Here is a 72,089-nt window from a genome sequence, read left to right as displayed (position 1 = left end):
TCGACAAAGTGGTGGTGCTGGTTGAAGCAATAGCTCATTGCACAAAACAACAATGTCCGTTGAGTGATGGTTTGATGAGGAGCATGAAGAAAATGAAGTCTCGAGCCTTTGCCAAGCCCTGGGAATATTTTTTGGAAATTTAAATTAAATTTTGAAATTGTAAATCAGATTAAGTTGAGTTAGTCTCAGTGCATGAAGACCAAAGCCGCGTGCTATCTGCTGCGTGTATTCTCTGCAGTCCCGTGAAGACCAGAGCCGCGTGCCACCTGCGTGTATACTCTGAGGTCCGGTTTGGTTTGTAAATCGTGAAGAGTGGAGGCTGGAGAAAAACCTTCTGCACGGCGTGAAGAGGAGGCACCGACCTATGTAAAGAGAAAGGAGGACTCAGGAACCTACATACTCTGCATCCAGAATTGGAGTGGAGCGAGGAGGCACCGGCGTGGAGAGAGGAATCTTTGCATGCATCGAGGAGCCTTGACATCTGCGTCAAGGAGGGCACCACTACTGCGTACCCACCAAAGGCGCATTGGAGAATGTTGCCCTGCGTGTGAAGTGTTGCCCCTGAGGGTGAAACCCCTCCATCGTTGACCACGATGCTACTATCGAAGAGAAAGGAGGACGTAGAGGATTACCAGAAAGCCTGTCTGAGTCGAAAACCTGCCTGATCTACTGAAGCCGAGAGATCAAAACAAAAGAACAGAGCATTGTTTTCATAAAATCAAGAAAGTCAGGTAATTCTTTTTTTTTCCAGAGAAATTTGTTGAAAGGCTTTTATGGTTAAAGAAAAAATTCTATTCTAAAATAGTAACAGAAATTTTAAATAAAAATTCAGTTACAAGAGAAGGGTTAAATAGTGGGATAGGAGTCTTACAGGGTGAAATGCATGGTTAAACTTGCAGCAATTCAAGTTGTGTGTGGGTCAAGATAGCAACAAAATAAAAATAAAATGGAAATTTTCATGTAAATGGGTATACGACTGTAAGACCTGGTAAGGAATGCATAACCGAGTAAATCACTGGTAAAGTCTGAATGTCCACTTGGGTGATATGGAGATGCATGTGGTGGTATGATGAAGCATGTTGAACTAGGAAAGCTTGTGAGATTATCAAATACCCTAACATTGACTGGGTAGGGCCTGGAGGTGAGTGGTGGCTGGCTCACTTGGTAGATTTGGCTAGATTTGGCCAAGGAAAACCCAAAGTCAAGTTTAAAGGGGGATTGTTAGATAAACTTGACCCTATGGTGGAGTTGAGGTTATGTCAACCATTAGGGTTAACAGTATTGGTTTTGGGCACCTAGTATTGGTGACTCATGGTATTGAGCTCATGGTGTTACATGTAGTTCAAGCCCTTAAAAGACTTGTGTATTCTCCATTGTAGGCAGCCATGGTTGAGCGATGAAAGCTCAGGTTGTTGGCCGGCTTGGCTGTGTTTTAGCTAAGGACAATAATAGATCTATTGTTGGTTGGTTTTTCCCCCAATTGGGGTTTTCCACATAATCATGGTGTACATGGTTTGAATGTGTATTTCTTAATTGTTATATTTATTTCTCTTGAACCCTAACACAATATAGTTTGTTTTGGTATATGCCTCATAAACTCATGGAGCAATTGAGCTCTCGACACCATTCTTTAATAAAGAATTCTATGTGGTGAGAAAACTGGTACCGTGGAAGAATGGATTTATGTATTCACAATTGACCCATTGGCATGTTCTTAATTTTGTTCATGGTAAATGGCAATCATAAAAATTTTACTTATTTTTTCTCTACTACTCTTTCCTTTACTGAGTTTCGTTTGCAACATGTGGTGCAATTACTTGTTTATAATCCTTGTATCATATCAGATTATGGCATGTCTAAAAAAATACATCTCTGTAAACCTATAATAACTTGTTATATTCTCTTCTTTTAATTATTAAACAATTACAACTCAAATTCAAATGTTAAGCTTTACTAACTTCTTTTTGAGTGAAATTATTTCTATAATATGTTATTAAACTTTATGTTATTCATCTTGTTTTTACAATTATATGAATATGCCAAGAGTTTTAAGAGTTTTGGTGTTTGGAATCCATTTGCAGCAGTCCCACCCGTGTTTGTTAAATATCTTCCAACTTATTACTTTACTTAAAATACAAACCTAAAAATGATTTAATTATAAAATTTACTAAATAAAAATTTGTAAAAAAAACATTATACAAAATATGGAATGAGATATTACATGGTATCTGCATTTTCTGTCACATTTGCAAAAACTAGTAGAATGTAAATAAAAGCTTCCGGTTTTGAAATTAAACTTTAGACCTCTTCTCTATAACTTTATAAGACTGATAGAATGTATATTAGAACTCTAAATTTTAAAAATAAATCCATTAAAATTTTAAAATTAAATTTGTTATCTTTTTAATTTACGAAATTATAACTTTAATTACATACATTTAAATTTGTTCTTTAATTTTACGGGTTTTGAAATAGTTAATATTTCGTATATTAATAGAAACGCTCACAGTGCCGATCTAATAGGCAACGGTAGTTAGTTTATATTCCGTTTGTGTGGAAAAATTAAATATTCAATAAATATTCTAGTCTGTGTAGAAAAACTAACTTCGTTATCTTCCTTGTGTTTCTTGAAACTTTAACATTTACTCGTTAATAGTACTGTGAGGAAATGGTGATGAGGCAACCTTATACACTGACTTACCATTCAGTTAATATTTTCCTGGAATTTCCGTCGTTTCATGTCCAACTGACACCCACAAGACTTCTCTACCCTTCAAAATAAGCACCGCATCAAACCTGCATGCAAGACTTCTTTGTCCTGCAAAACCTCTACAATACCCACATCAAACATGCATGCAAACAAAGAGACCGAGTCCCCTTTATGTTTCTATTCTTCATTACACGTTGGTTGCGTGAGACTACAAATATATATACGCATCAACTTTTGCAGATATTTATTTTTGTACCCATTTACTGATCAATTGCAGCAGAAATGGGTTACAGGGTTACCGTGGAAAGGTTTGTGTGTATAATTCTTGCTACTGTGCTGTCTGCTCATCATCAGTTTGTGTTGGGTGAGTTTGACTACAAAGATGCTCTGCATAAATCTATTCTGTTTCTGGAGGCTCAACGTTCAGGAAAACTGTCCAGCAGTAGCAACAGGATAAGCTGGAGAGGAGATTCTGGTCTAACAGACGGACAAATCCAAAATGTAATAACAATATTTTCTCATTTTGGTATTGCCATCTGTTCCGGATTGTTTTAGAAACGTTGTTTCCTGAATGTTTTAGAAGTGTTGTTAATCATACCCAAAACGGCAAAATAACGACGCTGATCTTATCAATGCGAAAATAACGAGGGTATCTATTTTGGCGAAAACGATTGATACTCCACCCACAACTTATTTAGATCAAACAATTGATCTCTCGGAATTGATTTCTCAGCACTATCAGATTTCAGGATATTATGAGAATATACAATTAAGTTATTAACATAAAGATCCCCCGCAACCCACCTACAATGTGAATTCTTACTCCAGTATTATGAGTTATGAGTTTGCAACAGCTTGATTTCTATCAACATTCTCTGTCCATATAAATTAGGAATTGATTATTTGGTCCAGATCTTCAAGAAGTCTGGAAAGATACAATGATGTTCAACATGGCTTTTACTGTGTATTTATGTAGGTGGATTTGGTGGGCGGTTACTACGACGCTGGGGATAATGTGAAGTATGGGTTTCCGATGGCTTTCACCGTTACCATGCTGGCATGGGGAGCCCTTCAGTACAGAGATGAACTTGCAGCAGCGGGAGAGTTGGAGAACGTTAGGGATGCCATTAAGTGGGGAACTGATTATTTCATCAAAGCAAGCGCCACCGAAAACCAGCTGTGGGTTCAGGTGAATTAATTGCCATCCCAACTAAATTTACTCATGGATCACAACAAAATTTACGAAGGATCACAACAAATGGCAATTATGAATTTAGTTATGGTTTTGTTTTTAGGTGGGAGATCCAACTGCAGACCATAACTGTTGGGAGAACCCAGAGAGGATGGACACCCCAAGGACTTTGTACAGAATAGATACATCCACTCACGGGACAGAAATTGCAGCAGAGACTGCTGCAGCATTGGCCGCTTCCTCCGTCGTCTTTGCAGCCATTGACAAACCTTATTCCATTCTCCTACTCCAAAGAGCTACTTTGGTATAAGATTATGCGTATTCTAAAATCACTTATACTGTATTATTGGTTTAGAACAGCGATTGCAGATTTGAGAGATATTGAGATATTTTAGAATCCTACTGTACTGTTAGGAAAAAGGTCAATGGTTTAATTTCTTTTCACTATTATATACTATTTTTAGAATTTACAGTCCAGATAACTTTAGTAATTAAAACAAACATATGATAGGAAACAATTTCTTTTCACTGTTTTATTCTTTCTATTCTATTCTATTCTATTCTTAGAATTTACAATTTACATAACTTTAGCAACTTATGATAGGTCATATTTGTTTGTGGATGAATGTTTTTTTATAACTTTTATTTTAAATTTAATTTAATGTCTCCATTTTTGGAATATTTTGGGATCAGACAAATACGGACGGGTGAGATTACTTATTTGAGGTTGCCTACGTTTTTTATATGATTCCAAAATATTCCAAAAATCTTTCAAAAATGCCCATTTTTAACATGTCTATGAAATTCATGTCTTAGATTCAAAATTGAAAATTAATTTAATGAATTGTCTTCTCCAACATTTTAAAATACTCATATAATTGAATATTAATTTAGTGCAGCTCTTTCGTTCATGTGTTAGATTCAAAATTGAGAATTAATTTAATGAATTTTATTCTCCAACTTTTTATGATACTCATGTAATTGAATATGTCATTTAGTACAGCTCTTTCGTTTCGCTGACCAGTACCGGGGAACATATCATGGAGAATGCCCTTTCTATTGCTCTGTCTCGGGCTATGATGTATCTTTCCTTAACATTATTAATTTTACTTCCTTTTTTACTTCACACTATTATTTATTTAAACTACAGAGTGAGTAACTTCTTGAAGTCTTCTTATTATTCCTCTACTAACTAACTTACAGGACGAGCTTGCATGGGCAGCGGTGTGGCTATATAGAGCAACTGGATTGCCATATTACACCAAATACATACTCCACCAAAATTTTTGTACTTCCAATGAGTATGAGTTCAATTGGGATCTCAAATGTGCAGGAGTTCAAATCCACCTGTCTAGTGTAAGTCCATATTCACATAAACATATGAATCACCAAATGTTCAATTTAGAAAAAGTTTAAGACTGACCACTTGACCCTCAACTGACCACATCTTCATAAAAATTAATAAACCTGGCAGCTATATCTCTCCGGAGAAACCAACCTGGAAGTTTTCAGAGGCCAAGCAGAAGTGTTCCTCTGCTCAGTTCTTCCACAAAGTCCTCAATTCAAAAATTCCATCACACCAGGTAAATGGAAGTTTCTCCCTGTCATGCTCCGAGTTTCAAAATTAAGCTCATCAACAGTGTTTGTATCTGTTGAGTTTCAAAATTAAGCTCATTAACAGTGTTTGTATCTGTTTCACTTGTACAGGAGGTTTGTTGTTTGTCAGAGATGGTGCAAATACACAATATGCTACTGGCACATCATTCCTTGCATCAGTTTACAGTGACTTACTGTCACGATATAAGCAATACCTGCAATGTGGCGATCAAACATATGAACCAAGCATTCTTATTGCATTTGCCAAACAACAAGTACACATACATATTATAATTTTTTAAGTGTTGCAAAATATTTAATTAATGAGGAGAAGAATTGAGCACACTTGTATATCCATTCCAGCTTTCTCAGAGTATAAGAGATTCAGAGTTAAATAAATTTGATTTTTTGTTTTTTCATATCATAATTTGAAAAAGCAAGCAAAGTAGTAGCTAACAAATCCACTTTGTATATGTAAATTGCAGGTGGATTACATTTTGGGAAAGAATCCTACTGGTATGTCTTTCATGGTGGGTTTTGGTGACAAATATCCACAGCAAGCTCACCACAGAGGGTCCTCCATAGTTTCGATATACGAGGATTCCAGAAAGATATCATGTACCGAAGGTTTCACTTTGTGGTTCAACAGAGAAGCACCAAACCCAAATGAATTAACAGGTGCAGTTGTGGGAGGGCCTGATCGCTATGACGGGTTTGAGGATAGCAGGGCTGATTCCACCAAGCTTGAGCCCACGACATATATCAATGCTCCTCTCGTGGGAGTCCTGGCTAAGCTCCACAACAACATCATGGAATAATCGACATAACAGGGCCGATTCGTGCAAGCTTGAGCCCACAACTTATATCAATGATCCTCTTGTGGGAGTCCTGGCTAAGATCCACAGCATGAGCATGGAATCACGGACTTAAGTTCAAAAAGTTATGCTAGTAATATCTTTTACTAAGTCTGTATTCTATATGAAAATCTGAGTCGATGGAAATATATATGAATTTTGGTACGTCTGGGCTCCAGAATTGTTTTGTTTCATTTCATCCTGTTGAGTCCTATAATCATATTGAAGACTTGTTTTTACATCTTAGATCCCATATGCAGATTGAAAATTCTTCTATTTTTAAATAGCAGTGATATTAGCATAGAAGAACATGGTGTATGAGAGTCTCGGAAGATCCTGTGCCATCGTGTTATATATGTGAGCATACAGGGAATGTGTGATCATAGGATTTTTGTTCCATGATGTTATATATGAGCATTTAGGAATGTGTAATCATAGGATTTATTTGTTTATTAATGTATAGATTGCTCTTGACTTGCACGAGCCGGAAATTTGCACTTGGTTATAATGTATATTTTTTTTAAATAATATGAATATATTATAATTTTTTTTAATGGTGTTTAACCTTAAAATACAAGTAGGGAGGATGGATAATTTGAATATAGGTTGGAAATTTATAGATATCCTACAACAAATATTGGAGTATATGAGCATTACGGAATATAGATTTTGATTTGCGTTTAGTTTACAAAATATGCAAGTGATATAAATGTTGTATAAAAGTATATGTATTGTGCCAAAGAAATAGATATTGTGATAAAGAAATATTCTTTGTTAAGATGGGAAAATAGAGATTTAGTTGGGAATTCATAGATATCATATAACAAACATTAGACTATATCAGCATTATGAAATATAGACTTTGGTTTGTGTTTAGATTATGTTTTTTAAAGAATGTATATTGATATCACCACTGTGTATAAAATTATATGTATGTGATAAATAAATAGACATTCTTAAGATGGGGGAGCATATACTAATTACTTACACACAATTCAAAACCAGCGCTTTTACTTTGTAACCCCATCATGTAGACATTGCAAAAATGACATCTAGATAGAGAAACAACCATCCACTAGATTTCATGGGTACCCAACCATTGTACTTTGGTTCATTACGATGTCCCTTCATGTACATGGTTCATTCAACTTCTTGCACTTCCTGTATTATACAACCACTATGGTCCATTCAAGTGTTTCCAACCAACACATGTCTCGCTCCTAGTGTTAACGAACTTCCTAATAGAGACGATAGAACTAAACGACACAACTCCTCTATATGGCCACACCCTCCTATAGATTTCCCTTTGTTTTCTCTACAATATAATTTATTATTGATTTGATATAGTTTGTAAATGTTTTTATCTTTTATTTTGTTTTATTTGATTGTATATGCATAGTTTCCAATTAATTTGATGACAATTATTTCCATTCGAAATTTATTTATTTTTCATATCATTTGATCTAATTTGTTTCCTATTATTTCATAAAAGTTCCAAAAAAATTATTGAAAAATTCTTGGTAACGAGATCCAAATCAAAGAGTTCCAAGCGTTGATCATATGGGTGTTTTTAAAGATTTTGATTAAATTCAGATGCAAGAAATTTGAATCTGGATCATGTATACACATTGCTAATATAATTTTATGAGCTCTCAATTCCTTAAATCTAGATATAGAGGAATTGTTGATATATTATTTGTATTTGGATCTAGATAAGATAAATTATGTCTTAAAAAAAACTTTCATAACTTAGATCATATATATTAGGATTTGGATCAAACTTAATATATCATTATTTGAAATTTCCAAATCCTTGATACTAGATATCCAAATCCAAATCTTTCTTTCACCTAATATTTCATAGATTTGAAATAACATGGTGGACAATGAAATGAATCTTACCAAATTTTTAGTGCATTTATGATGACATGTAATATGACATGCCATGTTGACATGTCATATTACATGTCATCCCATATGGCCAATGACTGATTTAATTTATTAAGCATACTAATGACTTGGTATGATGACATATACATTGACATGGTAGTTTTGACATAGGTGTTAAAAGTATTCACATTTCATGAATTCATTGTATCTGGATAAGTAATGATTTAATGGAATTTATTGTGGTGTTATGCATTCTAAATTTTATTTTCTATCTAACTATATGGAACTATGAATTTGTTTTGAATTTTTTCATATGTATTATTTGTATAAGGATCCCGATCATTTATTTTCTCACTTCATTCTTCCTAATTCCATAATATTCATTTCCACTTCAAGTACCTGGATCAAGAATTTTATATAAGTATTTGGATATTGACAATACATATATGGATTAAATTTTATAGGCCTTATAAAAGTCTTATGGATACCGAGGTATCCACTTTGTTTCTCACATTCAGATTGTTTTGTTTAGTCCATGTTACTTGTGAAGTTCTTCTCCATGTTAGATTAAACTACTCAGCTATTCGTGGGCTAACCAATGGATTATTAGAGATAATCATGTATGGAATCTACTAGACACTGGCATGCTTTTGCTGACGTGTCATCTACCATAGTATTGCTATCCATTACATATTTTCATATCCCAAATTTTTGTATACTAGTCTAGTATATGATTGAGATTAAAAGAATACACTGTAGCCCATATTGCATAATATTGTGCAAATGAATTATGTTAGGTGAAGGATAGCTTATAAACTCTTTGTAACCATTTCACCCAATGAATATGGGATTAATATTGGAATCTATTATTTGTTTATGATTACTTGCGTAAATATATAATTATTTAACTATTAACATACTAGCTATTACTTTTGTACATTTGGCAAATCTTTTCAAGACCGAAATAATCTGAATGATAAAGAAAATAGAAAGAATAAGAGAATAAAATAAATAATAGAAAAATAAGGAGAAAAAAACCTACTTGCATACAAATAAACACTATGACATATTCAAAATCTTGAATCAAATACAAATATCCTTATAACAAATTACAATGTGTTACTAACCATAAGAATTTTAAAAATGGAAAATTATATCGACATCATTGTTTGAAAGGAACAATCGTATGCTTTTATCAAACATTTTTCATAAGAAATATTAAAATTAGACTTCGAAAGTGGAATTTGTTGTAACAAAAAGAAGATAAAATTGAATGTACTTTATTAATTATGTCATTTAAGAGGAAGTTCTTTTCAGAAACAAAGAGAACGAAAATTTAGATTCCAAAGTTTGTATAATTTTATCAATTCTTAATAAATGTACTTTATTAAGTATCCCATTTAAGAGGATGTTCTTTTGAGAAACAAGGAGATCGAAAATTTAGATTCGAGAGGCTTGTATAATTTTATCAGCTCTTACTGATAAATTTCTTAATGATAAATTGAAACGTCATATATCTTTGGAGAAGACTTCTATGGCAATGTGTTGTTATATATTTTGTATTTCTATCAAGGTTTAAGATTTCCATATTCTTATATTTCACAATAAATTTATTTTTCAATTAATATTTCATATTGGATACAAGAATATGTATGTGATTTTTTAAATAAAAATATGTTTTTTAAATATTAATATATTTTTTGTGCTCAATATTTTATTGATTTTATTAATTATTTAATTTAATTTTGTAATTAATTTTTTTTCTTGTGTTTTATCTCAATGCACATGTTTCCAGTTAGGATAGGTAATTAGACATAATATTTCTAACATATACAGATAGTTAAATTTTATAAATTATAATGTTATTTTTCTAATTTAATTGATATTAAATTTATTCCAACATTTTAGGTGGAAACTATACCAAATGAGAGCAAGTCCAATGGGGACTTGCCATTAAATGATTCTAGCTTGTTGTTGGGGGAATTTTTTTCCTAACAATTAACATGCTAATTTGAACCATAAGGATATTGTTTAAGATGATGTTATCATAAAATAATCAACTATAAATCTAAAGTTAAGATGAATTCACATATACATTTCAAAGTTATTGAATAAAGTTAAGATGAATTTGCGTATACATTTCAAAGTTATTGCATGTTATTCAAGCTACTTTTTATAGAGAGTAGATATATATATATATATATATATATATATATATATATATATATATACAAAAAATACAAATATTATAGAAATATTCAAACAAATTAAGTGATTGTGTATGATTGTATGTTATTAATACTAATGTAGATCTATGTTACATCTATTAATCACTAAGTGGAATAAAGGTCAATTGCGACACCAATTTATTTGTGATTAAAAGATTGAGATTTATATGGATTTATGTGAGTTTATTTCCTTATGACTATTATGGATGATGAAAAAATCAAATTTTATGAACTTTATTTTTCAATTGAATTTATAAGGATTACAATACATTATACATCTCTCCTATACCACGTTTAAAGTGCACCTGTTTACTCTTGCTGGGAAAATGAAATATGGAGTGCATAATCCTTTACTAATAGTGTTTTTGAATAATAATAATATATTATCATGGTTGTGATGGAATGAATAGCCATATTATCAATGCCTTGGACATGAACATTACTTTTTTTCCCTTGGAAAAATATGGAGTGCATAACCCTTTACTAATTGTGCTTTTGAATAATAGTAATATATTATCATGGTTGTGATGGAATGAATAGCCATATTATCAATGCCTTGGACATGAACATTAGTTTTTTTCCCTCGGAAAAATTTGGGCAGATCAACCCCGAAGGGAGTCTTTTAAAGCCCGTCGACGAGACTAGCAGGGTCTAACCCCAAGGGTGTCGATGAGAATTGCTCATGTGACCTCCCGATCGGGGAGGTACTTAAAAACAGGGACTCAAATATTTGAGCTAACTCTTGGGGCTTGGACATGAACATTAGTTGTTTTCAATTCTAGTAAATATAATTGATCTGTGGGAACAAATTTTGATCTCTTCTATGAATCATAGGAAACTACACTCAATCATTCCCAACAAAGAACAAATGCTATATCGAATTTATTACTTCACACAACCTTTACATCTAAACTTTATCTATAAAAACAAAATGTTTTAGAGGTAGAAATTTAGAAGGAAGCATTAGAAACTCCTATTGAGTCCATGTAGTTGTACCACCATCTTAGATCACAAATTCCACTTGCATTTATTCAAAGTAGAGTATCATCCCTTAAGACATCAAAATCCATTATATGTACTTAGAAATAATTTTAGAATATGAATATAAAAAACCTCATGATGGTCATTTTTATAAGTCCTGTTGAATGTAGAAGACTCTTTCTGGCTTTGCCATGCCAATTAATTCATTTTAGATTCAACTGGATTTTTTGTGTAGCAAATATATCTTTATAGAAAAACATTTTGAGGGAAATTACACATGCATTTATTCTTTTCAAATTAGTTTTTGTATCATGAGTATGCTATTAATTTCAATTATGTGTGCCAATGTTTCTATATAAATAGTTTCATCTCGTAGACTTTAGTTAATTTATAGCTTCTATCTTCTCATGCCAACTTCTTTAATTCAATTTTAATTCAACTCGGCATACAATATTAGAGCTAAACAATTCCATTCAATTCATTATGCCTTCATCATCAAAGATTCAAAATAGATAGTGTTGATCCATAACATGCACTTGGGATAGATTCCCTTTGGACCCTTTGTGGGTGACTAATTAACCCCAAGATTGCATATTCATATTTAAAACTATGTATTTATAATATATTGAATTATATAATTCAATATTATTTTTATCAGTTTCAATCACAATTGGATATAAACATGTTTTACCCATTTTTTTGTGTTTCTTACATATCCAAGCTCGCAAATAGTTTAGTTGTTGTACTATATTAATGCAAAAATCTAATTAATATTGTATTTCTGTGTTATTCATTACTAAATTTAGTTAGCTCATTTTTATGATGTGTTTCTTATGATATGCTTTATTTTAATGAAACATAGAAACAAAAATTGATATTGTATATTAAAATGAGATATGTTTGAGTGCCAATGGAAAACAAAGTGGGCCTAATAATACCCACCTAGCATATAATTTAAACTAAAGAAAGCAGTAAGATATGATATGAGATTGGGTAAACCTAAAATTATGTTGGTATAACAAATACCCATAATCCAAGTTTTTGTTCTCCATTTCTTAGGTTAAGAAAGAGATGCTTCATGTAATATCATGTGTACATCATTTATACTCTATCAAAGGGAAGAAAATTAACTTGGGTGTTTAGTGACTTCCATTAAATTCACTCACCAAAAATAATCGTGTATAGTATGGAATTTGAACTTTGGTACTCACATATGATTATACCCTTGAAGGTTCCTGGAACTATTCACCCATGCTTGACCCACCTTATGATTATATGGTAGCTCTCAGATTATACATCACCTTCCAAGAGCTATTTTCGCCCTGGTATAGACATGGGACACCATTGGGATGTTTAACATTATGGTGAGTTCTTTGATTCCTTGTTACCCCATTGGTATCATACCCTTGGTTGCTAGTTTGCCTCATTTTTTTCCATTCGGTCATTTTTTTGGTGCATTTCCTAAGTTCACTAAACCATTTGAGGGCACAAACCCTTAATATGGGTCCATCGTTACTTAGGATGCCTTAAATAAGGTTCGTAGCTATTTAAATCTATTTGGAAGTTGTTATTTAGTGGTAAATTTTAGTCAAATATCCAATATTTATTGATTTCTTCCTATTGATCATACCATAAATTTCCTCTAAATGGTATCATGAATGTGAATTAGCAAGTCAGATAATAGAGGGGCATTTCGGGCCTAAATGATCTGCAATATCATTGTAACCAAATCGACAACGTGTAACCAAAATACATAACACACTACTTTTATAGGATTTTGACACTTATTGGAACATGAAAATGTTTCAGGTGAACTTCACAAGTTCACCTTGTTATTAAGTTAAAGGTTCTAATTAGAAATTTATGTTAGGATATTTGGACACTTAGGAGTTAGTTGTGCTCAACTTGGTCTAATGTGTCTATTAGGTAGAATCACGTTTCTTTAGTATGAATTAATTGCATCATAATTTGATGGTCATGATGTATTCTAGACATAAAGTAATCTAATGGTTTACATTCTCCTCGATATTAATGACTATTGATCCATGACTTAACACCCAATCGGTCCATAATGTCGATTTAAAGAGCATGGGGAGTCACTGTTAATAATGATTTCATGAGAAATATCTTATGTAAAGTTCTTTCCTTTATCATCACTTAAATTTCCTCTAGTGGCCACATTGACTGGGGATGTGGAGTATTTCCCTCTTTGAGGGTTTCAACCACATAAAAATACAAGAGCTATGATATTTGATCTAGTTGTGTGAGTAGTTATTGAAGGTGTTTGTCTTATATGGAATGAATTATCATCCTGAACATGTATCATAGCATGTTCAAATAGCTACTCTTTTTGTTGATCGATATCTTGAGCTTGTGTTGCCATTTCTAATATTAATTATTTCCATACATTTTTTTCCTAAACAATTTATTCCATTATGTCTAGAGAATTGGTTTTATTTAATAACACCTTTCCTTTCATAAAGAAAGGTGTCTAGTTTCCCAAGATACAATTTTTTTCATTATGTCATGAGATATACAATTTAATTACACTTTAAAATAATAATTATAGAGTTCGTTTTCCATTTTTCTGTTTATATTCTTAGTTTGATACTCTTTATAATTTACATATTTTTAGTTTGATACTCTTTATAATTTACATTTTCTCGTTTCCCCCCACTCTATAAAATCTTGGCAAATTAGAAGCAGTGTTGAAAATATTTTTCTTAACTACATATTCTCTTTGTAGTGCTCTATGTGATCTCAAAAAATAAAAATAAAAAAGGGAAAACTTGTATTTTTTAGGCGAGTTAATTGATATTTAACCCCATTGTTGTTGAGAATTAGATTTTTTTATTTGTTTTTAACAAAAAATTGTTTGATTTTGGATAAGTATTTTTTTTTGTAAGCATGCACTCTGAGGCAAAGATCCAAGAACACCAACACCAACAATCCTATCCTCCACTACCATTAGTATGTGGTTTGCACTATCTCACTTGGTTAAAAATTACTTTATATAGTAAGAAGTCTTGAGTTCAAATCTCTTTTTAAGTTACATGCAACTCTAGTTTATAAAGTAACTTCATTATAAAAGTGTTTATCACTTGTTTTATAAAACTAGGTGACTTCATAAAGTAATGTATTTGTATAAGTGAGCTTATAGGTAAAGTTAGTGAGGGTTTTTTTATTATTAAATTTTCACATCATCTACAACCATACACGTGAACTTCTACTTACCGTTTGGTTATTTGTTATCATTATTGCCTTTTTTTTAATGACATAACCTTCATATTTGAAGCCCATTTTTAGAGCTTTTTTAAATATTCAATTTTTTGAGGGTTTTTTTATTATTAAATTTTCACATCATCTACAACCATACACGTGAACTTCTAGTTACCATTTGGTTATTTGTTATCATTATTTCCTTTTTTTAATGACATAACCTTCATATTTGAAGCCCATTTTTAGAGTTTTTTTAAATATTCAATTTTTTCTAGAGATGTCCATTTGGCTAGTCAATTTCAACTTTTGAAACCATATTATAGATATTTTCATATGGCCACTCCAAGTGAAATTTTTCTTACTAGTGTTGTAACATGATTAGTTTTGATTAAACTGCGTGATCAAACAATTTCTACTGTGTATTCTCTGGAATGATTGGATCTCTTGAGATTCACTAGCCAAAAAACATGTAGCCATATGGCTTCATTGTTTTCACCTCATTTGATTGATAGTTGTCTTCAGCATGAATTTGTATTTTGTGTAATTACTGTATGAATAATGTAATCCATGGACAATACATTTTTCCATAAATGGTTTACTTTTCAAAACTGATAAGTAGGGTTTATCATTAGGAGTTAACTGAAATAACAAAAAAGAAATCATAAAAATAGTCCAACAATGCTATTAAAACTGTAATTTTGTTGTGTGTGACATAGAATGCAAGGTAGGGGTGGTGTTCTAATGGCTTCTTATTCTAGTTGTTATTCCTAAGCCTGGATCAGGTTCATGATCCCCTGATCCAACTCATGATCTAACTCAGAAGAGAAAGCCTAAGCCAAAGCCCTCTCCTACACCCAAAAAGAGCTCTCTAGTAGCAACTTCCCCACAGGGTAAGATTTCCCAAGATTAAATTTTGGCTACCACAATGTTGTTAAAACTTCAATTTTTCAGTGTGACATAGAATGAACAAACTCAAGTTTGGCCAAACAACAAAAGACAATATTGATTATGATTTATTTCTCACATTTTGTAGAGAATAATATTTTGGCCATTTGGAAGAGGCAGACAAGTTCTTGGAATAATAGAAAGAAAAACATTATAGATATGCTATGTACATCACTAATAAATATCCCCACAAGACAATTACATCTCTCCAACTCTCTTTCTAGAATTTGTATGGTCTTGTATGGGGTCTCTCCAAACCAAATGCCAACAACTTGTATTTATTTCCTAAATGGATGAAGTCTCTCTCTCCTGGCCGAAGTTTGGATTTTGTGTACATCCGTGTTGGTCCTCTAGTAATCATTTCCGTAGTTTACTATCAGATGAATTGATCAACTATATTGATTGTTAGGGAGATGGAAAGGTCCAAGGAAAAAGAATGATCAGTGGTGGGTCAAGTGATGGGTCAATTGTGGCTCATCTATATGAATAAGTGGCACCAATTCCTAATGCACATGTTGATGGAAGATGAGTTTATGGTTGGGTAAAGCTTGGATCTCTGAGCTGTCTCACATTTCAATATGTTAGATAAACTTGACCCTATGGTGGAGTTGAGGTTATGTCAACATTTATGGTTAACAGTTGTGGTTTTGGGCACCTAGTATTGGTGACTCATGGTATTACATGTAGTTGAATCCCTTAAAAGGCTTGTGTATTCTCCATTGTAGGCAGCCATGGTTGAGTGGTGAAAGCTCAGGTTGTTGGCCGACTTGGCTATGTTTTAGCAAGGACAATAATAGATCTATTGTTGGTTGGTTTTTCCCCCAATTGGGGTTTTCCAGATAATCATGGTGTACATGGTTTGAATGTGTATTTCTTGATTGTTATATTTATTTCTCTTGAACCCTAACAAATGGTATGTTGGCAAGGGCCTTGGATAGCTGTTCGAAATGTTCCCATCGACAAAGTGGTGGTGCTGGTTGAAGCAATAGCTCATTGCACAAAACAACAATGTCCGTTGAGTGATGGTTTGATGAGGAGCATGAAGAAAATGAAGTCTCGAGCCTTTGCCAAGCCCTGGGAATATTTTTTGGAAATTTAAATTAAATTTTGAAATTGTAAATCAGATTAAGTTGAGTTAGTCTCAGTGCATGAAGACCAAAGCCGCGTGCTATCTGCTGCGTGTATTCTCTGCAGTCCCGTGAAGACCAGAGCCGCGTGCCACCTGCGTGTATACTCTGAGGTCCGGTTTGGTTTGTAAATCGTGAAGAGTGGAGGCTGGAGAAAAACCTTCTGCACGGCGTGAAGAGGAGGCACCGACCTATGTAAAGAGAAAGGAGGACTCAGGAACCTACATACTCTGCATCCAGAATTGGAGTGGAGCGAGGAGGCACCGGCGTGGAGAGAGGAATCTTTGCATGCATCGAGGAGCCTTGACATCTGCGTCAAGGAGGGCACCACTACTGCGTACCCACCAAAGGCGCATTGGAGAATGTTGCCCTGCGTGTGAAGTGTTGCCCCTGAGGGTGAAACCCCTCCATCGTTGACCACGATGCTACTATCGAAGAGAAAGGAGGACGTAGAGGATTACCAGAAAGCCTGTCTGAGTCGAAAACCTGCCTGATCTACTGGAGCCGAGAGATCAAAACAAAAGAACATAGCATTGTTTTCATAAAATCAAGAAAGTCAGGTAATTCTTTTTCTTTCCAGAGAAATTTGTTGAAAGGCTTTTATGGTTAAAGAAAACATTCTATTCTAAAATAGTAACAGAAATTTTAAATAAAAATTCAGTTACAAGAGAAGGGTTAAATAGTGGGATACGAGTCTTACAGGGTGAAATGCATGGTTAAACTTGCAGCAATTCAAGTTGTGTGTGGGTCAAGATAGCAACAAAATAAAAATAAAATGGAAATTTTCATGTAAATGGGTATACGACTGTAAGACCTGGTAAGGAATGCATAACCGAGTAAATCACTGGTAAAGTCTGAATGTCCACTTGGGTGATATGGAGATGCATGTGGTGGTATGATGAAGCATGTTGAACTAGGAAAGCTTGTGAGATTATCAAATACCCTAACATTGACTGGGTAGGGCCTGGAGGTGAGTGGTGGCTGGCTCACTTGGTAGATTTGGCTAGATTTGGCCAAGGAAAACCCAAAGTCAAGTTTAAAGGGGGATTGTTAGATAAACTTGACCCTATGGTGGAGTTGAGGTTATGTCAACCATTAGGGTTAACAGTATTGGTTTTGGGCACCTAGTATTGGTGACTCATGGTATTGAGCTCATGGTGTTACATGTAGTTCAAGCCCTTAAAAGACTTGTGTATTCTCCATTGTAGGCAGCCATGGTTGAGCGATGAAAGCTCAGGTTGTTGGCCGGCTTGGCTGTGTTTTAGCTAAGGACAATAATAGATCTATTGTTGGTTGGTTTTTCCCCCAATTGGGGTTTTCCACATAATCATGGTGTACATGGTTTGAATGTGTATTTCTTAATTGTTATATTTATTTCTCTTGAACCCTAACACAATATAGTTTGTTTTGGTATATGCCTCATAAACTCATGGAGCAATTGAGCTCTCGACACCATTCTTTAATAAAGAATTCTATGTGGTGAGAAAAATGAAAACTGGTACCGTGGAAGAATGGATTTATGTATTCACAATTGACCCATTGGCATGTTCTTAATTTTGTTCATGGTAAATGGCAATCATAAAAATTTTACTTATTTTTTCTCTACTACTCTTTCCTTTACTGAGTTTCGTTTGCAACATGTGGTGCAATTACTTGTTTATAATCCTTGTATCATATCAGATTATGGCATGTCTAAAAAAATACATCTCTGTAAACCTATAATAACTTGTTATATTCTCTTCTTTTAATTATTAAACAATTACAACTCAAATTCAAATGTTAAGCTTTACTAACTTCTTTTTGAGTGAAATTATTTCTATAATATGTTATTAAACTTTATGTTATTCATCTTGTTTTTACAATTATATGAATATGCCAAGAGTTTTAAGAGTTTTGGTGTTTGGAATCCATTTGCAGCAATCCCACCCGTGTTTTTTAAATATCTTCCAACTTATTACTTTACTTAAAATACAAACCTAAAAATGATTTAATTATAAAATTTACTAAATAAAAATTTGTAAAAAAAACATTATACAAAATATGGAATGAGATATTACATGGTATCTGCATTTTCTGTCACATTTGCAAAAACTAGTAGAATGTAAATAAAAGCTTCCGGTTTTGAAATTAAACTTTAGACCTCTTCTCTATAACTTTATAAGACTGATAGAATGTATATTAGAACTCTAAATTTTAAAAATAAATCCATTAAAATTTTAAAATTAAATTTGTTATCTTTTTAATTTACGAAATTATAACTTTAATTACATACATTTAAATTTGTTCTTTAATTTTACGGGTTTTGAAATAGTTAATATTTCGTATATTAATAGAAACGCTCACAGTGCCGATCTAATAGGCAACGGTAGTTAGTTTATATTCCGTTTGTGTGGAAAAATTAAATATTCAATAAATATTCTAGTCTGTGTAGAAAAACTAACTTCGTTATCTTCCTTGTGTTTCTTGAAACTTTAACATTTACTCGTTAATAGTACTGTGAGGAAATGGTGATGAGGCAACCTTATACACTGACTTACCATTCAGTTAATATTTTCCTGGAATTTCCGTCGTTTCATGTCCAACTGACACCCACAAGACTTCTCTACCCTTCAAAATAAGCACCGCATCAAACCTGCATGCAAGACTTCTTTGTCCTGCAAAACCTCTACAATACCCACATCAAACATGCATGCAAACAAAGAGACCGAGTCCCCTTTATGTTTCTATTCTTCATTACACGTTGGTTGCGTGAGACTACAAATATATATACGCATCAACTTTTGCAGATATTTATTTTTGTACCCATTTACTGATCAATTGCAGCAGAAATGGGTTACAGGGTTACCGTGGAAAGGTTTGTGTGTATAATTCTTGCTACTGTGCTGTCTGCTCATCATCAGTTTGTGTTGGGTGAGTTTGACTACAAAGATGCTCTGCATAAATCTATTCTGTTTCTGGAGGCTCAACGTTCAGGAAAACTGTCCAGCAGTAGCAACAGGATAAGCTGGAGAGGAGATTCTGGTCTAACAGACGGACAAATCCAAAATGTAATAACAATATTTTCTCATTTTGGTATTGCCATCTGTTCCGGATTGTTTTAGAAACGTTGTTTCCTGAATGTTTTAGAAGTGTTGTTAATCATACCCAAAACGGCAAAATAACGACGCTGATCTTATCAATGCGAAAATAACGAGGGTATCTATTTTGGCGAAAACGATTGATACTCCACCCACAACTTATTTAGATCAAACAATTGATCTCTCGGAATTGATTTCTCAGCACTATCAGATTTCAGGATATTATGAGAATATACAATTAAGTTATTAACATAAAGATCCCCCGCAACCCACCTACAATGTGAATTCTTACTCCAGTATTATGAGTTATGAGTTTGCAACAGCTTGATTTCTATCAACATTCTCTGTCCATATAAATTAGGAATTGATTATTTGGTCCAGATCTTCAAGAAGTCTGGAAAGATACAATGATGTTCAACATGGCTTTTACTGTGTATTTATGTAGGTGGATTTGGTGGGCGGTTACTACGACGCTGGGGATAATGTGAAGTATGGGTTTCCGATGGCTTTCACCGTTACCATGCTGGCATGGGGAGCCCTTCAGTACAGAGATGAACTTGCAGCAGCGGGAGAGTTGGAGAACGTTAGGGATGCCATTAAGTGGGGAACTGATTATTTCATCAAAGCAAGCGCCACCGAAAACCAGCTGTGGGTTCAGGTGAATTAATTGCCATCCCAACTAAATTTACTCATGGATCACAACAAAATTTACGAAGGATCACAACAAATGGCAATTATGAATTTAGTTATGGTTTTGTTTTTAGGTGGGAGATCCAACTGCAGACCATAACTGTTGGTAGAACCCAGAGAGGATGGACACCCCAAGGACTTTGTACAGAATAGATACATCCACTCACGGGACAGAAATTGCAGCAGAGACTGCTGCAGCATTGGCCGCTTCCTCCGTCGTCTTTGCAGCCATTGACAAACCTTATTCCATTCTCCTACTCCAAAGAGCTACTTTGGTATAAGATTATGCGTATTCTAAAATCACTTATACTGTATTATTGGTTTAGAACAGCGATTGCAGATTTGAGAGATATTGAGATATTTTAGAATCCTACTGTACTGTTAGGAAAAAGGTCAATGGTTTAATTTCTTTTCACTATTATATACTATTTTTAGAATTTACAGTCCAGATAACTTTAGTAATTAAAACAAACATATGATAGGAAACAATTTCTTTTCACTGTTTTATTCTATTCTATTCTATTCTTAGAATTTACAATTTACATAACTTTAGCAACTTATTATAGGTCATATTTGTTTGTGGATGAATGTTTTTTTATAACTTTTATTTTAAATTTAATTTAATGTCTCCATTTTTGGAATATTTTGGGATCAGACAAATACGGACGGGTGAGATTACTTATTTGAGGTTGCCTACGTTTTTTATATGATTCCAAAATATTCCAAAAATCTTTCAAAAATGCCCATTTTTAACATGTCTATGAAATTCATGTCTTAGATTCAAAATTGAAAATTAATTTAATGAATTGTCTTCTCCAACATTTTAAAATACTCATATAATTGAATATTAATTTAGTGCAGCTCTTTCGTTCATGTGTTAGATTCAAAATTGAGAATTAATTTAATGAATTTTATTCTCCAACTTTTTATGATACTCATGTAATTGAATATGTCATTTAGTACAGCTCTTTCGTTTCGCTGACCAGTACCGGGGAACATATCATGGAGAATGCCCTTTCTATTGCTCTGTCTCGGGCTATGATGTATCTTTCCTTAACATTATTAATTTTACTTCCTTTTTTACTTCACACTATTATTTATTTAAACTACAGAGTGAGTAACTTCTTGAAGTCTTCTTATTATTCCTCTACTAACTAACTTACAGGACGAGCTTGCATGGGCAGCGGTGTGGTTATATAGAGCAACTGGATTGCCATATTACACCAAATACATACTCCACCAAAATTTTTGTACTTCCAATGAGTATGAGTTCAATTGGGATCTCAAATGTGCAGGAGTTCAAATCCACCTGTCTAGTGTAAGTCCATATTCACATAAACATATGAATCACCAAATGTTCAATTTAGAAAAAGTTTAAGACTGACCACTTGACCCTCAACTGACCACATCTTCATAAAAATTAATAAACCTGGCAGCTATATCTCTCCGGAGAAACCAACCTGGAAGTTTTCAGAGGCCAAGCAGAAGTGTTCCTCTGCTCAGTTCTTCCACAAAGTCCTCAATTCAAAAATTCCATCACACCAGGTAAATGGAAGTTTCTCCCTGTCATGCTCCGAGTTTCAAAATTAAGCTCATCAACAGTGTTTGTATCTGTTGAGTTTCAAAATTAAGCTCATTAACAGTGTTTGTATCTGTTTCACTTGTACAGGAGGTTTGTTGTTTGTCAGAGATGGTGCAAATACACAATATGCTACTGGCACATCATTCCTTGCATCAGTTTACAGTGACTTACTGTCACGATATAAGCAATACCTGCAATGTGGCGATCAAACATATGAACCAAGCATTCTTATTGCATTTGCCAAACAACAAGCACACATACATATTATAATTTTTTAAGTGTTGCAAAATATTTAATTAATGAGGAGAAGAATTGAGCACACTTGTATATCCATTCCAGCTTTCTCAGAGTATAAGAGATTCAGAGTTAAATAAATTTGATTTTTTGTTTTTTCATATCATAATTTGAAAAAGCAAGCAAAGTAGTAGCTAACAAATCCACTTTGTATATGTAAATTGCAGGTGGATTACATTTTGGGAAAGAATCCTACTGGTATGTCTTTCATGGTGGGTTTTGGTGACAAATATCCACAGCAAGCTCACCACAGAGGGTCCTCCATAGTTTCGATATACGAGGATTCCAGAAAGATATCATGTACCGAAGGTTTCACTTTGTGGTTCAACAGAGAAGCACCAAACCCAAATGAATTAACAGGTGCAGTTGTGGGAGGGCCTGATCGCTATGACGGGTTTGAGGATAGCAGGGCTGATTCCACCAAGCTTGAGCCCACGACATATATCAATGCTCCTCTCGTGGGAGTCCTGGCTAAGCTCCACAACAACATCATGGAATAATCGACATAACAGGGCCGATTCGTGCAAGCTTGAGCCCACAACTTATATCAATGATCCTCTTGTGGGAGTCCTGGCTAAGATCCACAGCATGAGCATGGAATCACGGACTTAAGTTCAAAAAGTTATGCTAGTAATATCTTTTACTAAGTCTGTATTCTATATGAAAATCTGAGTCGATGGAAATATATATGAATTTTGGTACGTCTGGGCTCCAGAATTGTTTTGTTTCATTTCATCCTGTTGAGTCCTATAATCATATTGAAGACTTGTTTTTACATCTTAGATCCCATATGCAGATTGAAAATTCTTCTATTTTTAAATAGCAGTGATATTAGCATAGAAGAACATGGTGTATGAGAGTCTCGGAAGATCCTGTGCCATCGTGTTATATATGTGAGCATACAGGGAATGTGTGATCATAGGATTTTTGTTCCATGATGTTATATATGAGCATTTAGGAATGTGTAATCATAGGATTTATTTGTTTATTAATGTATAGATTGCTCTTGACTTGCACGAGCCGGAAATTTGCACTTGGTTATAATGTATATTTTTTTTAAATAATATGAATATATTATAATTTTTTTTAATGGTGTTTAACCTTAAAATACAAGTAGGGAGGATGGATAATTTGAATATAGGTTGGAAATTTATAGATATCCTACAACAAATATTGGAGTATATGAGCATTACGGAATATAGATTTTGATTTGTGTTTAGTTTACAAAATATGCAAGTGATATAAATGTTGTATAAAAGTATATGTATTGTGCCAAAGAAATAGATATTGTGATAAAGAAATATTCTTTGTTAAGATGGGAAAATAGAGATTTAGTTGGGAATTCATAGATATCATATAACAAACATTAGACTATATCAGCATTATGAAATATAGACTTTGGTTTGTGTTTAGATTATGTTTTTTAAAGAATGTATATTGATATCACCACTGTGTATAAAATTATATGTATGTGATAAATAAATAGACATTCTTAAGATGGGGGAGCATATACTAATTACTTACACACAATTCAAAACCAGCGCTTTTACTTTGTAACCCCATCATGTAGACATTGCAAAAATGACATCTAGATAGAGAAACAACCATCCACTAGATTTCATGGGTACCCAACCATTGTACTTTGGTTCATTACGATGTCCCTTCATGTACATGGTTCATTCAACTTCTTGCACTTCCTGTATTATACAACCACTATGGTCCATTCAAGTGTTTCCAACCAACACATGTCTCGCTCCTAGCGTTAACGAACTTCCTAATATAGACGATAGAACTAAACGACACAACTCCTCTATATGGCCACACCCTCCTATAGATTTCCCTTTGTTTTCTCTACAATATAATTTATTATTGATTTGATATAGTTTGTAAATGTTTTTATCTTTTATTTTGTTTTATTTGATTGTATATGCATAGTTTCCAATTAATTTGATGACAATTATTTCCATTCGAAATTTATTTATTTTTCATATCATTTGATCTAATTTGTTTCCTATTATTTCATAAAAGTGCCAAAAAAATTATTGAAAAATTCTTGGTAACGAGATCCAAATCAAAGAGTTCCAAGCGTTGATCATATGGGTGTTTTTAAAGATTTTGATTAAATTCAGATGCAAGAAATTTGAATCTGGATCATGTATACACATTGCTAATATAATTTTATGAGCTCTCAATTCCTTAAATCTAGATATAGAGGAATTGTTGATATATTATTTGTATTTGGATCTAGATAAGATAAATTATGTCTTAAAAAAAACTTTCATAACTTAGATCATATATATTAGGATTTGGATCAAACTTAATATATCATTATTTGAAATTTCCAAATCCTTGATACTAGATATCCAAATCCAAATCTTTCTTTCACCTAATATTTCATAGATTTGAAATAACATGGTGGACAATGAAATGAATCTTACCAAATTTTTAGTGCATTTATGATGACATGTAATATGACATGCCATGTTGACATGTCATATTACATGTCATCCCATATGGCCAATGACTGATTTAATTTATTAAGCATACTAATGACTTGGTATGATGACATATACATTGACATGGTAGTTTTGACATAGGTGTTAAAAGTATTCACATTTCATGAATTCATTGTATCTGGATAAGTAATGATTTAATGGAATTTATTGTGGTGTTATGCATTCTAAATTTTATTTTCTATCTAACTATATGGAACTATGAATTTGTTTTGAATTTTTTCATATGTATTATTTGTATAAGGATCCCGATCATTTATTTTCTCACTTCATTCTTCCTAATTCCATAATATTCATTTCCACTTCAAGTACCTGGATCAAGAATTTTATATAAGTATTTGGATATTGACAATACATATATGGATTAAATTTTATAGGCCTTATAAAAGTCTTATGGATACCGAGGTATCCACTTTGTTTCTCACATTCAGATTGTTTTGTTTAGTCCATGTTACTTGTGAAGTTCTTCTCCATGTTAGATTAAACTACTCAGCTATTTGTGGGCTAACCAATGGATTATTAGAGATAATCATGTATGGAATCTACTAGACACTGGCATGCTTTTGCTGACGTGTCATCTACCATAGTATTGCTATCCATTACATATTTTCATATCCCAAATTTTTGTATACTAGTCTAGTATATGATTGAGATTAAAAGAATACACTGTAGCCCATATTGCATAATATTGTGCAAATGAATTATGTTAGGTGAAGGATAGCTTATAAACTCTTTGTAACCATTTCACCCAATGAATATGGGATTAATATTGGAATCTATTATTTGTTTATGATTACTTGCGTAAATATATAATTATTTAACTATTAACATACTAGCTATTACTTTTGTACATTTGGCAAATCTTTTCAAGACCGAAATAATCTGAATGATAAAGAAAATAGAAAGAATAAGAGAATAAAATAAATAATAGAAAAATAAGGAGAAAAAAACCTACTTGCATACAAATAAACACTATGACATATTCAAAATCTTGAATCAAATACAAACATCCTTATAACAAATTACAATGTGTTACTAACCATAAGAATTTTAAAAATGGAAAATTATATCGACATCATTGTTTGAAAGGAACAATCGTATGCTTTTATCAAACATTTTTCATAAGAAATATTAAAATTAGACTTCGAAAGTGGAATTTGTTGTAACAAAAAGAAGATAAAATTGAATGTACTTTGTTAATTATGTCATTTAAGAGGAAGTTCTTTTCAGAAACAAAGAGAACGAAAATTTAGATTCCAAAGTTTGTATAATTTTATCAATTCTTAATAAATGTACTTTATTAAGTATCCCATTTAAGAGGATGTTCTTTTGAGAAACAAGGAGATCGAAAATTTAGATTCGAGAGGCTTGTATAATTCTATCAGCTCTTACTGATAAATTTCTTAATGATAAATTGAAACGTCATATATCTTTGGAGAAGACTTCTATGGCAATGTGTTGTTATATATTTTGTATTTCTATCAAGGTTTAAGATTTCCATATTCTTATATTTCACAATAAATTTATTTTTCAATTAATATTTCATATTGGATACAAGAATATGTATGTGATTTTTTAAATAAAAATATGTTTTTTAAATATTAATATATTTTTTGTGCTCAATATTTTATTGATTTTATTAATTATTTAATTTAATTTTGTAATTAATTTTTTTTCTTGTGTTTTATCTCAATGCACATGTTTCCAGTTAGGATAGGTAATTAGACATAATATTTCTAACATATACAGATAGTTAAATTTTATAAATTATAATGTTATTTTTCTAATTTAATTGATATTAAATTTATTCCAACATTTTAGGTGGAAACTATACCAAATGAGAGCAAGTCCAATGGGGACTTGCCCTTAAATGATTCTAGCTTGTTGTTGGGGGAATTTTTTTCCTAACAATTAACATGCTAATTTGAACCATAAGGATATTGTTTAAGATGATGTTATCATAAAATAATCAACTATAAATCTAAAGTTAAGATGAATTCACATATACATTTCAAAGTTATTGAATAAAGTTAAGATGAATTTGCGTATACATTTCAAAGTTATTGCATGTTATTCAAGCTACTTTTTATAGAGAGTAGAATTTTTAAGATATATATATATATATATATATATATATATATATATATATATATATATATATATATATATATATATATATATAATATATATAATATTATATATTCAAACAAATTAAGTGATTGTGTATGATTGTATGTTATTAATATTAATGTAGATCTATGTTACATCTATTAATCACTAAGTGGAATAAAGGTCAATTGCGACACCAATTTATTTGTGATTAAAAGATTGAGATTTATATGGATTTATGTGAGTTTATTTCCTTATGACTATTATGGATGATGAAAAAATCAAATTTTATGAACTTTATTTTTCAATTGAATTTATAAGGATTACAATACATTATACATCTCTCCTATACCACGTTTAAAGTGCACCTGTTTACTCTTGCTGGGAAAATGAAATATGGAGTGCATAATCCTTTACTAATAGTGTTTTTGAATAATAATAATATATTATCATGGTTGTGATGGAATGAATAGCCATATTATCAATGCCTTGGACATGAACATTACTTTTTTTCCCTTGGAAAAATATGGAGTGCATAACCCTTTACTAATTGTGCTTTTGAATAATAGTAATATATTATCATGGTTGTGATGGAATGAATAGCCATATTATCAATGCCTTGGACATGAACATTAGTTTTTTTCCCTCGGAAAAATTTGGGCAGATCAACCCCGAACTGAGTCTTTTAAAGCCCGTCGACGAGACTAGCAGGGTCTAACCCCAAGGGTGTCGATGAGAATTGCTAATGTGACCTCCCGATCGGGGAGGTACTTAAAAACAGGGACTCAAATATTTGAGCTAACTCTTGGGGCTTGGACATGAACATTAGTTGTTTTCAATTCTAGTAAATATAATTGATCTGTGGGAACAAATTTTGATCTCTTCTATGAATCATAGGAAACTACACTCAATCATTCCCAACAAAGAACAAATGCTATATCGAATTTATTACTTCACACAACCTTTACATCTAAACTTTATCTATAAAAACAAAATGTTTTAGAGGTAGAAATTTAGAAGGAAGCATTAGAAACTCCTATTGAGTCCATGTAGTTGTACCACCATCTTAGATCACAAATTCCACTTGCATTTATTCAAAGTAGAGTATCATCCCTTAAGACATCAAAATCCATTATATGTACTTAGAAATAATTTTAGAATATGAATATAAAAAACCTCATGATGGTCATTTTTATAAGTCTTGTTGAATGTAGAAGACCCTTTCTGGCTTTGCCATGCCAATTAATTCATTTTAGATTCAACTGGATTTTTTGTGTAGCAAATATATCTTTATAGAAAAACATTTTGAGGGAAATTACACATGCATTTATTCTTTTCAAATTAGTTTTTGTATCATGAGTATGCTATTAATTTCAATTATGTGTGCCAATGTTTCTATATATATAGTTTCATCTCGTAGACTTTAGTTAATTTATAGCTTCTATCTTCTCATGCCAACTTCTTTAATTCAATTTTAATTCAACTCGGCATACAATATTAGAGCTAAACAATTCCATTCAATTCATTATGCCTTCATCATCAAAGATTCAAAATAGATAGTGTTGATCCATAACATGCACTTGGGATAGATTCCCTTTGGACCCTTTGTGGGTGACTAATTAACCCCAAGATTGCATATTCATATTTAAAACTATGTATTTATAATATATTGAATTATATAATTCAATATTATTTTTATCAGTTTCAATCACAATTGGATATAAACATGTTTTACCCATTTTTTTGTGTTTCTTACATATCCAAGCTCGCAAATAGTTTAGTTGTTGTACTATATTAATGCAAAAATATAATTAATATTGTATTTCTGTGTTATTCATTACTAAATTTAGTTAGCTCATTTTTATGATGTGTTTCTTATGATATGCTTTATTTTAATGAAACATAGAAACAAAAATTGATATTGTATATTAAAATGAGATATGTTTGAGTGCCAATGGAAAACAAAGTGGGCCTAATAATACCCACCTAGCATATAATTTAAACTAAAGAAAGCAGTAAGATATGATATGAGATTGGGTAAACCTAAAATTATGTTGGTATAACAAATACCCATAATCCAAGTTTTTGTTCTCCATTTCTTAGGTTAAGAAAGAGATGCTTCATGTAATATCATGTGTACATCATTTATACTCTATCAAAGGGAAGAAAATTAACTTGGGTGTTTAGTGACTTCCATTAAATTCACTCACCAAAAATAATCGTGTATAGTATGGAATTTGAACTTTGGTACTCACATATGATTATACCCTTGAAGGTTCCTGGAACTATTCACCCATGCTTGACCCACCTTATGATTATATGGTAGCTCTCAGATTATACATCACCTTCCAAGAGCTATTTTCGCCCTGGTATAGACATGGGACACCATTGGGATGTTTAACATTATGGTGAGTTCTTTGATTCCTTGTTACCCCATTGGTATCATACCCTTGGTTGCTAGTTTGCCTCATTTTTTTCCATTCGGTCATTTTTTTGGTGCATTTCCTAAGTTCACTAAACCATTTGAGGGCACAAACCCTTAATATGGGTCCATCGTTACTTAGGATGCCTTAAATAAGGTTCGTAGCTATTTAAATCTATTTGGAAGTTGTTATTTAGTGGTAAATTTTAGTCAAATATCCAATATTTATTGGTTTCTTCCTATTGATCATACCATAAATTTCCTCTAAATGGTATCATGAATGTGAATTAGCAAGTCAGATAATAGAGGGGCATTTCGGGCCTAAATGATCTGCAATATCATTGTAACCAAATCGACAACGTGTAACCAAAATACATAACACACTAGATTATGTTTAGATTATGTTTTTTAAAGAATGTATATTGATATCACCACTGTGTATAAAATTATATGTATGTGATAAATAAATAGACATTCTTAAGATGGGGGAGCATATACTAATTACTTACACACAATTCAAAACCAGCGCTTTTACTTTGTAACCCCATCATGTAGACATTGCAAAATGACATCTAGATAGAGAAACAACCATCCACTAGATTTCATGGGTACCCAACCATTGTACTTTGGTTCATTACGATGTCCCTTCATGTACATGGTTCATTCAACTTCTTGCACTTCCTGTATTATACAACCACTATGGTCCATTCAAGTGTTTCCAACCAACACATGTCTCGCTCCTAGTGTTAACGAACTTCCTAATAGAGACGATAGAACTAAACGAGACAACTCCTCTATATGGCCACACCCTCCTATAGATTTCCCTTTGTTTTCTCTACAATATAATTTATTATTTATTTGATATAGTTTGTAAATGTTTTTATCTTTTATTTTGTTTTATTTGATTGTATATGCATAGTTTCCAATTAATTTGATGACAATTATTTCCATTCGAAATTTATTTATTTTTCATATCATTTGATCTAATTTGTTTCCTATTATTTCTTAAAAGTGCCAAAAAAATTATTGAAAAATTCTTGGTAACGAGATCCAAATCAAAGAGTTCCAAGCGTTGATCATATGGGTGTTTTTAAAGATTTTGATTAAATTCATATGCAAGAAATTTGAATCTGGATCATGTATACACATTGCTAATATAATTTTATGAGCTCTCAATTCCTTAAATCTAGATATAGAGGAATTGTTGATATATTATTTGTATTTGGATCTAGATAAGATAAATTATGTCTTAAAAAAAACTTTCATAACTTAGATCATATATATTAGGATTTGGATCAAACTTAATATATCATTATTTGAAATTTCCAAATCCTTGATACTAGATATCCAAATCCAAATCTTTCTTTCACCTAATATTTCATAGATTTGAAATAACATGGTGGACAATGAAATGAATCTTACCAAATTTTTAGTGCATTTATGATGACATGTAATATGACATGCCATGTTGACATGTCATATTACATGTCATCCCATATGGCCAATGACTGATTTAATTTATTAAGCATACTAATGACTTGGTATGATGACATATACATTGACATGGTAGTTTTGACATAGGTGTTAAAAGTATTCACATTTCATGAATTCATTGTATCTGGATAAGTAATGATTTAATGGAATTTATTGTGGTGTTATGCATTCTAAATTTTATTTTCTATCTAACTATATGGAACTATGAATTTGTTTTGAATTTTTTCATATGTATTATTTGTATAAGGATCTCGATCATTTATTTTCTCACTTCATTCTTCCTAATTCCATAATATTCATTTCCACTTCAAGTACCTGGATCAAGAATTTTATATAAGTATTTGGATATTGACAATACATATATGGATTAAATTTTATAGGCCTTATAAAAGTCTTATGGATACCGAGGTATCCACTTTGTTTCTCACATTCAGATTGTTTTGTTTAGTCCATGTTACTTGTGAAGTTCTTCTCCATGTTAGATTAAACTACTCAGCTATTCGTGGGCTAACCAATGGATTATTAGAGATAATCATGTATGGAATCTACTAGACACTGGCATGATTTTGCTGAAGTGTCATCTACCATAGTATTGCTATCCATTACATATTTTCATATCCCAAATTTTTGTATACTAGTCTAGTATATGATTGAGATTAAAAGAATACATTGTAGCCCATATTGCATAATATTATGCAAATGAATTATGTTAGGTGAAGGATAGCTTATAAACTCTTTGTAACCATTTCACCCAATGAATATGGGATTAATATTGGAATCTATTATTTGTTTATGATTACTTGCGTAAATATATAATTATTTAACTATTAACATACTAGCTATTACTTTTGTACATTTGGCAAATCTTTTCAAGACCGAAATAATCTGAATGATAAAGAAAATAGAAAGAATAAGAGAATAAAATAAATAATAGAAAAATAAGGAGAAAAAAAACTACTTGCATACAAATAAACACTATGACATATTCAAAATCTTGAATCAAATACAAATATCCTTATAACAAATTACAATGTGTTACTAACCATAAGAATTTTAAAAATGGAAAATTATATCGACATCATTGTTTGAAAGGAACAATCGTATGCTTTTATCAAACATTTTTCATAAGAAATATTAAAATTAGACTTCGAAAGTGGAATTTGTTGTAACAAAAAGAAGATGAAATTGAATGTACTTTATTAATTATGTCATTTAAGAGGAAGTTCTTTTCAGAAACAAAGAGAACGAAAATTTAGATTCCAAAGTTTGTATAATTTTATCAATTCTTAATAAATGTACTTTATTAAGTATCCCATTTAAGAGGATGTTCTTTTGAGAAACAAGGAGATCGAAAATTTAGATTCGAGAGGCTTGTATAATTTTATCAGCTCTTACTGATAAATTTCTTAATGATAAATTGAAACGTCATATATCTTTGGAGAAGACTTCTATGGCAATGTGTTGTTATATATTTTGTATTTCTATCAAGGTTTAAGATTTCCATATTCTTATATTTCACAATAAATTTATTTTTCAATTAATATTTCATATTGGATACAAGAATATGTATGTGATTTTTTAAATAAAAATATGTTTTTTAAATATTAATATAATTTTTGTGCTCAATATTTTATTGATTTTATTAATTATTTAATTTAATTTTGTAATTAATTTTTTTTCTTGTGTTTTATCTCAATGCACATGTTTCCAGTTAGGATAGGTAATTAGACATAATATTTCTAACATATAAAGATAGTTAAATTTTATAAATTATAATGTTATTTTTCTAATTTAATTGATATTAAATTTATTCCAACATTTTAGGTGGAAACTATACCAAATGAGAGCAAGTCCAATGGGGACTTGCCATTAAATGATTCTAGCTTGTTGTTGGGGGAATTTTTTTCCTAACAATTAACATGCTAATTTGAACCATAAAGATATTGTTTAAGATGATGTTCTCATAAAATAATCAACTATAAATCTAAAGTTAAGATGAATTCACATATACATTTCAAAGTTATTGAATAAAGTTAAGATGAATTTGCGTATACATTTCAAAGTTATTGCATGTTATTCAAGCTACTTTTTATAGAGAGTAGAATTTTTAAGATATATATATATATATATACATATATATATATATATATATATATATACATATATATATATATATATATATATATATATATATATATATATATATATATATATACATATATATATATATAGATATATATAACAAAAAATACAAATATTATAGAAATATTCAAATAAATTAAGTGATTGTGTATGATTGTATGTTATTAATACTAATGTAGATCTATGTTACATCTATTAATCACTAAGTGGAATAAAGGTCAATTGCGACACCAATTTATTTGTGATTAAAAGATTGAGATTTATATGGATTTATGTGAGTTTATTTCCTTATGACGATTATGGATGATGAAAAAATCAAATTTTATGAACTTTATTTTTCAATTGAATTTATAAGGATTACAATACATTATACATCTCTCCTATACCACGTTTAAAGTGCACCTGTTTACTCTTGCTGGGAAAATGAAATATGGAGTGCATAATCCTTTACTAATAGTGTTTTTGAATAATAATAATATATTATCATGGTTGTGATGGAATGAATAGCCATATTATCAATGCCTTGGACATGAACATTACTTTTTTTCCCTTGGAAAAATATGGAGTGCATAACCCTTTACTAATTGTGCTTTTGAATAATAGTAATATATTATCATGGTTGTGATGGAATGAATAGCCATATTATCAATGCCTTGGACATGAACATTAGTTTTTTTCCCTCGGAAAAATTTGGGCAGATCAACCCCGAAGGGAGTCTTTTAAAGCCCGTCGACGAGACTAGCAGGGTCTAACCCCAAGGGTGTCGATGAGAATTGCTCATGTGACCTCCCGATCGGGGAGGTACTTAAAAACAGGGACTCAAATATTTGAGCTAACTCTTGGGGCTTGGACATGAACATTAGTTGTTTTCAATTCTAGTAAATATAATTGATCTGTGGGAACAAATTTTGATCTCTTCTATGAATCATAGGAAACTACACTCAATCATTCCCAACAAAGAACAAATGCTATATCGAATTTATTACTTCACACAACCTTTACATCTAAACTTTATCTATAAAAACAAAATGTTTTAGAGGTAGAAATTTAGAAGGAAGCATTAGAAACTCCTATTGAGTCCATGTAGTTGTACCACCATCTTAGATCACAAATTCCACTTGCATTTATTCAAAGTAGAGTATCATCCCTTAAGACATCAAAATCCATTATATGTACTTAGAAATAATTTTAGAATATGAATATAAAAAACCTCATGATGGTCATTTTTATAAGTCCTGTTGAATGTAGAAGACTCTTTCTGGCTTTGCCATGCCAATTAATTCATTTTAGATTCAACTGGATTTTTTGTGTAGCAAATATATCTTTATAGAAAAACATTTTGAGGGAAATTACACATGCATTTATTCTTTTCAAATTAGTTTTTGTATCATGAGTATGCTATTAATTTCAATTATGTGTGCCAATGTTTCTATATAAATAGTTTCATCTCGTAGACTTTAGTTAATTTATAGCTTCTATCTTCTCATGCCAACTTCTTTAATTCAATTTTGATTCAACTCGGCATACAATATTAGAGCTAAACAATTCCATTCAATTCATTATGCCTTCATCATCAAAGATTCAAAATAGATAGTGTTGATCCATAACATGCACTTGGGATAGATTCCCTTTGGACCCTTTGTGGGTGACTAATTAACCCCAAGATTGCATATTCATATTTAAAACTATGTATTTATAATATATTGAATTATATAATTCAATATTATTTTTATCAGTTTCAATCACAATTGGATATAAACATGTTTTACCCATTTTTTTGTGTTTCTTACATATCCAAGCTCGCAAATAGTTTAGTTGTTGTACTATATTAATGCAAAAATATAATTAATATTGTATTTCTGTGTTATTCATTACTAAATTTAGTTAGCTCATTTTTATGATGTGTTTCTTATGATATGCTTTATTTTAATGAAACATAGAAACAAAAATTGATATTGTATATTAAAATGAGATATGTTTGAGTGCCAATGGAAAACAAAGTGGGCCTAATAATACCCACCTAGCATATAATTTAAACTAAAGAAAGCAGTAAGATATGATATGAGATTGGGTAAACCTAAAATTATGTTGGTATAACAAATACCCATAATCCAAGTTTTTGTTCTCCATTTCTTAGGTTAAGAAAGAGATGCTTCATGTAATATCATGTGTACATCATTTATACTCTATCAAAGGGAAGAAAATTAACTTGGGTGTTTAGTGACTTCCATTAAATTCACTCACCAAAAATAATCGTGTATAGTATGGAATTTGAACTTTGGTACTCACATATGATTATACCCTTGAAGGTTCCTGGAACTATTCACCCATGCTTGACCCACCTTATGATTATATGGTAGCTCTCAGATTATACATCACCTTCCAAGAGCTATTTTCGCCCTGGTATAGACATGGGACACCATTGGGATGTTTAACATTATGGTGAGTTCTTTGATTCCTTGTTACCCCATTGGTATCATACCCTTGGTTGCTAGTTTGCCTCATTTTTTTCCATTCGGTCATTTTTTTGGTGCATTTCCTAAGTTCACTAAACCATTTGAGGGCACAAACCCTTAATATGGGTCCATCGTTACTTAGGATGCCTTAAATAAGGTTCGTAGCTATTTAAATCTATTTGGAAGTTGTTATTTAGTGGTAAATTTTAGTCAAATATCCAATATTTATTGATTTCTTCCTATTGATCATACCATAAATTTCCTCTAAATGGTATCATGAATGTGAATTAGCAAGTCAAATAATAGAGGGGCATTTCGGGCCTAAATGATCTGCAATATCATTGTAACCAAATCGACAACGTGTAACCAAAATACATAACACACTACTTTTATAGGATTTTGACACTTATTGGAACATGAAAATGTTTCAGGTGAACTTCACAAGTTCACCTTGTTATTAAGTTAAAGGTTCTAATTAGAAATTTATGTTAGGATATTTGGACACTTAGGAGTTAGTTGTGCTCAACTTGGTCTAATGTGTCTATTAGGTAGAATCACGTTTCTTTAGTATGAATTAATTGCATCATAATTTGATGGTCATGATGTATTCTAGACATAAAGTAATCTAATGGTTTACATTCTCCTCGATATTAATGACTATTGATCCATGACTTAACACCCAATCGGTCCATAATGTCGATTTAAAGAGCATGGGGAGTCACTATTAATAATGATTTCGTGAGAAATATCTTATGTAAAGTTCTTTCCTTTATCATCACTTAAATTTCCTCTAGTGGCCACATTGACTGGGGATGTGGAGTATTTCCCTCTTTGAGGGTTTCAACCACATAAAAATACAAGAGCTATGATATTTGATCTAGTTGTGTGAGTAGTTATTGAAGGTGTTTGTCTTATATGGAATGAATTATCATCCTGAACATGTATCATAGCATGTTCAAATAGCTACTCTTTTTGTTGATCGATATCTTGAGCTTGTGTTGCCATTTCTAATATTAATTATTTCCATACATTTTTTTCCTAAACAATTTATTCCATTATGTCTAGAGAATTGGTTTTATTTAATAACACCTTTCCTTTCATAAAGAAAGGTGTCTAGTTTCCCAAGATACAATTTTTTTCATTATGTCATGAGATATACAATTTAATTACACTTTAAAATAATAATTATAGAGTTCGTTTTCCATTTTTCTGTTTATATTCTTAGTTTGATACTCTTTATAATTTACATATTTGTAGTTTGATACTCTTTATAATTTACATTTTCTCGTTTCCCCCCACTCTATAAAATCTTGGCAAATTAGAAGCAGTGTTGAAAATATTTTTCTTAACTACATATTCTCTTTGTAGTGCTCTATGTGATCTCAAAAAATAAAAATAAAAAAGGGAAAACTTGTATTTTTTAGGCGAGTTAATTGATATTTAACCCCATTGTTGTTGAGAGTTAGATTTTTTTATTTATTTTTAACAAAAAATTGTTTGATTTTGGATAAGTATTTTTTTTTGTAAGCATGCACTCTGAGGCAAAGATCCAAGAACACCAACACCAACAATCCTATCCTCCACTACCATTAGTATGTGGTTTGCACTATCTCACTTGGTTAAAAATTACTTTATATAGTAAGAAGTCTTGAGTTCAAATCTCTTTTTAAGTTACATGCAACTCTAGTTTATAAAGTAACTTCATTATAAAAGTGTTTATCACTTGTTTTATAAAACTAGGTGACTTCATAAAGTAATGTATTTGTATAAGTGAGCTTATAGGTAAAGTTAGTGAGGGTTTTTTTATTATTAAATTTTCACATCATCTACAACCATACACGTGAACTTCTACTTACCGTTTGGTTATTTGTTATCATTATTGCCTTTTTTTTAATGACATAACCTTCATATTTGAAGCCCATTTTTAGAGCTTTTTTAAATATTCAATTTTTTGAGGGTTTTTTTATTATTAAATTTTCACATCATCTACAACCATACACGTGAACTTCTAGTTACCATTTGGTTATTTGTTATCATTATTTCCTTTTTTTAATGACATAACCTTCATATTTGAAGCCCATTTTTAGAGTTTTTTTAAATATTCAATTTTTTCTAGAGATGTCCATTTGGCTAGTCAATTTCAACTTTTGAAACCATATTATAGATATTTTCATATGGCCACTCCAAGTGAAATTTTTCTTACTAGTGTTGTAACATGATTAGTTTTGATTAAACTGCGTGATCAAACAATTTCTACTGTGTATTCTCTGGAATGATTGGATCTCTTGAGATTCACTAGCCAAAAAACATGTAGCCATATGGCTTCATTGTTTTCACCTCATTTGATTGATAGTTGTCTTCAGCATGAATTTGTATTTTGTGTAATTACTGTATGAATAATGTAATCCATGGACAATACATTTTTCCATAAATGGATTACTTTTCAAAACTGATAAGTAGGGTATATCATTAGGAGTTAACTGAAATAACAAAAAAGAAATCATAAAAATAGTCCAACAATGCTATTAAAACTGTAATTTTGTTGTGTGTGACATAGAATGCAAGGTAGGGGTGGTGTTCTAATGGCTTCTTATTCTAGTTGTTATTCCTAAGCCTGGATCAGGTTCATGATCCCCTGATCCAACTCATGATCTAACTCAGAAGAGAAAGCCTAAGCCAAAGCCCTCTCCTACACCCAAAAAGAGCTCTCTAGTAGCAACTTCCCCACAGGGTAAGATTTCCCAAGATTAAATTTTGGCTACCACAATGTTGTTAAAACTTCAATTTTTCAGTGTGACATAGAATGAACAAACTCAAGTTTGGCCAAACAACAAAAGACAATATTGATTATGATTTATTTCTCACATTTTGTAGAGAATAATATTTTGGCCATTTGGAAGAGGCAGACAAGTTCTTGGAATAATAGAAAGAAAAACATTATAGATATGCTATGTACATCACTAATAAATATCCCCACAAGACAATTACATCTCTCCAACTCTCTTTCTAGAATTTGTATGGTCTTGTATGGGGTCTCTCCAAACCAAATGCCAACAACTTGTATTTATTTCCTAAATGGATGAAGTCTCTCTCTCCTGGCCGAAGTTTGGATTTTGTGTACATCCGTGTTGGTCCTCTAGTAATCATTTCCGTAGTTTACTATCATATGAATTGATCAACTATATTGATTGTTAGGGAGATGGAAAGGTCCAAGGAAAAAGAATGATCAGTGGTGGTTCAAGTGATGGGTCAATTGTGGCTCATCTATATGAATAAGTGGCACCAATTCCTAATGCACATGTTGATGGAAGATGAGTTTATGGTTGGGTAAAGCTTGGATCTCTGAGCTGTCTCACATTTCAATATGTTAGATAAACTTGACCCTATGGTGGAGTTGAGGTTATGTCAACATTTATGGTTAACAGTTGTGGTTTTGGGCACCTAGTATTGGTGACTCATGGTATTACATGTAGTTGAATCCCTTAAAAGGCTTGTGTATTCTCCATTGTAGGCAGCCATGGTTGAGTGGTGAAAGCTCAGGTTGTTGGCCGACTTGGCTATGTTTTAGCAAGGACAATAATAGATCTATTGTTGGTTGGTTTTTCCCCCAATTGGGGTTTTCTAGATAATCATGGTGTACATGGTTTGAATGTGTATTTCTTGATTGTTATATTTATTTCTCTTGAACCCTAACAAATGGTATGTTGGCAAGGGCCTTGGATAGCTGTTCGAAATGTTCCCATCGACAAAGTGGTGGTGCTGGTTGAAGCAATAGCTCATTGCACAAAACAAAAATGTCCGTTGAGTGATGGTTTGATGAGGAGCATGAAGAAAATGAAGTCTCGAGCCTTTGCCAAGCCCTGGGAATATTTTTTGGAAATTTAAATTAAATTTTGAAATTGTAAATCAGATTAAGTTGAGTTAGTCTCAGTGCATGAAGACCAAAGCCGCGTGCTATCTGCTGCGTGTATTCTCTGCAGTCCCGTGAAGACCAGAGCCGCGTGCCACCTGCGTGTATACTCTGAGGTCCGGTTTGGTTTGTAAATCGTGAAGAGTGGAGGCTGGAGAAAAACCTTCTGCACGGCGTGAAGAGGAGGCACTGACCTATGTAAAGAGAAAGGAGGACTCAAGAACCTACATACTCTGCATCCAGAATTGGAGTGGAGCGAGGAGGCACCGGCGTGGAGAGAGGAATCTTTGCATGCATCGAGGAGCCTTGACATCTGCGTCAAGGAGGGCACCACTACTGCGTACCCACCAAAGGCGCATTGGAGAATGTTGCCCTACGTGTGAAGTGTTGCCCCTGAGGGTGAAACCCCTCCATCGTTGACCACGATGCTACTATCGAAGAGAAAGGAGGACGTAGAGGATTACCAGAAAGCCTGTCTGAGTCGAAAACCTGCCTGATCTACTGAAGCCGAGAGATCAAAACAAAAGAACATAGCATTGTTTTCATAAAATCAAGAAAGTCAGGTAATTCTTTTTTTTTCCAGAGAAATTTGTTGAAAGGCTTTTATGGTTAAAGAAAACATTCTATTCTAAAATAGTAATAGAAATTTTAAATAAAAATTCAGTTACAAGAGAAGGGTTAAATAGTGGGATACGAGTCTTACAGGGTGAAATGCATGGTTAAACTTGCAGCAATTCAAGTTGTGTGTGGGTCAAGATAGCAACAAAATAAAAATAAAATGGAAATTTGCATGTAAATGGGTATACGACTGTAAGACCTAGTAAGGAATGCATAACCGAGTAAATCACTGGTAAAGTCTGAATGTCCACTTGGGTGATATGGAGATGCATGTGGTGGTATGATGAAGCATGTTGAACTAGGAAAGCTTGTGAGATTATCAAATACCCTAACATTGACTGGGTAGGGCCTGGAGGTGAGTGGTGGCTGGCTCACTTGGTAGATTTGGCTAGATTTGGCCAAGGAAAACCCAAAGTCAAGTTTAAAGGGGGATTGTTAGATAAACTTGACCCTATGGTGGAGTTGAGGTTATGTCAACCATTAGGGTTAACAGTATTGGTTTTGGGCACCTAGTATTGGTGACTCATGGTATTGAGCTCATGGTGTTACATGTAGTTCAAGCCCTTAAAAGACTTGTGTATTCTCCATTGTAGGCAGCCATGGTTGAGCGATGAAAGCTCAGGTTGTTGGCCGGCTTGGCTGTGTTTTAGCTAAGGAAAATAATAGATCTATTGTTGGTTGGTTTTTCCCCCAATTGGGGTTTTCCACATAATCATGGTGTACATGGTTTGAATGTGTATTTCTTAATTGTTATATTTATTTCTCTTGAACCCTAACACAATATAGTTTGTTTTGGTATATGCCTCATAAACTCATGGAGCAATTGAGCTCTCCACACCATTCTTTAATAAATAATTCTATGTGGTGAGAAAACTGGTACCGTGGAAGAATGGATTTATGTATTCACAATTGACCCATTGGCATGTTCTTAATTTTGTTCATGGTAAATGGCAATCATAAAAATTTTACTTATTTTTTCTCTACTACTCTTTCCTTTACTGAGTTTCGTTTGCAACATGTGGTGCAATTACTTGTTTATAATCCTTGTATCATATCAGATTATGGCATGTCTAAAAAAATACATCTCTGTAAACCTATAATAACTTGTTATATTCTCTTCTTTTAATTATTAAACAATTACAACTCAAATTCAAATGTTAAGCTTTACTAACTTCTTTTTGAGTGAAATTATTTCTATAATATGTTATTAAACTTTATGTTATTCATCTTGTTTTTACAATTATATGAATATGCCAAGAGTTTTAAGAGTTTCGGTGTTTGGAATCCATTTGCAGCAATCCCACCCGTGTTTGTTAAATATCTTCCAACTTATTACTTTACTTAAAATACAAACCTAAAAATGATTTAATTATAAAATTTACTAAATAAAAATTTGTAAAAAAAACATTATACAAAATATGGAATGAGATATTACATGGTATCTGCATTTTCTGTCACATTTGCAAAAACTAGTAGAATGTAAATAAAAGCTTCCGGTTTTGAAATTAAACTTTAGACCTCTTCTCTATAACTTTATAAGACTGATAGAATGTATATTAGAACTCTAAATTTTAAAATTAAATCCATTAAAATTTTAAAATTAAATTTGTTATCTTTTTAATTTACGAAATTATAACTTTAATTACATACATTTAAATTTGTTCTTTAATTTTACGGGTTTTGAAATAGTTAATATTTCGTATATTAATAGAAACGGTCACAGTGCCGATCTAATAGGCAACGGTAGTTAGTTTATATTCCGTTTGTGTGGAAAATTTAAATATTCAATAAATATTCTAGTCTGTGTAGAAAAACTAACTTCGTTATCTTCCTTGTGTTTCTTGAAACTTTAACATTTACTCGTTAATAGTACTGTGAGGAAATGGTGATGAGGCAACCTTATACACTGACTTACCATTCAGTTAATATTTTCCTGGAATTTCCGTCGTTTCATGTCCAACTGACACCCACAAGACTTCTCTACCCTTCAAAATAAGCACCGCATCAAACCTGCATGCAAGACTTCTTTGTCCTGCAAAACCTCTACAATACCCACATCAAACATGCATGCAAACAAAGAACATCAAACATGCATGCAAACAAAGAGACCGAGTCCCCTTTATGTTTCTATTCTTCATTACACGTTGGTTGCGTGAGACTACAAATATATATACGCATCAACTTTTGCAGATATTTATTTTTGTACCCATTTACTGATCAATTGCAGCAGAAATGGGTTACAGGGTTACCGTGGAAAGGTTTGTGTGTATAATTCTTGCTACTGTGCTGTCTGCTCATCATCAGTTTGTGTTGGGTGAGTTTGACTACAAAGATGCTCTGCATAAATCTATTCTGTTTCTGGAGGCTCAACGTTCAGGAAAACTGTCCAGCAGTAGCAACAGGATAAGCTGGAGAGGAGATTCTGGTCTAACAGACGGACAAATCCAAAATGTAATAACAATATTTTCTCATTTTGGTATTGCCATCTGTTCCGGATTGTTTTAGAAACGTTGTTTCCTGAATGTTTTAGAAGTGTTGTTAATCATACCCAAAACGGCAAAATAACGACGCTGATCTTATCAATGCGAAAATAACGAGGGTATCTATTTTGGCGAAAACGATTGATACTCCACCCACAACTTATTTAGATCAAACAATTGATCTCTCGGAATTGATTTCTCAGCACTATCAGATTTCAGGATATTATGAGAATATACAATTAAGTTATTAACATAAAGATCCCCCGCAACCCACCTACAATGTGAATTCTTACTCCAGTATTATGAGTTATGAGTTTGCAACAGCTTGATTTCTATCAACATTCTCTGTCCATATAAATTAGGAATTGATTATTTGGTCCAGATCTTCAAGAAGTCTGGAAAGATACAATGATGTTCAACATGGCTTTTACTGTGTATTTATGTAGGTGGATTTGGTGGGCGGTTACTACGACGCTGGGGATAATGTGAAGTATGGGTTTCCGATGGCTTTCACCGTTACCATGCTGGCATGGGGAGCCCTTCAGTACAGAGATGAACTTGCAGCAGCGGGAGAGTTGGAGAACGTTAGGGATGCCATTAAGTGGGGAACTGATTATTTCATCAAAGCAAGCGCCACCGAAAACCAGCTGTGGGTTCAGGTGAATTAATTGCCATCCCAACTAAATTTACTCATGGATCACAACAAAATTTACGAAGGATCACAACAAATGGCAATTATGAATTTAGTTATGGTTTTGTTTTTAGGTGGGAGATCCAACTGCAGACCATAACTGTTGGGAGAACCCAGAGAGGATGGACACCCCAAGGACTTTGTACAGAATAGATACATCCACTCACGGGACAGAAATTGCAGCAGAGACTGCTGCAGCATTGGCCGCTTCCTCCGTCGTCTTTGCAGCCATTGACAAACCTTATTCCATTCTCCTACTCCAAAGAGCTACTTTGGTATAAGATTATGCGTATTCTAAAATCACTTATACTGTATTATTGGTTTAGAACAGCGATTGCAGATTTGAGAGATATTGAGATATTTTAGAATCCTACTGTACTGTTAGGAAAAAGGTCAATGGTTTAATTTCTTTTCACTATTATATACTATTTTTAGAATTTACAGTCCAGATAACTTTAGTAATTAAAACAAACATATGATAGGAAACAATTTCTTTTCACAGTTTTATTCTATTCTATTCTATTCTATTCTTAGAATTTACAATTTACATAACTTGTTTTCACAGTTTTATTCTATTCTATTCTTAGAATTTACAATTTACATAACTTTAGCAACTTATGATAGGTCATATTTGTTTGTGGATGAATGTTTTTTTATAACTTTTATTTTAAATTTAATTTAATGTCTTCATTTTTGGAATATTTTGGGATCAGACAAATACGGACAGGTGAGATTACTTATTTGAGGTTGCCTACGTTTTTTATATGATTCCAAAATATTCCAAAAATCTTTCAAAAATGCCCATTTTTAACATGTCTATGAAATTCATGTCTTAGATTCAAAATTGAAAATTAATTTAATGAATTGTCTTCTCCAACATTTTAAAATACTCATATAATTGAATATTAATTTAGTGCAGCTCTTTCGTTCATGTGTTAGATTCAAAATTGAGAATTAATTTAATGAATTTTATTCTCCAACTTTTTATGATACTCATGTAATTGAATATGTCATTTAGTACAGCTCTTTCGTTTCGCTGACCAGTACCGGGGAACATATCATGGAGAATGCCCTTTCTATTGCTCTGTCTCGGGCTATGATGTATCTTTCCTTAACATTATTAATTTTACTTCCTTTTTTACTTCACACTATTATTTATTTAAACTACAGAGTGAGTAACTTCTTGAAGTCTTCTTATTATTCCTCTACTAACTAACTTACAGGACGAGCTTGCATGGGCAGCGGTGTGGCTATATAGAGCAACTGGATTGCCATATTACACCAAATACATACTCCACCAAAATTTTTGTACTTCCAATGAGTATGAGTTCAATTGGGATCTCAAATGTGCAGGAGTTCAAATCCACCTGTCTAGTGTAAGTCCATATTCACATAAACATATGAATCACCAAATGTTCAATTTAGAAAAAGTTTAAGACTGACCACTTGACCCTCAACTGACCACATCTTCATAAAAATTAATAAACCTGGCAGCTATATCTCTCCGGAGAAACCAACCTGGAAGTTTTCAGAGGCCAAGCAGAAGTGTTCCTCTGCTCAGTTCTTCCACAAAGTCCTCAATTCAAAAATTCCATCACACCAGGTAAATGGAAGTTTCTCCCTGTCATGCTCCGAGTTTCAAAATTAAGCTCATCAACAGTGTTTGTATCTATTGAGTTTCAAAATTAAGCTCATTAACAGTGTTTGTATCTGTTTCACTTGTACAGGAGGTTTGTTGTTTGTCAGAGATGGTGCAAATACACAATATGCTACTGGCACATCATTCCTTGCATCAGTTTACAGTGACTTACTGTCACGATATAAGCAATACCTGCAATGTGGCGATCAAACATATGAACCAAGCATTCTTATTGCATTTGCCAAACAACAAGTACACATACATATTATAATTTTTTAAGTGTTGCAAAATATTTAATTAATGAGGAGAAGAATTGAGCACACTTGTATATCCATTCCAGCTTTCTCAGAGTATAAGAGATTCAGAGTTAAATAAATTTGATTTTTTGTTTTTTCATATCATAATTTGAAAAAGCAAGCAAAGTAGTAGCTAACAAATCCACTTTGTATATGTAAATTGCAGGTGGATTACATTTTGGGAAAGAATCCTACTGGTATGTCTTTCATGGTGGGTTTTGGTGACAAATATCCACAGCAAGCTCACCACAGAGGGTCCTCCATAGTTTCGATATACGAGGATTCCAGAAAGATATCATGTACCGAAGGTTTCACTTTGTGGTTCAACAGAGAAGCACCAAACCCAAATGAATTAACAGGTGCAGTTGTGGGAGGGCCTGATCGCTATGACGGGTTTGAGGATAGCAGGGCTGATTCCACCAAGCTTGAGCCCACGACATATATCAATGCTCCTCTCGTGGGAGTCCTGGCTAAGCTCCACAACAACATCATGGAATAATCGACATAACAGGGCCGATTCGTGCAAGCTTGAGCCCACAACTTATATCAATGATCCTCTTGTGGGAGTCCTGGCTAAGATCCACAGCATGAGCATGGAATCACGGACTTAAGTTCAAAAAGTTATGCTAGTAATATCTTTTACTAAGTCTGTATTCTATATGAAAATCTGAGTCGATGGAAATATATATGAATTTTGGTACGTCTGGGCTCCAGAATTGTTTTGTTTCATTTCATCCTGTTGAGTCCTATAATCATATTGAAGACTTGTTTTTACATCTTAGATCCCATATGCAGATTGAAAATTCTTCTATTTTTAAATAGCAGTGATATTAGCATAGAAGAACATGGTGTATGAGAGTCTCGGAAGATCCTGTGCCATCGTGTTATATATGTGAGCATACAGGGAATGTGTGATCATAGGATTTTTGTTCCATGATGTTATATATGAGCATTTAGGAATGTGTAATCATAGGATTTATTTGTTTATTAATGTATAGATTGCTCTTGACTTGCACGAGCCGGAAATTTGCACTTGGTTATAATGTATATTTTTTTTAAATAATATGAATATATTATAAATTTTTTTAATGGTGTTTAACCTTAAAATACAAGTAGGGAGGATGGATAATTTGAATATAGGTTGGAAATTTATAGATATCCTACAACAAATATTGGAGTATATGAGCATTACGGAATATAGATTTTGATTTGCGTTTAGTTTACAAAATATGCAAGTGATATAAATGTTGTATAAAAGTATATGTATTGTGCCAAAGAAATAGATATTGTGATAAAGAAATATTCTTTGTTAAGATGGAAAATAGAGATTTAGTTGGGAATTCATAGATATCATATAACAAACATTAGACTATATCAGCATTATGAAATATAGACTTTGGTTTGTGTTTAGATTATGTTTTTTAAAGAATGTATATTGATATCACCACTGTGTATAAAATTATATGTATGTGATAAATAAATAGACATTCTTAAGATGGGGGAGCATATACTAATTACTTACACACAATTCAAAACCAGCGCTTTTACTTTGTAACCCCATCATGTAGACATTGCAAAAATGACATCTAGATAGAGAAACAACCATCCACTAGATTTCATGGGTACCCAACCATTGTACTTTGGTTCATTACGATGTCCCTTCATGTACATGGTTCATTCAACTTCTTGCACTTCCTGTATTATACAACCACTATGGTCCATTCAAGTGTTTCCAACCAACACATGTCTCGCTCCTAGTGTTAACGAACTTCCTAATAGAGACGATAGAACTAAACGACACAACTCCTCTATATGGCCACACCCTCCTATAGATTTCCCTTTGTTTTCTCTACAATATAATTTATTATTGATTTGATATAGTTTGTAAATGTTTTTATCTTTTATTTTGTTTTATTTGATTGTATATGCATAGTTTCCAATTAATTTGATGACAATTATTTCCATTCGAAATTTATTTATTTTTCATATCATTTGATCTAATTTGTTTCCTATTATTTCATAAAAGTTCCAAAAAAATTATTGAAAAATTCTTGGTAACGAGATCCAAATCAAAGAGTTCCAAGCGTTGATCATATGGGTGTTTTTAAAGATTTTGATTAAATTCAGATGCAAGAAATTTGAATCTGGATCATGTATACACATTGCTAATATAATTTTATGAGCTCTCAATTCCTTAAATCTAGATATAGAGGAATTGTTGATATATTATTTGTATTTGGATCTAGATAAGATAAATTATGTCTTAAAAAAAACTTTCATAACTTAGATCATATATATTAGGATTTGGATCAAACTTAATATATCATTATTTGAAATTTCCAAATCCTTGATACTAGATATCCAAATCCAAATCTTTCTTTCACCTAATATTTCATAGATTTGAAATAACATGGTGGACAATGAAATGAATCTTACCAAATTTTTAGTGCATTTATGATGACATGTAATATGACATGCCATGTTGACATGTCATATTACATGTCATCCCATATGGCCAATGACTGATTTAATTTATTAAGCATACTAATGACTTGGTATGATGACATATACATTGACATGGTAGTTTTGACATAGGTGTTAAAAGTATTCACATTTCATGAATTCATTGTATCTGGATAAGTAATGATTTAATGGAATTTATTGTGGTGTTATGCATTCTAAATTTTATTTTCTATCTAACTATATGGAACTATGAATTTGTTTTGAATTTTTTCATATGTATTATTTGTATAAGGATCCCGATCATTTATTTTCTCACTTCATTCTTCCTAATTCCATAATATTCATTTCCACTTCAAGTACCTGGATCAAGAATTTTATATAAGTATTTGGATATTGACAATACATATATGGATTAAATTTTATAGGCCTTATAAAAGTCTTATGGATACCGAGGTATCCACTTTGTTTCTCACATTCAGATTGTTTTGTTTAGTCCATGTTACTTGTGAAGTTCTTCTCCATGTTAGATTAAACTACTCAGCTATTCGTGGGTTAACCAATGGATTATTAGAGATAATCATGTATGGAATCTACTAGACACTGGCATGCTTTTGCTGACGTGTCATCTACCATAGTATTGCTATCCATTACATATTTTCATATCCCAAATTTTTGTATACTAGTCTAGTATATGATTTAGATTAAAAGAATACACTGTAGCCCATATTGCATAATATTGTGCAAATGAATTATGTTAGGTGAAGGATAGCTTATAAACTCTTTGTAACCATTTCACCCAATGAATATGGGATTAATATTGGAATCTATTATTTGTTTATGATTACTTGCGTAAATATATAATTATTTAACTATTAACATACTAGCTATTACTTTTGTACATTTGGCAAATCTTTTCAAGACCGAAATAATGAATGATAAAGAAAATAGAAAGAATAAGAGAATAAAATAAATAATAGAAAAATAAGGAGAAAAAAACCTACTTGCATACAAATAAGCACTATGACATATTCAAAATCTTGAATCAAATACAAACATCCTTATAACAAATTACAATGTGTTACTAACCATAAGAATTTTAAAAATGGAAAATTATATCGACATCATTGTTTGAAAGGAACAATCGTATGCTTTTATCAAACATTTTTCATAAGAAATATTAAAATTAGACTTCGAAAGTGGAATTTGTTGTAACAAAAAGAAGATAAAATTGAATGTACTTTATTAATTATGTCATTTAAGAGGAAGTTCTTTTCAGAAACAAAGAGAAGGAAAATTTAGATTCCAAAGTTTGTATAATTTTATCAATTCTTAATAAATGTACTTTATTAAGTATCCCATTTAAGAGGATGTTCTTTTGAGAAACAAGGAGATCGAAAATTTAGATTCGAGAGGCTTGTATAATTTTATCAGCTCTTACTGATAAATTTCTTAATGATAAATTGAAACGTCATATATCTTTGGAGAAGACTTCTATGGCAATGTGTTGTTATATATTTTGTATTTCTATCAAGGTTTAAGATTTCCATATTCTTATATTTCACAATAAATTTATTTTTCAATTAATATTTCATATTGGATACAAGAATATGTATGTGATTTTTTAAATAAAAATATGTTTTTTAAATATTAATATATTTTTTGTGCTCAATATTTTATTGATTTTATTAATTATTTAATTTAATTTTGTAATTAATTTTTTTTCTTGTGTTTTATCTCAATGCACATGTTTCCAGTTAGGATAGGTAATTAGACATAATATTTCTAACATATACAGATAGTTAAATTTTATAAATTATAATGTTATTTTTCTAATTTAATTGATATTAAATTTATTCCAACATTTTAGGTGGAAACTATACCAAATGAGAGCAAGTCCAATGGGGACTTGCCATTAAATGATTCTAGCTTGTTGTTGGGGGAATTTTTTTTCTAACAATTAACATGCTAATTTGAACCATAAGGATATTGTTTAAGATGATGTTATCATAAAATAATCAACTATAAATCTAAAGTTAAGATGAATTCACATATACCTTTCAAAGTTATTGAATAAAGTTAAGATGAGTTTGCGTATACATTTCAAAGTTATTGCATGTTATTCAAGCTACTTTTTATAGAGAGTAGATATATATATATATATATATATATATATATATATATATATATATATAAAAAATACAAATATTATAGAAATATTCAAACAAATTAAGTGATTGTGTATGATTGTATGTTATTAATACTAATGTAGATCTATGTTACATCTATTAATCACTAAGTGGAATAAAGGTCAATTGCGACACCAATTTATTTGTGATTAAAAGATTGAGATTTAGATGGATTTAGGTGAGTTTATTTCCTTATGACTATTATGGATGATGAAAAAATCAAATTTTATGAACTTTATTTTTCAATTGAATTTATAAGGATTACAATACATTATACATCTCTCCTATACCACGTTTAAAGTGCACATGTTTACTCTTGCTGGGAAAATGAAATATGGAGTGCATAATCCTTTACTAATAGTGTTTTTGAATAATAATAATATATTATCATGGTTGTGATGGAATGAATAGCCATATTATCAATGCCTTGGACATGAACATTAGTTTTTTTCCCTTGGTAAAATATGGAGTGCATAACCCTTTACTAATTGTGTTTTTGAATAATAGTAATATATTATCATGGTTGTGATGGAATGAATAGCCATATTATCAATGCCTTGGACATGAACATTAGTTTTTTTTCCCTCGGAAAAATTTGGGCAGATCAACCCCGAAGGGAATCTTTTAAAGCCCGTCGAAGAGACTAGCAGGGTCTAACCCCAAGGGTGTCGAGGAGAATTGCTCATGTGACCTCCCGATCGGGGAGGTACTTAAAACAGGGACTCAAATATTTGAGCTAACTCTTGGGGCTTGGACATGAACATTAGTTGTTTTCAATTCTAGTAAATATAATTGATCTGTGGGAACAAATTTTGATCTCTTCTATGAATCATAGGAAACTACACTCAATCATTCCCAACAAAGAACAAATGCTATATCGAATTTATTACTTCACACAACCTTTACATCTAAACTTTATCTATAAAAACAAAATTTTTTAGAGGTAGAAATTTAGAAGTAAGCATTAGAAACTCCTATTGAGTCCATGTAGTTGTACCACCATCTTAGATCACAAATTCCACTTGCATTTATTCAAAGTAGAGTATCATCCTTAAGACATCAAAATCCATTATATGTACTTAGAAATAAGTTTAGAATATGAATATAAAAAACCTCATGATGGTCATTTTTATAAGTCCTGTTGAATGTAGAAGACTCTTTATGGCTTTGCCATGCCAATTAATTCATTTTAGATTCAACTGGATTTTTTGTGTAGCAAATATATCTTTATAGAAAAACATTTTGAGGGAAATTACACATGCATTTATTCTTTTCAAATTAGTTTTTGTATCATGAGTATGCTATTAATTTCAATTATGTGTGCCAATGTTTCTATATAAATAGTTTCATCTCGTAGACTTTAGTTAATTTATAGCTTCTATCTTCTCATGCCAACTTCTTTAATTCAATTTTAATTCAACTCGGCATACAATATTAGAGCTAAACAATTCCATTCAATTCATTATGCCTTCATCATCAAAGATTCAAAATAGATAGTGTTGATCCATAACATGCACTTGGGATATATTCCCTTTGGACCCTTTGTAGGTGACTAGTTAACCCCAAGATTGCATATTCATATTTAAAACTATGTATTTATAATATATTAAATTATATAATTCAATATTATTTTTATCAGCTTCAATCACAATTGGATATAAACATGTTTTACCCATTTATTTGTGTTTCTTACATATCCAAGCTCGCAAATAGTTTAGTTGTTGTACTATATTAATGCAAAAATCTAATTAATATTGTATTTCTGTGTTATTCATTACTAAATTTAGTTAGCTCATTTTTATGATGTGTTTCTTATGATATGCTTTATTTTAATGAAACATAGAAACAAAATTTGATATTGTATATTAAAATGAGATATGTTTGAGTGCCAATGGAAAACAAAGTGGGCCTAATAATACCAACCTAGCATATAATTTAAACTAAAGAAAGCAGTAAGATATGATATGAGATTGGGTAAACCTAAAATAATGTTGGTATAACAAATACCCATAGTCCAAGTTTTTGTTCTCCATTTCTTAGGTTAAGAAAGAGATGCTTCATGTAATATCATTTGTACATCATTTATACTCTATCAAAGGGAAGAAAATTAACTTGGGTGTTTAGTGACTTCCATTAAATTCACTCACCAAAAATAATCGTGTATAGTATGGAATTTGAACTTTGGTACTCACATATGATTATACCCTTGAAGGTTCCTGGAACTATTCACCCATGCTTGACCCACCTTATGATTATATGGTAGCTCTCAGATTATATATCACCTTCCAAGAGCTATTTTCGCCCTCGTATAGACATGGGACACCATTGGGATGTTTAACATTATGGTGAGTTCTTTGATTCATTGTTACCCCATTGGTATCATACCCTTGGTTGCTAGTTTGCCTCATTTTTTTCCATTCGGTCATTTTTTTGGTGCATTTCCTAAGTTCACTAAACCATTTGAGGGCACAAACCCTTAATATGGGTCCATCGTTACTTAGGATGCCTTAAATAAGGTTCGTAGCTATTTAAATCTATTTGGAAGTTGTTATTTAGTGGTAAATTTTAGTCAAATATCCAATATTTATTGATTTCTTCCTATTGATCATACCATAAATTTCCTCTAAATGGTATCATGAATGTGAATTAGCAAGTCAGATAATAGAGGGGCATTTCGGGCCTAAATGATCTGCAATATCATTGTAACCAAATCGGAAACGTGTAACCAAAATACATAACACACTACTTTTATAGGATTTTGACACTTATTGGAACATGAAAATGTTTCAGGTGAACTTCACAAGTTCACCTTGTTATTAAGTTAAAGGTTCTAATTAGAAATTTATGTTAGGATATTTAGACACTTAGGAGTTAGTTGTTCTCAACTTGGTCTAATGTGTCTATTAGGTAGAATCATCGTTCTTTAGTATGAATTAATTGCATCATAATTTGATGGTCATGATGTATTCTAGACATAAAGTAATCTAATGGTTTACATTCTCCTCGATATTAATGACTATTGATCCATGACTTAACACCCAATCGGTCCATAATGTCAATTTAAAGAGCATGGGGGGTCACTGTTAATAATGATTTCATGAGAAATATCTTATGTAAAGTTCTTTCCTTTATCATCACTTAAATTTCCTCTAGTGGCCACATTGACTGGGGATGTGGAGTATTTCCCTCTTTGAGGGTTTCAACCACATAAAAATACAAGAGCTATGATATTTGATCTAGTTGTGTGAGTAGTTATTGAAGGTGTTTGTCTTATATGGAATGAATTATCGTCCTTAACATGTATCATAGCATGTTCAAATAGCTACTCTTTTTGTTGATCGATATCTTGAGCTTGTGTTGCCATTTCTAATATTAATTATTTCCATACATTTTTTTCCTAAACAATTTATTCCATTATGTCTAGAGAATTGGTTTTATTTAATAACACCTTTGCTTTCATAAAGAAAGGTGTCTAGTTTCCCAAGATACAATTTTTTTCATTATGTCATGAGATATACAATTTAATTACACTTTAAAATAATAATTATAGAGTTCGTTTTCCATTTTTCTGTTTATATTCTTAGTTTGATACTCTTTATAATTTACATATTTTTAGTTTGATACTCTTTATAATTTACATTTTCCCGTTTCCCCCCACTCTATAAAATCTTGGCAAATTAGAAGCAGTGTTGAAAATATTTTTCTTAACTACATATTCTCTTTGTAGTGCTCTAGGTGATCTCAAAAAATAAAAATAAAAAAGGGAAAACTTGTATTTTTTAGGCAAGTTAATTGATATTTAACCCCATTGTTGTTGAGAATTAGATTTTTTTATTTGTTTTTAATAAAAAAATTGTTTGATTTTGGATAAGTATTTTTTTTTGTAAGCATGCACTCTGAGGCAAAGATCCAATAACACCAAAACCAACAATCCTATCCTCCACTACCATTAGTATGTGGTTTGCACTATCTCACTTGGTTAAAAATTACTTTATATAGTAAGAAGTCTTGAGTTCAAATCTCTTTTTAAGTTACATGCAACTCTAGTTTATAAAGTAACTTCATTATAAAAGTGTTTATCACTTGTTTTATAAAACTAGGTGACTTCATAAAGTAATGTATTTGTGAAAACATTACTTTATCAATGCGAAAATAACGACGCTGAATCTTATCAATGCGAAAATAACGACGCTGATCTTATCAATGCGAAAATAACGAGGGTATCTATTTTGGCGAAAACGATTGATACTCCACCCACAACTTATTTAGATCAAACAATTGATCTCTCGGAATACATACTCCACCAAAATTTTTGTACTTCCAATGAGTATGAGTTCAATTGGGATCTCAAATGTGCAGGAGTTCAAATCCACCTGTCTAGTGTAAGTCCATATTCACATAAACATATGAATCACCAAATGTTCATTTCAGAAAAAGTTTAAGACTGACCACTTGACCCTCAACTGACCACATCTTCATAAAAATTAATAAACGTGGCAGCTATATCTCTCTAGAGAAACCAATCTGGAAGTTTTCAGAGGCCAAGCAGAAGTGTTCCTCTGCTCAGTTCTTCCACAAAGTCCTCAATTCAAAAATTCCATCACACCACGTAAATGGACGTTTCTCCATGTCATGCTCGGAGTTTCAAAATTAAGCTCATCAATAGTGTTTGTATCTGTTGAGTTTCAAAATTAAGCTCATTAACACTGTTTGTATCTGTTTCACTTGTACAGGAGGTTTGTTGTTTGTCAGAGATGGTGCAAATACACAATATGCTACTGGCACATCATTCCTTGTATCAGTTTACAGTGACTTACTGTCACGATATAAGCAATACCTGCAATGTGGCGATCAAACATATGAACCAAGCATTCTTATTGCATTTTCCAAACAACAAGTACACATACATATTATAATTTTTTAAGTGTTGCAAAATATTTAATTAATGAGGAGAAGAATTGAGCACACTTGTATATCCATTCCAGCTTTCTCAGAGTATAAGAGATTCAAAGTTAATTAAATTTGATTTTTTTTTTCATATCATAATTTGAAAAAACCAGCAAAGTAGTAGCTAACAAATCCACTTTGTATATGTAAATTGCAGGTGGATTACATTTTGGGAAAGAATCCTGCTGGTATGTCTTTCATGGTGGGTTTTGGTGACAAATATCCACAACAAGCTCACCACAGAGGGTCCTCCATAGTTTCGATATACGAGGATTCCAGAAAGATATCATGTACCGAAGGTTTCACTTTTTGGTTCAACAGAGAAGCACCAAACCTAAATGAATTAACAGGTGCAGTTGTGGGAGGGCCTGATCGCTATGACGGGTTTGAGGATAGCAGGGCTGATTCCACCAAGCTTGAGCCCACGACGTATATCCATGCTCCTCTCGTGGGAGTCCTGGCTAAGCTCCACAACATCATGGAATAATCGACATAACAGGGCCGATTCGTGCAAGCTTGAGCCCACAACTTATATCAATGATCCTCTTGTGGGAGTCCTGGCTAAGATCCACAGCATCAGCATGGAATCACGGACTTAAGTTCAAAAAGTTATGCTATTAATATCTTTTACTAAGTCTGTATTCTATATGCAAATCTGAGTAGATGGAAATATATATGAATTTTGGTACTTCTGGGCTCCAGAATTGTTTTGTTTCATTTCATCCTGTTGAATCCTATAATCAGATTGAAGACTTGCTTTTACATCTTAGATCCCATATGCAGATTGAAAATTCTTCTATTTTTAAATAGCAGTGATATTGGCATAGAAGAACATGGTGTATGAGAGTCTCGGAAGATCATGTGCCATCGTGTTATATATGTGAGCATACAGGGAATGTGTGATCATAGGATTTTTGTTCCATGATGTTATATATGAGCATTTAGGAATGTGTAATCATAGGATTTATTTGTTTATTAATGTATAGATTGCTCTTGACTTGCACGAGCCGGAAATTTGCACTTGGTTATAATGTATATTTTTTTTAAATAATATGAATATATTATAAATTTTTTTAATGGTGTTTAACTTTAAAATACAAGTAGGGAGGATAGATAATTTGAATATAGGTTGGAAATTTATAGATATCCTACAACAAATATTGGAGTATATGAGCATTACGGAATATAGATTTTGATTTGTGTTTAGTTTACAAAATATGCAAGTGATATAAATGTTGTATAAAAGTATATGTATTGTGCCAAAGAAATAGATATTGTGATAAAGAAATATTCTTTGTTAAGATGGGAAAATAGAGATTTAGTTGGGAATTCATAGATATCATATAACAAACATTAGACTATATCAGCATTATGAAATATAGGCTTTGGTTTGTGTTTAGATTATGTTTTTTAAAGAATGTATATTGATATCACCACTGTGTATAAAATTATATGTATGTGATAAATAAATAGACATTCTTAAGATGGGGGAGCATATACTAATTACTTACACACAATTCAAAACCAGCGCTTTTACTTTGTAACCCCATCATGTAGACATTGCAAAATGACATCTAGATAGAGAAACAACCATCCACTAGATTTCATGGGTACCCAACCATTGTACTTTGGTTCATTACGATGTCCCTTCATGTACATGGTTCATTCAACTTCTTGCACTTCCTGTATTATACAACCACTATGGTCCATTCAAGTGTTTCCAACCAACACATGTCTCGCTCCTAGTGTTAACGAACTTCCTAATAGAGACGATAGAACTAAACGAGACAACTCCTCTATATGGCCACACCCTCCTATAGATTTCCCTTTGTTTTCTCTACAATATAATTTATTATTGATTTGATATAGTTTGTAAATGTTTTTATCTTTTATTTTGTTTTATTTGATTGTATATGCATAGTTTCCAATTAATTTGATGACAATTATTTCCATTCGAAATTTATTTATTTTTCATATCATTTGATCTAATTTGTTTCCTATTATTTCTTAAAAGTGCCAAAAAAATTATTGAAAAATTCTTGGTAACGAGATCCAAATCAAAGAGTTCCAAGCGTTGATCATATGGGTGTTTTTAAAGATTTTGATTAAATTCATATGCAAGAAATTTGAATCTGGATCATGTATACACATTGCTAATATAATTTTATGAGCTCTCAATTCCTTAAATCTAGATATAGAGGAATTGTTGATATATTATTTGTATTTGGATCTAGATAAGATAAATTATGTCTTAAAAAAAACTTTCATAACTTAGATCATATATATTAGGATTTGGATCAAACTTAATATATCATTATTTGAAATTTCCAAATCCTTGATACTAGATATCCAAATCCAAATCTTTCTTTCACCTAATATTTCATAGATTTGAAATAACATGGTGGACAATGAAATGAATCTTACCAAATTTTTAGTGCATTTATGATGACATGTAATATGACATGCCATGTTGACATGTCATATTACATGTCATCCCATATGGCCAATGACTGATTTAATTTATTAAGCATACTAATGACTTGGTATGATGACATATACATTGACATGGTAGTTTTGACATAGGTGTTAAAAGTATTCACATTTCATGAATTCATTGTATCTGGATAAGTAATGATTTAATGGAATTTATTGTGGTGTTATGCATTCTAAATTTTATTTTCTATCTAACTATATGGAACTATGAATTTGTTTTGAATTTTTTCATATGTATTATTTGTATAAGGATCTCGATCATTTATTTTCTCACTTCATTCTTCCTAATTCCATAATATTCATTTCCACTTCAAGTACCTGGATCAAGAATTTTATATAAGTATTTGGATATTGACAATACATATATGGATTAAATTTTATAGGCCTTATAAAAGTCTTATGGATACCGAGGTATCCACTTTGTTTCTCACATTCAGATTGTTTTGTTTAGTCCATGTTACTTGTGAAGTTCTTCTCCATGTTAGATTAAACTACTCAGCTATTCGTGGGCTAACCAATGGATTATTAGAGATAATCATGTATGGAATCTACTAGACACTGGCATGATTTTGCTGAAGTGTCATCTACCATAGTATTGCTATCCATTACATATTTTCATATCCCAAATTTTTGTATACTAGTCTAGTATATGATTGAGATTAAAAGAATACATTGTAGCCCATATTGCATAATATTGTGCAAATGAATTATGTTAGGTGAAGGATAGCTTATAAACTCTTTGTAACCATTTCACCCAATGAATATGGGATTAATATTGGAATCTATTATTTGTTTATGATTACTTGCGTAAATATATAATTATTTAACTATTAACATACTAGCTATTACTTTTGTACATTTGGCAAATCTTTTCAAGACCGAAATAATCTGAATGATAAAGAAAATAGAAAGAATAAGAGAATAAAATAAATAATAGAAAAATAAGGAGAAAAAAAACTACTTGCATACAAATAAACACTATGACATATTCAAAATCTTGAATCAAATACAAATATCCTTATAACAAATTACAATGTGTTACTAACCATAAGAATTTTAAAAATGGAAAATTATATCGACATCATTGTTTGAAAGGAACAATCGTATGCTTTTATCAAACATTTTTCATAAGAAATATTAAAATTAGACTTCGAAAGTGGAATTTGTTGTAACAAAAAGAAGATGAAATTGAATGTACTTTATTAATTATGTCATTTAAGAGGAAGTTCTTTTCAGAAACAAAGAGAACGAAAATTTAGATTCCAAAGTTTGTATAATTTTATCAATTCTTAATAAATGTACTTTATTAAGTATCCCATTTAAGAGGATGTTCTTTTGAGAAACAAGGAGATCGAAAATTTAGATTCGAGAGGCTTGTATAATTTTATCAGCTCTTACTGATAAATTTCTTAATGATAAATTGAAACGTCATATATCTTTGGAGAAGACTTCTATGGCAATGTGTTGTTATATATTTTGTATTTCTATCAAGGTTTAAGATTTCCATATTCTTATATTTCACAATAAATTTATTTTTCAATTAATATTTCATATTGGATACAAGAATATGTATGTGATTTTTTAAATAAAAATATGTTTTTTAAATATTAATATATTTTTTGTGCTCAATATTTTATTGATTTTATTAATTATTTAATTTAATTTTGTAATTAATTTTTTTTCTTGTGTTTTATCTCAATGCACATGTTTCCAGTTAGGATAGGTAATTAGACATAATATTTCTAACATATACAGATAGTTAAATTTTATAAATTATAATGTTATTTTTCTAATTTAATTGATATTAAATTTATTCCAACATTTTAGGTGGAAACTATACCAAATGAGAGCAAGTCCAATGGGGACTTGCCATTAAATGATTCTAGCTTGTTGTTGGGGGAATTTTTTTCCTAACAATTAACATGCTAATTTGAACCATAAAGATATTGTTTAAGATGATGTTCTCATAAAATAATCAACTATAAATCTAAAGTTAAGATGAATTCACATATACATTTCAAAGTTATTGAATAATGTTAAGATGAATTTGCGTATACATTTCAAAGTTATTGCATGTTATTCAAGCTACTTTTTATAGAGAGTAGAATTTTTAAGATATATATATATATATATATATATATATATATATATATAACAAAAAATACAAATATTATAGAAATATTCAAATAAATTAAGTGATTGTGTATGATTGTATGTTATTAATACTAATGTAGATCTATGTTACATCTATTAATCACTAAGTGGAATAAAGGTCAATTGCGACACCAATTTATTTGTGATTAAAAGATTGAGATTTATATGGATTTATGTGAGTTTATTTCCTTATGACGATTATGGATGATGAAAAAATCAAATTTTATGAACTTTATTTTTCAATTGAATTTATAAGGATTACAATACATTATACATCTCTCCTATACCACGTTTAAAGTGCACCTGTTTACTCTTGCTGGGAAAATGAAATATGGAGTGCATAATCCTTTACTAATAGTGTTTTTGAATAATAATAATATATTATCATGGTTGTGATGGAATGAATAGCCATATTATCAATGCCTTGGACATGAACATTACTTTTTTTCCCTTGGAAAAATATGGAGTGCATAACCCTTTACTAATTGTGCTTTTGAATAATAGTAATATATTATCATGGTTGTGATGGAATGAATAGCCATATTATCAATGCCTTGGACATGAACATTAGTTTTTTTCCCTCGGAAAAATTTGGGCAGATCAACCCCGAAGGGAGTCTTTTAAAGCCCGTCGACGAGACTAGCAGGGTCTAACCCCAAGGGTGTCGATGAGAATTGCTCATGTGACCTCCCGATCGGGGAGGTACTTAAAAACAGGGACTCAAATATTTGAGCTAACTCTTGGGGCTTGGACATGAACATTAGTTGTTTTCAATTCTAGTAAATATAATTGATCTGTGGGAACAAATTTTGATCTCTTCTATGAATCATAGGAAACTACACTCAATCATTCCCAACAAAGAACAAATGCTATATCGAATTTATTACTTCACACAACCTTTACATCTAAACTTTATCTATAAAAACAAAATGTTTTAGAGGTAGAAATTTAGAAGGAAGCATTAGAAACTCCTATTGAGTCCATGTAGTTGTACCACCATCTTAGATCACAAATTCCACTTGCATTTATTCAAAGTAGAGTATCATCCCTTAAGACATCAAAATCCATTATATGTACTTAGAAATAATTTTAGAATATGAATATAAAAAACCTCATGATGGTCATTTTTATAAGTCCTGTTGAATGTAGAAGACTCTTTCTGGCTTTGCCATGCCAATTAATTCATTTTAGATTCAACTGGATTTTTTGTGTAGCAAATATATCTTTATAGAAAAACATTTTGAGGGAAATTACACATGCATTTATTCTTTTCAAATTAGTTTTTGTATCATGAGTATGCTATTAATTTCAATTATGTGTGCCAATGTTTCTATATAAATAGTTTCATCTCGTAGACTTTAGTTAATTTATAGCTTCTATCTTCTCATGCCAACTTCTTTAATTCAATTTTAATTCAACTCGGCATACAATATTAGAGCTAAACAATTCCATTCAATTCATTATGCCTTCATCATCAAAGATTCAAAATAGATAGTGTTGATCCATAACATGCACTTGGGATAGATTCCCTTTGGACCCTTTGTGGGTGACTAATTAACCCCAAGATTGCATATTCATATTTAAAACTATGTATTTATAATATATTGAATTATATAATTCAATATTATTTTTATCAGTTTCAATCACAATTGGATATAAACATGTTTTACCCATTTTTTTGTGTTTCTTACATATCCAAGCTCGCAAATAGTTTAGTTGTTGTACTATATTAATGCAAAAATATAATTAATATTGTATTTCTGTGTTATTCATTACTAAATTTAGTTAGCTCATTTTTATGATGTGTTTCTTATGATATGCTTTATTTTAATGAAACATAGAAACAAAAATTGATATTGTATATTAAAATGAGATATGTTTGAGTGCCAATGGAAAACAAAGTGGGCCTAATAATACCCACCTAGCATATAATTTAAACTAAAGAAAGCAGTAAGATATGATATGAGATTGGGTAAACCTAAAATTATGTTGGTATAACAAATACCCATAATCCAAGTTTTTGTTCTCCATTTCTTAGGTTAAGAAAGAGATGCTTCATGTAATATCATGTGTACATCATTTATACTCTATCAAAGGGAAGAAAATTAACTTGGGTGTTTAGTGACTTCCATTAAATTCACTCACCAAAAATAATCGTGTATAGTATGGAATTTGAACTTTGGTACTCACATATGATTATACCCTTGAAGGTTCCTGGAACTATTCACCCATGCTTGACCCACCTTATGATTATATGGTAGCTCTCAGATTATACATCACCTTCCAAGAGCTATTTTCGCCCTGGTATAGACATGGGACACCATTGGGATGTTTAACATTATGGTGAGTTCTTTGATTCCTTGTTACCCCATTGGTATCATACCCTTGGTTGCTAGTTTGCCTCATTTTTTTCCATTCGGTCATTTTTTTGGTGCATTTCCTAAGTTCACTAAACCATTTGAGGGCACAAACCCTTAATATGGGTCCATCGTTACTTAGGATGCCTTAAATAAGGTTCGTAGCTATTTAAATCTATTTGGAAGTTGTTATTTAGTGGTAAATTTTAGTCAAATATCCAATATTTATTGATTTCTTCCTATTGATCATACCATAAATTTCCTCTAAATGGTATCATGAATGTGAATTAGCAAGTCAGATAATAGAGGGGCATTTCGGGCCTAAATGATCTGCAATATCATTGTAACCAAATCGACAACGTGTAACCAAAATACATAACACACTACTTTTATAGGATTTTGACACTTATTGGAACATGAAAATGTTTCAGGTGAACTTCACAAGTTCACCTTGTTATTAAGTTAAAGGTTCTAATTAGAAATTTATGTTAGGATATTTGGACACTTAGGAGTTAGTTGTGCTCAACTTGGTCTAATGTGTCTATTAGGTAGAATCACGTTTCTTTAGTATGAATTAATTGCATCATAATTTGATGGTCATGATGTATTCTAGACATAAAGTAATCTAATGGTTTACATTCTCCTCGATATTAATGACTATTGATCCATGACTTAACACCCAATCGGTCCATAATGTCGATTTAAAGAGCATGGGGAGTCACTGTTAATAATGATTTCATGAGAAATATCTTATGTAAAGTTCTTTCCTTTATCATCACTTAAATTTCCTCTAGTGGCCACATTGACTGGGGATGTGGAGTATTTCCCTCTTTGAGGGTTTCAACCACATAAAAATACAAGAGCTATGATATTTGATCTAGTTGTGTGAGTAGTTATTGAAGGTGTTTGTCTTATATGGAATGAATTATCATCCTGAACATGTATCATAGCATGTTCAAATAGCTACTCTTTTTGTTGATCGATATCTTGAGCTTGTGTTGCCATTTCTAATATTAATTATTTCCATACATTTTTTTCCTAAACAATTTATTCCATTATGTCTAGAGAATTGGTTTTATTTAATAACACCTTTCCTTTCATAAAGAAAGGTGTCTAGTTTCCCAAGATACAATTTTTTTCATTATGTCATGAGATATACAATTTAATTACACTTTAAAATAATAATTATAGAGTTCGTTTTCCATTTTTCTGTTTATATTCTTAGTTTGATACTCTTTATAATTTACATATTTTTAGTTTGATACTCTTTATAATTTACATTTTCTCGTTTCCCCCCACTCTATAAAATCTTGGCAAATTAGAAGCAGTGTTGAAAAAATTTTTCTTAACTACATATTCTCTTTGTAGTGCTCTATGTGATCTCAAAAAATAAAAATAAAAAAGGGAAAACTTGTATTTTTTAGGCGAGTTAATTGATATTTAACCCCATTGTTGTTGAGAATTAGATTTTTTTATTTGTTTTTAACAAAAAATTGTTTGATTTTGGATAAGTATTTTTTTTTGTAAGCATGCACTCTGAGGCAAAGATCCAAGAACACCAACACCAACAATCCTATCCTCCACTACCATTAGTATGTGGTTTGCACTATCTCACTTGGTTAAAAATTACTTTATATAGTAAGAAGTCTTGAGTTCAAATCTCTTTTTAAGTTACATGCAACTCTAGTTTATAAAGTAACTTCATTATAAAAGTGTTTATCACTTGTTTTATAAAACTAGGTGACTTCATAAAGTAATGTATTTGTATAAGTGAGCTTATAGGTAAAGTTAGTGAGGGTTTTTTTATTATTAAATTTTCACATCATCTACAACCATACACGTGAACTTCTACTTACCGTTTGGTTATTTGTTATCATTATTGCCTTTTTTTTAATGACATAACCTTCATATTTGAAGCCCATTTTTAGAGCTTTTTTAAATATTCAATTTTTTGAGGGTTTTTTTATTATTAAATTTTCACATCATCTACAACCATACACGTGAACTTCTAGTTACCATTTGGTTATTTGTTATCATTATTTCCTTTTTTTAATGACATAACCTTCATATTTGAAGCCCATTTTTAGAGTTTTTTTAAATATTCAATTTTTTCTAGAGATGTCCATTTGGCTAGTCAATTTCAACTTTTGAAACCATATTATAGATATTTTCATATGGCCACTCCAAGTGAAATTTTTCTTACTAGTGTTGTAACATGATTAGTTTTGATTAAACTGCGTGATCAAACAATTTCTACTGTGTATTCTCTGGAATGATTGGATCTCTTGAGATTCACTAGCCAAAAAACATGTAGCCATATGGCTTCATTGTTTTCACCTCATTTGATTGATAGTTGTCTTCAGCATGAATTTGTATTTTGTGTAATTACTGTATGAATAATGTAATCCATGGACAATACATTTTTCCATAAATGGTTTACTTTTCAAAACTGATAAGTAGGGTTTATCATTAGGAGTTAACTGAAATAACAAAAAAGAAATCATAAAAATAGTCCAACAATGCTATTAAAACTGTAATTTTGTTGTGTGTGACATAGAATGCAAGGTAGGGGTGGTGTTCTAATGGCTTCTTATTCTAGTTGTTATTCCTAAGCCTGGATCAGGTTCATGATCCCCTGATCCAACTCATGATCTAACTCAGAAGAGAAAGCCTAAGCCAAAGCCCTCTCCTACACCCAAAAAGAGCTCTCTAGTAGCAACTTCCCCACAGGGTAAGATTTCCCAAGATTAAATTTTGGCTACCACAATGTTGTTAAAACTTCAATTTTTCAGTGTGACATAGAATGAACAAACTCAAGTTTGGCCAAACAACAAAAGACAATATTGATTATGATTTATTTCTCACATTTTGTAGAGAATAATATTTTGGCCATTTGGAAGAGGCAGACAAGTTCTTGGAATAATAGAAAGAAAAACATTATAGATATGCTATGTACATCACTAATAAATATCCCCACAAGACAATTACATCTCTCCAACTCTCTTTCTAGAATTTGTATGGTCTTGTATGGGGTCTCTCCAAACCAAATGCCAACAACTTGTATTTATTTCCTAAATGGATGAAGTCTCTCTCTCCTGGCCGAAGTTTGGATTTTGTGTACATCCGTGTTGGTCCTCTAGTAATCATTTCCGTAGTTTACTATCAGATGAATTGATCAACTATATTGATTGTTAGGGAGATGGAAAGGTCCAAGGAAAAAGAATGATCAGTGGTGGGTCAAGTGATGGGTCAATTGTGGCTCATCTATATGAATAAGTGGCACCAATTCCTAATGCACATGTTGATGGAAGATGAGTTTATGGTTGGGTAAAGCTTGGATCTCTGAGCTGTCTCACATTTCAATATGTTAGATAAACTTGACCCTATGGTGGAGTTGAGGTTATGTCAACATTTATGGTTAACAGTTGTGGTTTTGGGCACCTAGTATTGGTGACTCATGGTATTACATGTAGTTGAATCCCTTAAAAGGCTTGTGTATTCTCCATTGTAGGCAGCCATGGTTGAGTGGTGAAAGCTCAGGTTGTTGGCCGACTTGGCTATGTTTTAGCAAGGACAATAATAGATCTATTGTTGGTTGGTTTTTCCCCCAATTGGGGTTTTCCAGATAATCATGGTGTACATGGTTTGAATGTGTATTTCTTGATTGTTATATTTATTTCTCTTGAACCCTAACAAATGGTATGTTGGCAAGGGCCTTGGATAGCTGTTCGAAATGTTCCCATCGACAAAGTGGTGGTGCTGGTTGAAGCAATAGCTCATTGCACAAAACAACAATGTCCGTTGAGTGATGGTTTGATGAGGAGCATGAAGAAAATGAAGTCTCGAGCCTTTGCCAAGCCCTGGGAATATTTTTTGGAAATTTAAATTAAATTTTGAAATTGTAAATCAGATTAAGTTGAGTTAGTCTCAGTGCATGAAGACCAAAGCCGCGTGCTATCTGCTGCGTGTATTCTCTGCAGTCCCGTGAAGACCAGAGCCGCGTGCCACCTGCGTGTATACTCTGAGGTCCGGTTTGGTTTGTAAATCGTGAAGAGTGGAGGCTGGAGAAAAACCTTCTGCACGGCGTGAAGAGGAGGCACCGACCTATGTAAAGAGAAAGGAGGACTCAGGAACCTACATACTCTGCATCCAGAATTGGAGTGGAGCGAGGAGGCACCGGCGTGGAGAGAGGAATCTTTGCATGCATCGAGGAGCCTTGACATCTGCGTCAAGGAGGGCACCACTACTGCGTACCCACCAAAGGCGCATTGGAGAATGTTGCCCTGCGTGTGAAGTGTTGCCCCTGAGGGTGAAACCCCTCCATCGTTGACCACGATGCTACTATCGAAGAGAAAGGAGGACGTAGAGGATTACCAGAAAGCCTGTCTGAGTCGAAAACCTGCCTGATCTACTGGAGCCGAGAGATCAAAACAAAAGAACATAGCATTGTTTTCATAAAATCAAGAAAGTCAGGTAATTCTTTTTTTTTCCAGAGAAATTTGTTGAAAGGCTTTTATGGTTAAAGAAAACATTCTATTCTAAAATAGTAACAGAAATTTTAAATAAAAATTCAGTTACAAGAGAAGGGTTAAATAGTGGGATACGAGTCTTACAGGGTGAAATGCATGGTTAAACTTGCAGCAATTCAAGTTGTGTGTGGGTCAAGATAGCAACAAAAAAAATAAAAAAATTTGCATGGTTAAACTTGCAGCAATTCAATGTGTGGGTCAAGATAGCAAAATAAAAATAAAATGGAAATTTTCATGTAAATGGGTATACGACTGTAAGACCTGGTAAGGAATGCATAACCGAGTAAATCACTGGTAAAGTCTGAATGTCCACTTGGGTGATATGGAGATGCATGTGGTGGTATGATGAAGCATGTTGAACTAGGAAAGCTTGTGAGATTATCAAATACCCTAACATTGACTGGGTAGGGCCTGGAGGTGAGTGGTGGCTGGCTCACTTGGTAGATTTGGCTAGATTTGGCCAAGGAAAACCCAAAGTCAAGTTTAAAGGGGGATTGTTAGATAAACTTGACCCTATGGTGGAGTTGAGGTTATGTCAACCATTAGGGTTAACAGTATTGGTTTTGGGCACCTAGTATTGGTGACTCATGGTATTGAGCTCATGGTGTTACATGTAGTTCAAGCCCTTAAAAGACTTGTGTATTCTCCATTGTAGGCAGCCATGGTTGAGCGATGAAAGCTCAGGTTGTTGGCCGGCTTGGCTGTGTTTTAGCTAAGGACAATAATAGATCTATTGTTGGTTGGTTTTTCCCCCAATTGGGGTTTTCCACATAATCATGGTGTACATGGTTTGAATGTGTATTTCTTAATTGTTATATTTATTTCTCTTGAACCCTAACACAATATAGTTTGTTTTGGTATATGCCTCATAAACTCATGGAGCAATTGAGCTCTCGACACCATTCTTTAATAAAGAATTCTATGTGGTGAGAAAACTGGTACCGTGGAAGAATGGATTTATGTATTCACAATTGACCCATTGGCATGTTCTTAATTTTGTTCATGGTAAATGGCAATCATAAAAATTTTACTTATTTTTTCTCTACTACTCTTTCCTTTACTGAGTTTCGTTTGCAACATGTGGTGCAATTACTTGTTTATAATCCTTGTATCATATCAGATTATGGCATGTCTAAAAAAATACATCTCTGTAAACCTATAATAACTTGTTATATTCTCTTCTTTTAATTATTAAACAATTACAACTCAAATTCAAATGTTAAGCTTTACTAACTTCTTTTTGAGTGAAATTATTTCTATAATATGTTATTAAACTTTATGTTATTCATCTTGTTTTTACAATTATATGAATATGCCAAGAGTTTTAAGAGTTTTGGTGTTTGGAATCCATTTGCAGCAGTCCCACCCGTGTTTGTTAAATATCTTCCAACTTATTACTTTACTTAAAATACAAACCTAAAAATGATTTAATTATAAAATTTACTAAATAAAAATTTGTAAAAAAAACATTATACAAAATATGGAATGAGATATTACATGGTATCTGCATTTTCTGTCACATTTGCAAAAACTAGTAGAATGTAAATAAAAGCTTCCGGTTTTGAAATTAAACTTTAGACCTCTTCTCTATAACTTTATAAGACTGATAGAATGTATATTAGAACTCTAAATTTTAAAAATAAATCCATTAAAATTTTAAAATTAAATTTGTTATCTTTTTAATTTACGAAATTATAACTTTAATTACATACATTTAAATTTGTTCTTTAATTTTACGGGTTTTGAAATAGTTAATATTTCGTATATTAATAGAAACGCTCACAGTGCCGATCTAATAGGCAACGGTAGTTAGTTTATATTCCGTTTGTGTGGAAAAATTAAATATTCAATAAATATTCTAGTCTGTGTAGAAAAACTAACTTCGTTATCTTCCTTGTGTTTCTTGAAACTTTAACATTTACTCGTTAATAGTACTGTGAGGAAATGGTGATGAGGCAACCTTATACACTGACTTACCATTCAGTTAATATTTTCCTGGAATTTCCGTCGTTTCATGTCCAACTGACACCCACAAGACTTCTCTACCCTTCAAAATAAGCACCGCATCAAACCTGCATGCAAGACTTCTTTGTCCTGCAAAACCTCTACAATACCCACATCAAACATGCATGCAAACAAAGAGACCGAGTCCCCTTTATGTTTCTATTCTTCATTACACGTTGGTTGCGTGAGACTACAAATATATATACGCATCAACTTTTGCAGATATTTATTTTTGTACCCATTTACTGATCAATTGCAGCAGAAATGGGTTACAGGGTTACCGTGGAAAGGTTTGTGTGTATAATTCTTGCTACTGTGCTGTCTGCTCATCATCAGTTTGTGTTGGGTGAGTTTGACTACAAAGATGCTCTGCATAAATCTATTCTGTTTCTGGAGGCTCAACGTTCAGGAAAACTGTCCAGCAGTAGCAACAGGATAAGCTGGAGAGGAGATTCTGGTCTAACAGACGGACAAATCCAAAATGTAATAACAATATTTTCTCATTTTGGTATTGCCATCTGTTCCGGATTGTTTTAGAAACGTTGTTTCCTGAATGTTTTAGAAGTGTTGTTAATCATACCCAAAACGGCAAAATAACGACGCTGATCTTATCAATGCGAAAATAACGAGGGTATCTATTTTGGCGAAAACGATTGATACTCCACCCACAACTTATTTAGATCAAACAATTGATCTCTCGGAATTGATTTCTCAGCACTATCAGATTTCAGGATATTATGAGAATATACAATTAAGTTATTAACATAAAGATCCCCCGCAACCCACCTACAATGTGAATTCTTACTCCAGTATTATGAGTTATGAGTTTGCAACAGCTTGATTTCTATCAACATTCTCTGTCCATATAAATTAGGAATTGATTATTTGGTCCAGATCTTCAAGAAGTCTGGAAAGATACAATGATGTTCAACATGGCTTTTACTGTGTATTTATGTAGGTGGATTTGGTGGGCGGTTACTACGACGCTGGGGATAATGTGAAGTATGGGTTTCCGATGGCTTTCACCGTTACCATGCTGGCATGGGGAGCCCTTCAGTACAGAGATGAACTTGCAGCAGCGGGAGAGTTGGAGAACGTTAGGGATGCCATTAAGTGGGGAACTGATTATTTCATCAAAGCAAGCGCCACCGAAAACCAGCTGTGGGTTCAGGTGAATTAATTGCCATCCCAACTAAATTTACTCATGGATCACAACAAAATTTACTAAGGATCACAACAAATGGCAATTATGAATTTAGTTATGGTTTTGTTTTTAGGTGGGAGATCCAACTGCAGACCATAACTGTTGGGAGAACCCAGAGAGGATGGACACTCCAAGGACTTTGTACAGAATAGATACATCCACTCACGGGACAGAAATTGCAGCAGAGACTGCTGCAGCATTGGCCGCTTCCTCCGTCGTCTTTGCAGCCATTGACAAACCTTATTCCATTCTCCTACTCCAAAGAGCTACTTTGGTATAAGATTATGCGTATTCTAAAATCACTTATACTGTATTATTGGTTTAGAACAGCGATTGCAGATTTGAGAGATATTGAGATATTTTAGAATCCTACTGTACTGTTAGGAAAAAGGTCAATGGTTTAATTTCTTTTCACTATTATATACTATTTTTAGAATTTACAGTCCAGATAACTTTAGTAATTAAAACAAACATATGATAGGAAACAATTTCTTTTCACTGTTCTATTCTATTCTATTCTTAGAATTTACAATTTAGATAACTTTAGTAATTAAAACATATGATAGGTCATATTTGTTTTAGAATATAACTTTTATTTTAAATTTAATTTATGGTCATTTTTGTTATTTTGGGATTTATAACGGGTGAGATTACTTATTTGGGATGCCTACGGTTTACTTATGATTGCCTAAATGATTCCCCAAAAATCTTTCAAAAATGCCCATTTTTAACATGTCTATAAAATTCATGTCTTAGATTCAAAATTGAAAATTAATTTAATGAATTGTCTTCTCCAACATTTTAAAATACTCATATAATTGAATATTAATTTAGTACAGCTCTTTCGTTCATGTGTTAGATTCAAAATTGAAAATTAATTTAATGAATTTTATTCTCCAACTTTTTATGATACTCATGTAATTGAATATGTCATTTAGTACAGCTCTTTCGTTTCGCTGACCAGTACCGGGGAACATATCATGGAGAATGCCCTTTCTATTGCTCTGTCTCGGGCTATGATGTATCTTTCCTTAACATTATTAATTTTACTTCCTTTTTTACTTCACACTATTATTTATTTAAACTACAGAGTGAGTAACTTCTTGAAGTCTTCTTATTATTCCTCTACTAACTAACTTACAGGACGAGCTTGCATGGGCAGCGGTGTGGCTATATAGAGCAACTGGATTGCCATATTATACCAAATACATACTCCACCAAAATTTTTGTACTTCCAATGAGTATGAGTTCAATTGGGATCTCAAATGTGCAGGAGTTCAAATCCACCTGTCTAGTGTAAGTCCATATTCACATAAACATATGAATCACCAAATGTTCAATTTAGAAAAAGTTTAAGACTGACCACTTGACCCTCAACTGACCACATCTTCATAAAAATTAATAAACCTGGCAGCTATATCTCTCCGGAGAAACCAACCTGGAAGTTTTCAGAGGCCAAGCAGAAGTGTTCCTCTGCTCAGTTCTTCCACAAAGTCCTCAATTCAAAAATTCCATCACACCAGGTAAATGGAAGTTTCTCCCTGTCATGCTCCGAGTTTCAAAATTAAGCTCATCAACAGTGTTTGTATCTGTTGAGTTTCAAAATTAAGCTCATTAACAGTGTTTGTATCTGTTTCACTTGTACAGGAGGTTTGTTGTTTGTCAGAGATGGTGCAAATACACAATATGCTACTGGCACATCATTCCTTGCATCAGTTTACAGTGACTTACTGTCACGATATAAGCAATACCTGCAATGTGGCGATCAAACATATGAACCAAGCATTCTTATTGCATTTGCCAAACAACAAGTACACATACATATTATAATTTTTTAAGTGTTGCAAAATATTTAATTAATGAGGAGAAGAATTGAGCACACTTGTATATCCATTCCAGCTTTCTCAGAGTATAAGAGATTCAGAGTTAAATAAATTTGATTTTTTGTTTTTTCATATCATAATTTGAAAAAGCAAGCAAAGTAGTAGCTAACAAATCCACTTTGTATATGTAAATTGCAGGTGGATTACATTTTGGGAAAGAATCCTACTGGTATGTCTTTCATGGTGGGTTTTGGTGACAAATATCCACAGCAAGCTCACCACAGAGGGTCCTCCATAGTTTCGATATACGAGGATTCCAGAAAGATATCATGTACCGAAGGTTTCACTTTGTGGTTCAACAGAGAAGCACCAAACCCAAATGAATTAACAGGTGCAGTTGTGGGAGGGCCTGATCGCTATGACGGGTTTGAGGATAGCAGGGCTGATTCCACCAAGCTTGAGCCCACGACATATATCAATGCTCCTCTCGTGGGAGTCCTGGCTAAGCTCCACAACAACATCATGGAATAATCGACATAACAGGGCCGATTCGTGCAAGCTTGAGCCCACAACTTATATCAATGATCCTCTTGTGGGAGTCCTGGCTAAGATCCACAGCATGAGCATGGAATCACGGACTTAAGTTCAAAAAGTTATGCTAGTAATATCTTTTACTAAGTCTGTATTCTATATGAAAATCTGAGTCGATGGAAATATATATGAATTTTGGTACGTCTGGGCTCCAGAATTGTTTTGTTTCATTTCATCCTGTTG

General features: G+C 32.0%; 3 protein-coding genes and 2 pseudogenes across 3 annotated transcripts; all 5 read left to right on the top strand.

The window, feature by feature from the left end:
• The first annotated feature begins 2,992 nt into the window (after positions 1 to 2,992).
• Positions 2,993 to 6,316, top strand: LOC149254940 (endoglucanase 8-like). Its single transcript, XM_089454879.1, has 8 exons — positions 2,993 to 3,211; positions 3,687 to 3,899; positions 4,006 to 4,206; positions 4,906 to 4,983; positions 5,106 to 5,258; positions 5,377 to 5,485; positions 5,610 to 5,773; positions 5,984 to 6,316. The coding sequence occupies exons 1-8, from the start codon at positions 2,993 to 2,995 to the stop codon at positions 6,314 to 6,316; spliced, it is 1,470 nt and encodes a 489-aa protein (XP_089311005.1).
• A 13,254-nt stretch (positions 6,317 to 19,570) lies between these two features.
• On the top strand, positions 19,571 to 22,885 carry LOC149254939 (endoglucanase 8-like; annotated as a pseudogene).
• Positions 22,886 to 42,281: 19,396 nt separating this feature from the next.
• LOC149254938 (endoglucanase 8-like) lies at positions 42,282 to 45,654 on the top strand. The gene is made up of 8 exons (XM_089454878.1): positions 42,282 to 42,500; positions 42,976 to 43,188; positions 43,295 to 43,495; positions 44,244 to 44,321; positions 44,444 to 44,596; positions 44,715 to 44,823; positions 44,948 to 45,111; positions 45,322 to 45,654. Exons 1-8 carry the CDS (start codon positions 42,282 to 42,284, stop codon positions 45,652 to 45,654), a joined length of 1,470 nt encoding a protein of 489 aa, XP_089311004.1.
• Positions 45,655 to 54,417: 8,763 nt separating this feature from the next.
• LOC149254937 (endoglucanase 16 pseudogene) lies at positions 54,418 to 55,238 on the top strand (annotated as a pseudogene).
• A 13,314-nt stretch (positions 55,239 to 68,552) lies between these two features.
• On the top strand, positions 68,553 to 71,846 carry LOC149254936 (endoglucanase 8-like). The gene is made up of 8 exons (XM_089454877.1): positions 68,553 to 68,771; positions 69,247 to 69,459; positions 69,566 to 69,766; positions 70,436 to 70,513; positions 70,636 to 70,788; positions 70,907 to 71,015; positions 71,140 to 71,303; positions 71,514 to 71,846. The coding sequence occupies exons 1-8, from the start codon at positions 68,553 to 68,555 to the stop codon at positions 71,844 to 71,846; spliced, it is 1,470 nt and encodes a 489-aa protein (XP_089311003.1).
• Positions 71,847 to 72,089: the final 243 nt, after the last annotated feature.

Source organism: Pinus tabuliformis, chromosome 7 (assembly GCF_031772625.1).
Source record: "Pinus tabuliformis cultivar Carrire ecotype Pingquan chromosome 7, CPIR1, whole genome shotgun sequence".
In the NCBI taxonomy this organism is placed as follows: Eukaryota; Viridiplantae; Streptophyta; class Pinopsida; order Pinales; family Pinaceae; genus Pinus; species Pinus tabuliformis.
The sequence above is the reverse complement of the archived record's forward strand: the minus strand, read 5'-3'. Positions and strand labels throughout refer to the sequence as shown.

Bases quoted from the DNA above. Each gene is read 5' to 3' on its own strand.
- LOC149254936 (XM_089454877.1), top strand. From the start codon at position 68,553: ATGGGTTACAGGGTTACCGTGGAAAGGTTTGTGTGTATAATTCTTGCT. The intron at 70,514-70,635 runs GTATCTTTCCTT...ACTAACTTACAG, and splicing joins GCTCTGTCTCGGGCTATGAT to GACGAGCTTGCATGGGCAGC. The intron at 71,016-71,139 runs GTAAATGGAAGT...TCACTTGTACAG, and splicing joins CAAAAATTCCATCACACCAG to GAGGTTTGTTGTTTGTCAGA.
- LOC149254940 (XM_089454879.1), top strand. From the start codon at position 2,993: ATGGGTTACAGGGTTACCGTGGAAAGGTTTGTGTGTATAATTCTTGCT. The intron at 3,900-4,005 runs GTGAATTAATTG...TTTTGTTTTTAG, and splicing joins AAAACCAGCTGTGGGTTCAG to GTGGGAGATCCAACTGCAGA. The intron at 5,259-5,376 runs GTAAGTCCATAT...TAAACCTGGCAG, and splicing joins TTCAAATCCACCTGTCTAGT to CTATATCTCTCCGGAGAAAC.
- LOC149254938 (XM_089454878.1), top strand. From the start codon at position 42,282: ATGGGTTACAGGGTTACCGTGGAAAGGTTTGTGTGTATAATTCTTGCT. The intron at 43,189-43,294 runs GTGAATTAATTG...TTTTGTTTTTAG, and splicing joins AAAACCAGCTGTGGGTTCAG to GTGGGAGATCCAACTGCAGA. The intron at 43,496-44,243 runs GTATAAGATTAT...CATTTAGTACAG, and splicing joins TACTCCAAAGAGCTACTTTG to CTCTTTCGTTTCGCTGACCA.